Source organism: Tasmannia lanceolata, unplaced genomic scaffold, assembly GCF_043159265.1.
Source record: "Tasmannia lanceolata isolate RefF3 unplaced genomic scaffold, GAP_Taslan_0.1 ptg000013l, whole genome shotgun sequence".
Taxonomy (NCBI): Eukaryota; Viridiplantae; Streptophyta; class Magnoliopsida; order Canellales; family Winteraceae; genus Tasmannia; species Tasmannia lanceolata.
In genome coordinates, this window is record NW_027518690.1 from 36851566 (window position 1) to 36923654 (window position 72089).

The following is a 72089-nucleotide window of genomic DNA, read 5'->3' on the forward strand; positions in this document are numbered from 1 at the left end:
TAAAAGCTCTTTGACACCATCTCCAGGGTCTCTTATGTCTAAAAGATGGATGTTTTACAGTTTCTAAAATAAGAAACTTTCTATTTTATAATTCAATATCCTCTATCAACTAAATCTAAGATTCAATACCATCTCATCCTCTTATACAAACTTAGCTAAAAGCTTCTTTACACCACATCTAGGGTTTTGTATGTCTAAAAGATAGATTTTTTATAAAGTTTCTAAAATAAGAAACTTTGTAATTTTTCAATCTCCATTCTTCATCAACTAAATCTATGATTCAATAGCATCTAATCCTCATCTCAAAACTTAGCTAAAAGCACTTCGACACCATATCTAGGGTTTACAAAAAGTAAAAGATTGATATTTATAAAGTTTCTAAAATAAGAAACTTGTTATTTCTTCAATCTCTATCCTTCAGCAACTAAATCTAAGATTCAATACCTCTCATGCTAATCTTAAAAGTTGGCAAAAAACTCCTTGACACCATCTCTAGGGTTTCTTATGTCCAAAAGTTCGATGTTTTCTAAAGTTTCTAAAATAAGAAGCTTTCTATTTTTTAAATCTCCATCCTTCATCAACTAAATCTAAGATTCAATACCCTCTGATTCTCAACCCAAAACGTGGCTAGAAGTTGGTTGGAATCAACTCTAGGGTTTCAATACCATAAAAGGTGGTCCTTCATCAATTAAATTTAAGTTTCAATACCATCTCATCCTCACCTCAAAACTCAGCTAAAAGCTCATTGACGCCATCTCCAGGGTCTCTTATGGCAAAAAATTGTTGTTTTGAAAAGTTTCTAAAGTAAGAAACTTTCTATTTTTTCAATCTTCTTACTTTATGAACTAAATCTAAGATTCAATACCATCTCGTCCTGATCTCAAAACATGGCACAAAGCTTATTAACACTATCTCGAGGATTTCCCACGTCTAAAAGATGGATGTTTTATAAAGTTTCTAAAATAATAAACTTTCTATTTCTTCAATATCCATCCTTCATCAACTAAATCTTAGATTAAATACCATCTAATCCTCATCTCAAAATGTTGCTAAAAACTCTTTGGCACCATCCCTAAGGTTTACTAAGTATAAAAGTTTGATGTTTTATAAAGTTTCTAAAGTAGGAAACTTTTTTTTATTTCAATCTCCATCATTCAGCAACTAAATCTAAGATTCAGTACCCTCTCATTCTCATCTCAAAATTTTGGTAAAAGCTCATTGACACCATCTCTCAAGTTTCCAATTTCTAAAAGATGGATGTTTAATAAAGATTCTAAAATAAGAAACTTTCTATTTTTTCAATCTCCATCCTTTATCATCTAAATCTAAGATTCAATACCACCTCATCTTCAATCCAAAACTTGGCCAAAAGCTCATTGACACCATCTCTAGGGTCAGCTATGTCTAAACGATGGATGTTATATAAACTTTCTATTTTTTTCAATCTCCATCCTTTATCATCAAAATCCAAGATCCAATACCATCACATCCTCATCTCGTAACATGACTGAAAGCTCCTTAACTCCATCTCTAGGATTTCCTATGTCTAAAAGATGGATTTTTTATAAAGTTTCTAAAACAAGAAACTTTCTACTTTTTCAATCTCCATCTTCCATCAACTAAATCTAATATTTAAAGCCATCTCATCATCATCCCAAAACTTAGCTAAAAGCTCTTTGACACCATCTCCAGGGTCTCTTATGTCTAAAAGATGGATCTTTTAGAGTTTCTAAAATAAGAAACTTTCTATTTTTTAATTCAATATCCTCTATCAACTAAAGCTAAGATTCAATACCATCTCATCATCTTCTACAAACTTGGCTAAAAGCTTCTTTACACCGCATCTAGGGTTTTCTATGTCTACAAGATGGATGTTTTATAAAGTTTCTAAAATAAGAAACTTTGTAATTTTTCAATCTCTATCCTTCATCAACTAAATCTATGATTCAATACCATCTAATCCTCATCTCAAAACTTGGCTAAAAGCACTTCGACACCATATCTAGGGTTTACAAAATGTAAAAGATTGATATTTACAAAGTTTCTAAAATAAGAAACTTTTTATTTCTTCAATCTCTATCCTTCAGCAACTAAATCTAAGATTCAATACCCTCTCATCCTAATCTTAAAACTTGGCAAATAACTCCTTGACACCATCTCTAGGGTTTCTTATGTCCAAAAGATGGATGTTTTCTAAAGTTTCGAAAATAAGAAGCTTTCTATTTTTTCAATCTCAATCCTTCATCAGCTAAATCTAAGATTCAATACCCTCTGATTCTCAACCCAAAACGTGGCTAGAAGTTGGTTGGCATCATCTCTAGGGTTTCAATACCATAAAAGGTAGTCCTTCATCAACTAAATCTATGTTTCAATACCATCTCATCCTTACCTCAAAACATGGCTAAAAGCTCCTTGACGCCATCTCCAGGGTCTCCTATGGCAAAAAATTGTTGTTTTGAAAAGTTTCTAAAGTAAGAAACTTTCTATTTTTTCAATCTTCTTACTTTATCAACTAAATCTAAGATTCAATACCATCTCGTCCTGATCTCAAAACTTGAAAAAAAGCTTATTAACACTATCTCGAGGATTTTCCAAGTCTAAAAGATGGATGTTTTATAAAGTTTCTAAAATAATAAACTTTCTATTTCTTCAATCTCCATCCTTCATCAACTAAATTCTAAGATGAAATACCATCTAATCCTCATTTCAAAATGTTGCTAAACAGCTCTTTGACAACATCTCTAGGTTTTACTAAGTATAAAAGTTTGATGTTTTATAAAGTTTCTAAAATAAGAAACTTTGTAATTTTTCAATCTCCATCCTTCATCAACTAAATCTATGATTAAATAGCATCTAATCCTTATCTCAAAACTTAGGTAAAAGCACTTCGACACCATATCTAGGGTTTACAAAAATTAAAAGATTGATATTTATAAAGTTTCTAAAATAAGAAACTCGTTATTTCTTCAATCTCTATCCTTCAGCAACTAAATCTAAGAATCAATACCTCTCATCCTAATCTTAAAAGTTGGCAAAAAAGTCCTTGACACCATCTCTAGGGTCTCTTATGTCCAAAAGTTTGATGTTTTCTAAAGTTTCTAAAATAAGAAGCTTTCTATTTTTTAAATCTCCATCCTTCATCAGCTAAATCTAAGATTCAATACCCTCTGATTCTCAACCCAAAACGTGGCTAGAAGTTGGTTGGAATCAACTCTAGGGTTTCAATACCATAAAAGGTGGTCCTTCATCAACTAAATCTAAGTTTCAATACCATCTCATCCTCACCTCAAAACTTGGCTAAAAGCTCATTGACGCTATCTCCAGGGTCTCCTGTGGCAAAAAATTGTTGTTTTGAAAAGTTTCTAAAGTAAGAAACTTTCTATTTTTTCAATCTTCTTACTTTATCAACTAAATCTAAGATTCAATACCATCTCGTGCTGATCTCAAAACTTGGCACAAAGCTTATTAACACTATCTCGAGGATTTCCCACGTCTAAAAGATGGATGTTTTATAAAGTTTCTAAAATAATAAACTTTCTATTTCTTCAATATCCATCCTTCATCAACTAAATCTTAGATTAAATACCATCTAATCCTCATCTCAAAATGTTGCTAAAAACTCTTTGGCACCATCCCTAAGGTTTACTAATTATAAAATTTGATGTTTTATAAAGTTTCTAAAGTAGGAAACTTTTTTTTATTTCAATCTCCCTCATTCAGCAACTAAATCTAAGATTCAGTACCCTCTCATTCTCATCTCAAAACTTTGCTAAAAGCTCATTGACACCATCTCTCGAGTTTCCAATTTCTAAAAGATGGATGTTTAATAAAGATTCTAAAATAAGAAACTTTCTATTTTTTCAATCTCCATCCTTCATCATCAAAATCTGAGATTCAATACCACCTCATCTTCAATCCAAAACTTGGCCAAAAGCTCATTGACACCATCTCTAGTGTCAACTATGTCTAAACGATGGATAATATATAAACTTTCTATTTTTTTTCAATCTCCATCCTTTATCAACAAAATCCAAGATCCAATACCATCACATCCTCATCTCAAAACATGACTGAAAGCTCCTTAACACCATCTCTAGGATTTCCTATGTCTAAAAGATGGATTTTTTATAAAGTTTCTAAAACAAGAAACTTTCTACTTTTTCAATCTCAATCTTCCATCAACTAAATCTAATATTTAAAGCCATCTCATCATCATCCCAAAACTTAGCTAAAAGCTCTTTGACACCATCTCCAGGGTCTTTTATGTCTAAAAGATGGATGTTTTATAGTTTCTAAAATAAGAAACTTTCTATTTTTTAATTCAATATCCTCTATCAACTAAAGCTAAGATTCAATACCATCTCATCCTCTTCTACAAACTTGGCTAAAAGCTTCTTTACACCACATCTAGGGTTTTCTATGTCTAAAAGATGGATGTTTTATAAAGTTTCTAAAATAAGAAACTTTGTAATTTTTCAATCTCTATCCTTCATCAATTAAATCTATGATTCAATACCATCTAATCCTCATCTCAAAACTTAGCTAAAAGCACTTCGACACCATATCTAGGGTTTACAAAATGTAAAAGATTGATATTTATAAAGTTTCTAAAATAAGAAACTTTTTATTTCTTCAATCTCTATCCTTCAGCAACTAAATCTAAGATTCAATACCCTCTCATCCTAATCTTAAAACTTGGCAAATAACTCCTTGACACCATCTCTAGGGTTTCTTATGTCCAAAAGATGGATGTTTTCTAAAGTTTCGAAAATAAGAAGCTTTCTATTTTTTCAATCTCCATCCTTCATCAGCTAAATCTAAGATTCAATACCCTCTGATTCTCAACGCAAAACGTGGCTAGAAGTTGGTTGGCATCATCTCTAGGGTTTCAATACCATAAAAGGTGGTCCTTCATCAACTAAATCTAAGTTTCAATACCATCTCATCCATACCTCAAAACATGGCTAAAAGCTCCTTGACACCATCTTTAGGGTCTCCTATGGCTAAAAATTAATGTTTTGAAAAGTTTCTAAAATAAAAAACTTTCTATTTTTTCAATCTTCTTACATTATAAACTTAATCTAAGATTCAATACCATCTCGTCCTAATCTCAAAACTTGAAAAAAAGCTTATTAACACTATCTCGAGGATTTCCCACGTCTAAAAGATGGATGTTTTATAAAGTTTCTAAAATAATAAACTTTCTATTTCTTCAATCTCCATCCTTCATCAACTAAATCTAAGATTAAATACTATCTAATCCTCATTTCAAAATGTTGCTAAAAAGCTCTTTGACAACATCTCTAGGTTTTACTAAGTATAAAAGTTTGATGTTTTATAAAGTTTCTAAAATAGGAAACTTTTTTTTTCTTTCAATCTCCATCATTCAGCAACTAAATCTAAGATTCAGTACCCTCTCATTCTCATCTCAAAACTTTGCTAAAAGCTCATTGACACCATCTCTCGAGTTTCCAATGTCTAAAAGATGGATGTTTTATAAAGTTTCTAAAATAAGAAACTTTCTATTTTTTCAATCTCCATCCTTCATCAGCTAAATCTAAAATTCAATACCATCTCATCATCAATCCAAAACTTTGCTAAAAGCTCATTGACACCATCTCTAGGGTCACCTATGTCTAAACGATGGATGTTATATAAACTTTCTATTTTTTTCAATCTCCATCCTTTATCAATAAAATCCAAGATCCAATACCATCAAATCCTCATCTCAAAACTTGACTGAAAGCTCCCTAACACCATCTCTAGGATTTCCTATGTCTAAGAGATGGATTTTTTATAAAGTTTCTAAAACAAGAAACTTTCTACTTTTTCAATCTCCATCTTCCATCAACTAAATCTAAGATTTAAAGCCATCTCATCATCATCCCAAACCTTGGCTAAAAGCTCTTTGACACCATCTCCAGGGTCTCTTATGTCTAAAAGATGGATGTTTTACAGTTTCTAAAATAAGAAACTTTCTATTTTATAATTCAATATCCTCTATCAACTAAATCTAAGATTCAATACCATCTCATCCTCTTCTACAAACTTAGCTAAAAGCTTCTTTACACCACATCTAGGGTTTTGTATGTCTAAAAGATAGATTTTTTATAAAGTTTCTAAAATAAGAAACTTTGTAATTTTTCAATCTCCATTCTTCATCAACTAAATCTATGATTCAATAGCATCTAATCCTCATCTCAAAACTTAGCTAAAAGCACTTCGACACCATATCTAGGGTTTACAAAAAGTAAAAGATTGATATTTATAAAGTTTCTAAAATAAGAAACTTGTTATTTCTTCAATCTCTATCCTTCAGCAACTAAATCTAAGATTCAATACCTCTCATGCTAATCTTAAAAGTTGGCAAAAAACTCCTTGACACCATCTCTAGGGTTTCTTATGTCCAAAAGTTCGATGTTTTCTAAAGTTTCTAAAATAAGAAGCTTTCTATTTTTTAAATCTCCATCCTTCATCAACTAAATCTAAGATTCAATACCCTCTGATTCTCAACCCAAAACGTGGCTAGAAGTTGGTTGGAATCAACTCTAGGGTTTCAATACCATAAAAGGTGGTCCTTCATCAATTAAATTTAAGTTTCAATACCATCTCATCCTCACCTCAAAACTCAGCTAAAAGCTCATTGACGCCATCTCCAGGGTCTCTTATGGCAAAAAATTGTTGTTTTGAAAAGTTTCTAAAGTAAGAAACTTTCTATTTTTTCAATCTTCTTACTTTATGAACTAAATCTAAGATTCAATACCATCTCGTCCTGATCTCAAAACATGGCACAAAGCTTATTAACACTATCTCGAGGATTTCCCACGTCTAAAAGATGGATGTTTTATAAAGTTTCTAAAATAATAAACTTTCTATTTCTTCAATATCCATCCTTCATCAACTAAATCTTAGATTAAATACCATCTAATCCTCATCTCAAAATGTTGCTAAAAACTCTTTGGCACCATCCCTAAGGTTTACTAAGTATAAAAGTTTGATGTTTTATAAAGTTTCTAAAGTAGGAAACTTTTTTTTATTTCAATCTCCATCATTCAGCAACTAAATCTAAGATTCAGTACCCTCTCATTCTCATCTCAAAATTTTGGTAAAAGCTCATTGACACCATCTCTCAAGTTTCCAATTTCTAAAAGATGGATGTTTAATAAAGATTCTAAAATAAGAAACTTTCTATTTTTTCAATCTCCATCCTTTATCATCTAAATCTAAGATTCAATACCACCTCATCTTCAATCCAAAACTTGGCCAAAAGCTCATTGACACCATCTCTAGGGTCAGCTATGTCTAAACGATGGATGTTATATAAACTTTCTATTTTTTTCAATCTCCATCCTTTATCATCAAAATCCAAGATCCAATACCATCACATCCTCATCTCGTAACATGACTGAAAGCTCCTTAACTCCATCTCTAGGATTTCCTATGTCTAAAAGATGGATTTTTTATAAAGTTTCTAAAACAAGAAACTTTCTACTTTTTCAATCTCCATCTTCCATCAACTAAATCTAATATTTAAAGCCATCTCATCATCATCCCAAAACTTAGCTAAAAGCTCTTTGACACCATCTCCAGGGTCTCTTATGTCTAAAAGATGGATCTTTTAGAGTTTCTAAAATAAGAAACTTTCTATTTTTTAATTCAATATCCTCTATCAACTAAAGCTAAGATTCAATACCATCTCATCATCTTCTACAAACTTGGCTAAAAGCTTCTTTACACCGCATCTAGGGTTTTCTATGTCTACAAGATGGATGTTTTATAAAGTTTCTAAAATAAGAAACTTTGTAATTTTTCAATCTCTATCCTTCATCAACTAAATCTATGATTCAATACCATCTAATCCTCATCTCAAAACTTGGCTAAAAGCACTTCGACACCATATCTAGGGTTTACAAAATGTAAAAGATTGATATTTACAAAGTTTCTAAAATAAGAAACTTTTTATTTCTTCAATCTCTATCCTTCAGCAACTAAATCTAAGATTCAATACCCTCTCATCCTAATCTTAAAACTTGGCAAATAACTCCTTGACACCATCTCTAGGGTTTCTTATGTCCAAAAGATGGATGTTTTCTAAAGTTTCGAAAATAAGAAGCTTTCTATTTTTTCAATCTCAATCCTTCATCACCTAAATCTAAGATTCAATACCCTCTGATTCTCAACCCAAAACGTGGCTAGAAGTTGGTTGGCATCATCTCTAGGGTTTCAATACCATAAAAGGTAGTCCTTCATCAACTAAATCTATGTTTCAATACCATCTCATCCTTACCTCAAAACATGGCTAAAAGCTCCTTGACACCATCTTTAGGGTCTCCTATGGCTAAAAATTAATGTTTTGAAAAGTTTCTAAAATAAAAAACTTTCTATTTTTTCAATCTTCTTACATTATCAACTTAATCTAAGATTCAATACCATCTCGTCCTAATCTCAAAACTTGAAAAAAAGCTTATTAACACTATCTCGAGGATTTCCCACGTCTAAAAGATGGATGTTTTATAAAGTTTCTAAAATAATAAAATTTCTATTTCTTCAATCTCCATCCTTCATCAACTAAATCTAAGATTAAATACCATCTAATCCTCATTTCAAAATGTTGCTAAAAAGCTCTTTGACAACATCTCTAGGTTTTACTAAGTATAAAAGTTTGAAGTTTTATAAAGTTTCTAAAATAGGAAACTTTTTTTTTCTTTCAATCTCCATCATTCAGCAACTAAATCTAAGATTCAGTACCCTCTCATTCTCATCTCAAAACTTTGCTAAAAGCTCATTGACACCATCTCTCGAGTTTCCAATGTCTAAAAGATGGATGTTTTATAAAGTTTCTAAAATAAGAAACTTTCTATTTTTTCAATCTCCATCCTTCATCAGCTAAATCTAAAATTCAATACCATCTCATCATCAATCCAAAACTTTGCTAAAAGCTCATTGACACCATCTCTAGGGTCACCTATGTCTAAACGATGGATGTTATATAAACTTTCTATTTTTTTCAATCTCCATCCTTTATCAATAAAATCCTAGATCCAATACCATCAAATCCTCATCTCAAAACTTGACTGAAAGCTCCCTAACACCATCTCTAGGATTTCCTATGTCTAAGAGATGGATTTTTTATAAAGTTTCTAAAACAAGAAACTTTCTACTTTTTCAATCTCCATCTTCTACTTTTTCAATCTCCATCTTCCATCAACTAAATCTAAGATTTAAAGCCATCTCATCATCATCCCAAACCTTGGCTAAAAGCTCTTTGACACCATCTCCAGGGTCTCTTATGTCTAAAAGATGGATGTTTTACAGTTTCTAAAATAAGAAACTTTCTATTTTATAATTCAATATCCTCTATCAACTAAATCTAAGATTCAATACCATCTCATCCTCTTCTACAAACTTAGCTAAAAGCTTCTTTACACCACATCTAGGGTTTTGTATGTCTAAAGATAGATGTTTTATGAAGTTTCTAAAATAAAAAATTTATAATTTTTCAATCTCCATCTTTCATCAACTAAATCTATGATTCAATAGCATCTAATCCTCATCTCAAAACTTAGCTAAAAGCACTTCGACACCATATCTAGGGTTTCCGAAAAGTAAAAGATTGATATTTATATACTTTCTAATTTAAGAAACTTTTTATTTCTTCAATCTCTATCCTTCAGCAACTAAATCTAAGATTCAATACCCTCTCATCCTAATCTTAAAACTTCGCAAAAAACTCCATGACACCATCTCTAGGGTTTCTTATGTCCAAAAGTTGGATGTTTTCTAAAGTTTCTAAAATAAGAAGCTTTCTATTTTTTAAATCTCCATCCTTCATCAGCTAAATCTAAGATTCAATACCCTCTGATTCTCAACCAAAAACGTGGCTAGAAGTTGGTTGGAATCATCTCTAGGGTTTCAATACTATAAAAGGTGGTCCTTCATAAACTAAATCTAAGTTTCAATACCATCTCATCCTCACCTCAAAACATGGCTAAAAGCTTCTTCACGCCATCTCTAGGGTCTCCTATGGCAAAAAATTGATGTTTTGAAAAGTTTCTAAAATAATAAACTTTCTATTTTTTCAATCTTCTTACTTTATCAACTAAATCTAAGATTCAATACCATCTCGTCCTGATCTCAAAACTTGGAAAAAAGCTTATTAACACTATCTCGAGGATTTCCCACGTCTACAGGATGGATGTTTTATAAAGTTTCTAAAATAATAAACTTTCTATTTCTTCAATCTCCATCCTTCATCAACTAAATCTTAGATTAAATACCATCTAATCCTCATCTCAAAATGTTGCTATAAAGCTCTTTGGCACCATCCCTAAGGTTTAATAAGTATAAAAGTTTGATGTTTTATAAAGTTTCTAAAATAGGAAACTTTTTTTTATTTCAATCTCCATCCTTGAGCAACTAAATCTAAGATTCAGTACCCTCTCATTCTCATCTCAAAACTTTGCTAAAAGCTCATTGACACCATCTCTCGAGTTTCCAATTTCTAAAAGATGGATGTTTAATAAAGATTCTAAAATAAGAAACTTTCTATTTTTTCAATCTCCATCCTTCATCATCTAAATCTAAGATTCAATACCACCTAATCATCAATCCAAAACTTGGCCAAAAGCTCAATGACACCATCTCTAGGGTCAGCTATGTCTAAACGATGGATGTTATATAAACTTTCTATTTTTTTTCAATCTCCATCCTTTATCAACAAAATCCAAGATCCAATACCATCACATCCTCATCTCAAAACTTGACTGAAAGCTCCTTAACACCCATCTCTAGGATTTCCTATCTCTAAAAGATGGATATTTTATAAAGTTTCTAAAACAAGAAACTTTCTACTTTTTCAATCTCCATCTTCCATCAACTAAATCTAATATTTAAAGCCATCTCATCATCATCCCAAAACTTAGCTAAAAGCTCTTTGACACCATCTTCAGGGTCTCTTATGTCTAAAAGATGGATGTTTTAGAATTTCTAAAATAAGAAACTTTCTATTTTTTAATTCAATATCATCTATCAACTAAATCTAAGATTCAATACCATCTCATCCTCTTCTACAAACTTGGCTAAAAGCTTCTTTACACCACATCTAGGATTTTCTACGTCTAAAAGATGGATGTTTTATAAAGTTTCTAAAATAAGAAACTTTGTAATTTTTCAATCTCCATCCTTCATCAACTAAATCTATGATTCAATACCATCTAATCCTCATCTCAAAACTTAGCTAAAAGCACTTCGACACCATATCTAGGGTTTACAAAAAGTAAAAGATTGATATTTATAAAGTTTCTAAAATAAGAAACTTTTTATTTCTTTAATCTCTATCCTTCAGGAACTAAATCTAAGATTCAATACCCTCTCATCCTAATCTTAAAACTTGGCAAATAACTCCTTGACACCATCTCTAGGGTTTCTTATGTCCAAAAGATTGATGTTTTCTAAAGTTTCTAAAATAAGAAGCTTTCTATTTTTTCAATCTCCATCCTTCATCAGCTAAATCTAAGATTCAATACCCTCTGATTCTCAACCCAAAACGTGGCTAGAAGTTGGTTGGGCTGTAATAGCCGGAAAAAAATCCCAAGAAGATCGCTTCAAGAGACCAAGTTTGGCCCTGAGACTTTTGGGAGTGCTGGTTCAAAACCCTTTTGAAGGAGGATGGAGTCCACCTCCGGTCCTGGTTCTGGCGCTCTTCGAGCGAGCTTTCTGCCTCCTTGGGATCCTCCGGATCCTGGTAAACCTCCGGTTGAAGAGATTAGAGGACGATTTTGGTCTTCGCCCTCCATTTCTCCCCTTTCTGAGGATCCTTTGGGCCTTGAGGAGGAATTTGGGTTTGATAAGCTTAAGGGTACGGATTCCCTGCAGGTAGCATCTGAAGGTTGGCCGATGCTATCTTCTCCGGTTCCAAGCTTCCCTAAGTCTTCCGCTTCCTCTGGCGATTACCCGCCTCTTGCTGGTCGACATCTTGACTTGGAGTTTTCCCCCTCCCGCTCTCCCCTCCCCCTTCTTCCTCCAGTTCCCCCCTGCAAAAAGACCTTCCCTTTTTTCCCCCTCAGACTTTGAGTTTGCCATCCCCACTCATGCCAAAAAGGGTACCCGCACTCACAAAATATTTCCTAAATCTCCTCGCTTGGCCCCCCTAGCAGAAAAAAAGAAGAAAAGTCTACCTGCTTCATTGGGAAAGCCTCCCATCCCTCATGATCCAAAACTTCTGATTGAATTCAAACCTCCCCCACCGCCTTCCCTAGGCCATTTCCTCCCCCCTGTTACCTCTCTCTGCCCCAATAGAGAAGAAGACTTCCCTTCTAATTTTCCTCTTTTGGAAATTCGAAATATCCCCTTTGAACCCGTAACTACAAATGGTAATCTCGGTTCGTCCTCCTGCCCTTCGGTCCTTAACCAGGAAAAAGACTCTTCCTTTCCTATCCTGTCAGCTGAAAGGTCTCCATCAACTCTGAAAAGTCAAGACTTTCCCCTTCTACGTCTATCTTCTGCACCCCTGCATCCTTCGGGTCATAGCCCGCCTCAAAGCCCGAGTCCCCCTCTTAATCTCAAACTTGCAGCAGCGGGAAAAGTTGAAAAATATCTTGGCCCCTCTCTGAAAATTCAAAATTCAAACTCCGTCTGTCTCAGACAACCGAGACCCGCCTCCTCTCTTGCAGTCTCTTCCTTGAAGCCCCCCTCATTTCAAATTTCAATTTCGGAATCTCCCGATCTTACTGCCCTCCACCCCATTGTTGGCCCATTCTTATGCCCCCAACCCCTTCAAGAAGCTTCAACCCCTTCTCAAGCAATCCCTCCAACCACTTCCCAAAGCCCCTTTCCAGAAAACCGTGACAGCCTTAAGAGCTGGAGAGGTCTTTTCAATGAGAATAAATCCTCGAAATTAGCTGAAAGCACTAAGCTCGACCATTTTCCAGAATGTCTCTCTGAAGATCCTAATTTCACGAAAGTTCACCTCCAGGAAGACGACCTTCAAGAAGCAAAATCAAAATGGACGAATTGCCTTCTAGGCTACCTCTTGGGAAAAAAACCGTACTTCAAAGCTCTCCATGATCATCTCGTCAGAAGCTGGAAAACAAAAGGCTTCCTCCACATCCTTCCCATGGCAAAAAATTTCTTCCTCATCAAGTTCTCCTCTGCAGAAGACTGTAAAAATGCTCTTGAAAGTCAGGTTCTGAATGTAAGTGGTAGACCCCTAATCCTTCAGAAATGGGTTCCTGGATGTTCTCTGGAGAAGCTCAAACTCTCAAATATACCTCTCTGGATTAAGCTCCCAGGTCTCCAACTTCAATTCTGGTCCAGAAGAGGTCTCAGTAAAATCGTAAGTTCTATAGGGAAACCCCTCTACATGGATTCCAAAACAGCCGAAGGGACAAGACTGGGCTTCGCCAGAGTATGTGTGGAAGTTGATGCAGCAACGAAGCTCCCCGATTTTATCCATATTCACACCCCCCTAGATTCCTATCCCCAACCGGTGGAATACGATTGGAAGCCGATAGCCTGCCAAGCCTGCAAAGATTATTCTCACTCCCCTGATAGATGTCCGATTGTCCATCTAGACCCTGGTCATATTCCGCCCCCATTGATCTCTCAGAACCCTCCGGCCAAAAGATGGGTTACTAAACTCACCCCTTCTGCAGTCCTTCCAGAAACCCAAGATAATCCCATTCCCTCTGAACCTGAAATCTTAGATCCCTCTTCAGTTGTAATTGCAACCTTGTCCATTGATTCTTCATTTCCTAGAACCTCCGCCCCCTTCCCTGCTGCTAACTCAGATCCTCCCATAGTTGCCCTCTCTCCTTCATCACCTTTATCCCCCCCTCCATCAAATTCATCCAATTCAATTACCCTTGATCTTTCTTTGATTCCCACAAATAACAAATTTTCAGTCTTAGAATTGGACTCTGATCCCCCTCCTATAGAAGCTGATATAGATTCCATAACCATTGATAATTCATTATTATCCCCAGACCCTGGTCTCTCAGCTCGAAATTCAGATTCCCTTCCTCAGATTTTACGGGAACCCTTATCAGAAATCCATTCTGAACCCCTTCCTCTCCCTAGAACTACTGTGGATGTAGGCCCTGTTTCTCCTTCCATCTTGTCAAATGATTAAACTTGGTATGTGGAATATAAGAGGCCTTGGAACCTCAAACAAGAGAAAAGAGGTTCGAGAATTGATTCAAAAAGAAAATTTGCCTTTCTTAGGCCTCATCGAAACCCATGCCCCTGAGAACAAAATGCAGAAATATGTTAATGAGATCTGTGAAGGCTGGGATCATTTTTCCAACTATTCCTCTTCCATTAGAGGAAGAATTTGGATTCTTTGGAATCCGCAGTTGATCCAGGTCACAATTCTTCAGGAAAACGAGCAATTTGTCCTCTCTCAAATCAGATGCCTTCAAACCAACACCAGCTGTTCTGTCACTACTGTTTATGCTTTGAACAAAGGAATTGATCGTAGACCTCTTTGGTCTCATCTCTCCCAAATAGCTTCGAACATTTCGCACCCCTTGCTCATATTTGGAGATTTCAATATCATTCGATATGAAGAGGAAAAATGGGGCGGGGTTGGGCCCTCCAGAAGTGATGTGGAAGACTTCAACCGTTGTATAGATGATAACTCCCTTTCCGACCTGAGATCCTTTGGCCAGCCCTTATCCTGGAACAATAAATCCTTAACTGGAAATCTGAAACTTAGGAGGCTGGATAGAGCTTTAGTGAATGAAGAATGGTTATTCAACTTCCCTGCTTCTTTTGTTACTTACCTTCTCCCTGGCGTCTCTGATGATGCCCCAATTGTTGCCCAACTCTTTAGACCAACTCCAAACCTGAAAAAACCTTTCAAATTCTTTTCGATGTGGCTTGATGATCTATCCTTATATCCAGTGGTGGAAAATGCCTGGAAAAAGGAGGTTGAAGGTACTCCCCTTTACAGAGTTACCCAAAAACTCAAAGAAGTCAAAGCTTGTATCAGAATATGGAATCAAAATGTCTTTGGGAGGATCGATATCCAAGCCCCTATGATGAGGCAGAAACTAGCTTCTATTCAATCCCTTATTGCAGCCTCTCCGATGGATCTATCTCTCCGAAATGCGGAACATCTCCTGAAAGATGAATATGTCAAGACATCTAACAAAGAGGAGCAATTTTACAGGCAGAAATCCAGAAATAGCTGGCTGAATTTGGGTGACTCCAATACCTCCTACTTTCATTCCGCAGTAAAAGCTAGATTCAATAAGCTTAGTATCCAAGGTTCTACCTATCCTGATGGGAGTACCACCACCAATCCGGATGAAGTTGCTCGTCTCATGACTGCATTCTTTGATAATCTGCTCAATAATCAAAATTGCTCGAGAATCACCGATCCTGACCAGATTCCCAATCCTCTTAGAGTTCTTTCCCAAGATGAAGCTTCTTCCTTAACCAGAGAGTGTTCCCCTGAGGAAATTTGGCAGACTATCAATAAAGCTGATGGTAATAAGGCCCCCGGCCCTGATGGATTTAATGGAGACTTCTTCAAAGCTTTCTGGTACTTAGTAGGTAATAATGTTACATCTGCAATCCAATCTTTTTTCCATAAAGATAAAATTCTTCCGCAGCTCAACACCACCTTCATATGTCTAATCCCGAAATGCCCCGAAGCCTCCACCCCGGAACATTACAGGCCCATAGCCCTCTGCAATTTTCTTTATAAAACCATCACCAAAATCATGGCTAATAGACTCAAACCCCTTATGAACTCTCTCATTTCCCCTTTCCAATCAACCTTCATCTCTGGTAGGAGCATTCAAGATAACATTCTCATAGCTCATGACTTATGCCACAATTTCCATAGGAAGAATCCAATAAAAGCAATGTGCATCAAAATGGATCTGAAAAAAGCTTTTGATAGTGTAAACCATTCCTCCCTTCTCCTCTTTATGGAAAAAATGGGCTTTCCTAGTAAATGGTGTAAATGGGTCCATCAGTGCATCTCTACTGCATCTTTTTCTGTCATCTTAAATGGCTCTCCCCATGGCTTCTTTAAATCCACTAATGGTCTCCGACAAGGAGACCCCCTTTCTCCCCTTCTGTTCTGTTTTGTCATGTATATGCTCTCCTCTCTCATTCAATCCCATCTTGCCCAAGGCTCTATTTCCTCTCCTTTCTCTAAGGGAGACTTATCCATCTCTCACACTTTCTTTGCTGACGATGTCATGATATATGCTAACCCAAACCCTAGCTCTGCCACAGGTATTTTGAAGTGTCTGGAGTCATTCAAGCTCTGTTCGGGGCTGGAATTCAACCCAACCAAAAGTGAAGTGTTCTTTGCAGGGGTTCAGAATAGTGTGAGAAGAGCCATCTGCAACATCTTACATATTGAAGAAGGAACCCTCTCTATCAAATATTTGGGCCTCCCTTTGATTACATCAAGGCTTAATTCTCATGATTGTCAGCCAATCATAGACAAAATAAAAAAGAGGATTTCCAGCTGGACGAATCATAATCTATCCAGAGTGGGAAGAGTAGAATTAGTAAAAACAGTTCTTTCATCTTTTCAGGTTTATTGGTCTACTGCTTTCCATCTGCCCTCTGCTGTTCTCTTCTCCATTGAAAAAGTGTTTAGAGATTTCATCTGGTCGGGTCAGAACCTGGAAAGAAAGCATCATCCTATCTCCTGGGATAGTATTTGTAAGCCTATATCTGAAGGGGGGCTTGGAATTCGAAGACTTAAAGACCTCAACATTGCTGCTCAAATCAAACAACTTTGGAATATTGTGTCTGATCAGAACAGCCCTTGGGTCACATGGTTCCACCGAAAGTATCTTCGAAACAGAAGTTTTTGGTTCTCTCCTATGCCTAGCAATCCTTCTTGGGCCGTTAGAAGCATTTTCAAGGCTAGAGAGGTTGCGAAGAAACACATTTGCTACATTGTTGGTCCGGATTCTTCTCTTCTGTTTTGGAAGGACCCTTGGCATCCCAAAGGCCCTCTTGAATCCCAATCCTCCCTCGGATCCTTTTCCATCTTCATCCCCCCGTTTGCCTCTATTCGAGGCTCCATCCAAGATGGAGGTTGGGATGAAATCCTTGAGCTCCCTCTCTTCCAGGAGTTGAAACCAATTTTAAATTCTGGGCTTTTTTCATCTTTATCTCCTTCGTATCCCATTTGGAAACCTCAACCAGATGGTATTTGCTCGTTTAAAAGTGTTTGGAATGCTGTTAGAGTAAAAGATTCGCCCCCCTGTTGGGTCTCCTCCATTTGGTTCCCGGGCCATATCCCAAAATTCAGTTTCTCTGCTTGGTTGGCCATTCAAAACCATCTTTCCACCAAAGATAACCTCCATTTCCTTGGTCCCTCGGTTGATAAATCTTGTCTCCTTTGTAGCTGCGAGACTGAGAGTGTTAACCATCTCTTCTTCTCCTGTTCCTTCTCGGCTTGGATATGGAGGACGATTCTCAAGAATATCTCAGATAGGAAAAAGCAGAAGAATTCAGTGGGGGAGGAGGAGCTATGGATTCGTCAAAAATTTAATCTCAAAGGTCAGTCGAGCATCCTCGCAAGACTCCTTTTCACTGCTTCTATCTTCTTTATCTGGTCCGAACGAAATAGCAGACTTCACAACCAGGTAAAAACCCATAAAAGAATTATTCTTAACAGAATTATTTGTGCTGCAAGAAACCGAGCTATATTCCTGAAGCTGGATGATGATCATAATGAAGATAATGCCCGGATAGCCCGGATATGGAACCTTTCTCTATTTCGTTCTGCCTCAGCGCTTAAATATTGTGTCTGGATTCCCCCGCAGCCCAACGAAGTCAAGCTTAATACTGATGCCTCGATGTCCAGTGATTCCGCTTCCATCGGAGGCATTCTCAGAGGCAGCAGTGGAGATGCCCGTTTTATGTTTTCCATTGATGTCGATCGTGGGCCCATTTCAGACCTTGAATTAGAAGCAATCATCCAAGGAGTCCATTTGCTTGACAAAGCCGCCAATCCAAAGCTATGGATTGAATCTGATTCCCTCCAGGCAGTGAATATAATTAGAAAAGAATGGCCTTGCCCTTGGAAGCAAATTCCCGCATTAGAAAACCTTCTCATCGTTCTCAATAGATTGGAATCTTGGAAAATTTCTCACATTTGGAGAGAGGGTAATAGAGCTGCTGATTACCTCTCAAAAAGCAACTGTTTATGTAAAGGGAACCCGATCCCTCTTAACATCTTGCCTTTTGATCTTTCTGTGATTCTCTCCGAGGATTTTTCCGGAAAATCCTACCTTCGGTTGTAATCTTCCTCTTGTTTGCCCTCCAGCTACTATTCAGGAACTGGAATTTGACGCCTCCTACAAAGGATTAGTTCTCGCTCAGAAGAAGAACATTTCAAATCTATGGATAGAATCTGTTTCCCACCTTGCAGACAACATTATAAAAGGTCATTCCAATTGCCCCTAGAGAAGAAATCATATCCTTCATAGGATAAAAGAACAGCTTCAATCTCTTTCTCAATGGAAGATATCCCACACATGGGGAGAAGCAATCAGAGGTGCAGATTTCATATCAAATCATGACAGTCCGATGAAAGGAGAGGACATCCCCCTACACTGCTTGCCACAGGATCTGGTCGCAAGCGCTTCCGAGGACTCCTCGGGCAAAATTTATACTAGGAAATGAAGAATTTTTGTTCACTAGGTATTGTTATATTTCTTTTGTCTCTTCCAGGCTGTGGATTGCCCCCTCTTTTGTAGCCCCACCATCGCTGATGGGTGCTTATATGTAATTCCAAGGGAGTTTGTTCCCTGTGGTGTGGCCTTCGAGCCCCCCTAACTTTGTAATCTTTTTCCATTTATGATATCTGGTTGGGGTCCTGCCTACCCCTATCTTACCAATCCAAAAAAAAAAAAAAAAGTTGGTTGGCATCATCTCTAGGGTTTCAATACCATAAAAGGTGGTCCTTCATCAACTAAATCTAAGTTTCAATACCATCTCATCCTTACCTCAAAACATGGCTAAAAGCTCCTTGACACCATCTTTAGGGTCTCCTATAGCTAAAAATTAATGTTTTGAAAAGTTTCTAAAATAAGAAACTTTCTATTTTTTCAATCTTCTTACATTATCAACTTAATCTAAAATTCAATACCATCTCATCCTGATCTCAAAATTTGGAAAAAAGCTTATTAACACTATCTCGAGGATTTCCCACGTCTAAAAGATGTATGTTTTATAAAGTTTCTAAAATAATAAACTTTCTATTTCTTCAATCTCCATCCTTCATCAACTAAATCTAAGATTAAATACCATCAAATCCTCATTTCAAAATATTGCTAAAAATCTCTTTGACACTATCTCTAGGTTTTACTAAGTATAAAAGTTTGAAGTTTTATAAATTTTCTAAAATAGGAAAGTTTTTTTTCTTTCAATCTCCATCATTCAGCAACTAAATCTAAGATTCAGTACCCTCTCATTCTCATCTCAAAACTTCGCTAAAAGCTCCTTGACACCATCTCTCGAGTTTCCAATGTCTAAAAGATGGATGTTTTATAAAGTTTCGAAAATAAGAAACTTTATATTTTTTCAATCTCCATCCTTCATCAGCTAAATCTAAAATTCAATACCATCTCATCATCAATCCAAAACTTGGCTAAAAGCTCATTGACACCATCTCTAGGGTCACCAATGTCTAAACGATGGATGTTATATAAACTTTCTATTTTTTTCAATCTCCATCCTTTATCAATAAAATCCAAGATCCAATACCATCAAATCCTCATCTCAAAATTTGACTGAAAGCTCCTTAACACCATCTCTAGGATTTCCTATGTCTAAAAGATGGATTTTTTATAAAGTTTCTAAAACAAGAAACTTTCTACTTTTTCAAAATCCATCTTCCATCAAATAAATCTAAGATTTAAAGCCATCTCATCATCATCCCAAAACTTGGCTAAAAGCTCCTTGACACCATCTCCAGGGTCTCTCATGTCTAAAAGAAGGATGTTTTAGAGTTTCTAAAATAAAAACCTTTCTATTTTTTAATTCAATATCGTATATCAACTAAAGCTAAGATTCAATACCATCTCATCCTCTTCTACAAACTTGGCTAAAAGCTTCTTTACACCACATCTAGGGTTTTGTATGTCTAAAAGATAGATGTTTTATAAAGTTTCTAAAATAAGAAACTTTGTAATTTTTCAATCTCCATCCTTCATCAACTAAATCTATGATTCAATAGCATCTAATCCTCATCTCAAAACTTAGCTAAAAGTACTTCGACAACATATCTAGAGTTTACAAAAATTAAAAGATTGATATTTATAAAGTTTCTAAAATAAGAAACTTTTTATTTCTTCAATCTCTATCCTTCACCAACTAAATCTAAGATTCAATACCCTCTCATCCTAATCTTAAAACTTGGCAAAAAACTCCTTCACACCATCTCTAGGGTTTCTTATGTCCAAAAGTTGGATGTTTTCTAAAGTTTCTAAAATAAGAAGCTTTCTATTTTTTAAATCTCCATCCTTCATCAGCTAAATCTAAGATTCAATACCCTCTGATTCTCAACCCAAAACGAGGCTAGAAGTTGGTTGGAATCATCTCTAGGGTTTCAATACCATAAAAGGTGGTCCTTCAACAATTAAATCTAAGTTTCAATACCATCTCATCATTACCTCAAAACATGGCTAAAAGCTCCTTCACGCCATCTCTAGGGTCTCCTATTGCAAAAAATTGATGTTTTGAAAAGTTTCTAAAATAAGAAACTTTCTATTTTTTCAATCTTCTTACTTTATCAACTAAATCTAAGATTCAATACCATCTCGTCCTGATCTCAAAACTTGGCACAAAGCTTATTAACACTATCTCGAGGATTTCCCACGTCTAAAAGATGGATGTTTTATAAAGTTTCTAAAATAATAACTTTCTATATCTTCAATCTCCATCCTTCATCAACTAAATCTTAGATTCAATACCATCTAATCCTCATCTCAAAATGTTGCTAAAAAGCTCTTTGGCACCATCCCTAAGGTTTACTAAGTATAAAAGTTTGATGTTTTATAAAGTTTCAAAAATGGGAAACTTTTTTTTCTTTCAATCTCAATCATTCAGCAACTAAATCTAAGATTCAGTACCCTCTCATTCTCATCTCAAAACTTTGCCAGAAGCTCCTTGACACCATCTCTCGAGTTTCCAATGTCTAAAAGATGGATGTTTTATAAAGTTTCTAAAATAAGAAACTTTCTATTTTTTCAATCTCCATCCTTCATCAGCTAAATCTAAAATTCAATACCATCTCATCATCAATCCAAAACTTGGCTAAAAGCTCATTGACACCATCTCTAGGGTCACCTATGTGTAAACGATGGATGTTATATAAACTTTCTATTTTTTTCAATCTTCATCCTTTATCAATAAAATCCAAGATCCAATACCATCAAATCCTCATCTCAAAACTTGACTGAAAGCTCCTTAACACCATCTCTAGGATTTCTCCTATGTCTAAAAGATGGATTTTTTATAATGTTTCTAAAACAAGAAACTTTCTACTTTTACAATCTCCATCTTCCATCAACTAAATCTAATATTTAAAACCATCTCATCATCATCCCAAAACTTAGCTAAAAGCACTTTGACACCATCTCCAGGGTCTCTTATGTCTAAAAGATGGATGTTTTAGAGTTTCTAAAATAAGAAACTTTCTATTTTTTAATTCAATATCAACTATCAACTAAATCTAAGATTCAATACCATCTCATCCTCTTCTACAAACTTGGCTAAAAGCTTCTTTACACCACATCTAGGGTTTTCTATGTCTAAAAGATTGATGTTTTATAAAGTTTCTAAAATAAGAAACTTTGTAATTTTTCAATCTCCATCCTTCATCAACTAAATCTATGATTCAATACCATCTAATCTTCATCTCAAAACTTAGCTAAAAGCACTTCGACACCATATCTAGGGTTTACAAAAAGTAAAAGATTGATATTTATAATGTTTCTAAAATAAGAAACTTTTTATTTCTTCAATCTCTATCCTTCAGCAACTAAATCTAAGATTCAGTACCCTCTCATCCTATTCTTAAAACTTGGCAAAAAACTCCTTGACACCATCTCTAGGGTTTCTTATGTCCAAAAGATGGATGTTTTCTAAAGTTTCTAAAATAAGAAGCTTTCTATTTTTTCAATCTCCATCCTTCATCAGCTAAATCTAAGATTCAATACCCTCTGATTCTCAACCCAAAACGTGGCTAGAAGTTGGTTGTTATCATCTCTAGGGTTTCAATACCATAAAAGGTGGTCCTTCATCAACTAAATCTAAGTTTCAATACCATCTCATCCTTACCTCAAAACATGGCTAAAAGATCCTTGACACCATCTTTAAGGTCTCTTATGGCTAAAAATTAATGTTTTGAAAAGTTTCTAAAATAAGAAACTTTATATTTTTTCAATCTTCTTCCATTATCAACTTAATCTAAGATTCAATACCATCTCGTCCTGATCTCAAAACTTGACACAAAGCTTATTAACACTATCTCGAGGATTTCCCACGTCTAAAAGATTGATGTTTTATAAAGTTTCTAAAATAATAAACTTCCTATTTCTTTAATCTCCATCCTTCATCAACTAAATCTTAGATTCAATACCATCTAATCCTCATCTCAAAATGTTGCTAAAAAGCTCTTTGGCACCATCCCTAGGGTTTACTAAGTATAAAAGTTTGATGTTTTATAAAGTTTCAAAAATGGGAAACTTTTTTTTCTTTCAATCTCCATCATTCATTAACTAAATCTAAGATTCAGTACCCTCTCATTCTCATTTCAAAACTTTGCTAGAAGCTCATTGACACAATCTCTCGAGTTTCCAATGTCTAAAAGATGGATGTTTTATAAAGTTTCATAAATAAGAAAATTTCTATTTTTTCAATCTCCATCATTCATCAGCTAAATCTAAAATTCAATACCATCTCATCATCAATCCAAAACTTGGCTAAAAGATCATTGACACAATCTCTAGGGTCACCTATGTGTAAACGATGGATGTTATATAACCTTTCTATTTTTTTCAATCTCCATCCTTTATCAATAAAATCCAAGATCCAATACCATAAAATCCTCATCTCAAAACTTGACTGAAAGCTCCTTAACACCATCTCTAGGATTTCCTATGTCTAAAAGATGGATTTTTTATAAAGTTTCTAAAACAAGAAACTTTCTACTTTTTCAATCTCCATCTTCCATCAACTAAATCTAAGATTTAAAGCCATCTCATCATCATCCCAAAACTTGGCTAAAAGCTCTTTGACACCATCTCCAGGGTCTCTTATTTCTAAAAGATGGATGTTTTAGAGTTTCTAAAATAAGAAACTTTCTATTTTTTAATTCAATATCCTCTATCAACTCAATCTAAGATTCAATACCATCTCATCCTCTTCTACAAACTTAGCTAAAAGCTTCATTACACCACATCTAGGGTTTTGTATGACTAAAAGATTGATGTTTTATAAAATTTCTAAAATAAGAAACTTTGTAATTTTTCAATCTCCATCCTTCATCAACTAAATCTATGATTCAATAGCATCTAATCCTCATCTCAAAACGTAGCTAAAAGCACTTCAACACCATATCTAGGGTTTACAAAAAGTAAAAGATTGATATTTATAAAGTTTCTAAAATAAGAAACTTTTTATTTCTTCAATCTCTATCCTTCAGCAACTAAATCTAAGATTCAATACCCTCTCATCCTAATCTTAAAACTTGGCAAAAAACTCCTTGACACCATCTCTAGGGTTTCTTATGTCCAAAAGTTGGATGTTTTCTAAAGTTTCTAAAATAAGAAGCTTTCTATTTTTTAAATCTCCATCCTTCATCAGCTAAATCTAAGATTCAATACCCTCTGATTCTCAACCCAAAACGTGGCTAGAAGTTGGTTGGAATCATCTCTAGGGTTTCAATACCATAAAAGGTGGTCCTTCATCAATTAAATCTAAGTTCAATACCATCTCATCGTCACCTCAAAACATGGCTAAAAGCTCCTTTACGCCATCTCTATGGTCTCCTATGGCAAAAAATTGATGTTTTGAAAAGTTTCTAAAATAAGAAACTTTCTATTGTTTCAATCTTCTTACTTTATCAACTAAATCTAAGATTCAATATTATCTCGTCCTGATCTCAAACTTGGAACAAAGCTTATTAACATTATCTCGAAGATTTCCCACGTCTTAAAGATGGATGTTTTATAAAGTTTATAAAATAATAAACTTTCTATTTCTTCAATCTTCATCCTTCATCAACTAAATCTTAGATTCAATACCATCTAATCCTCATCTCAAAATGTTGCTAAAAAGCTCTTTGGCACCATCCCTAACGTTTACTAAGTATAAAAGTTTGATGTTTTATAAAGTTTCTAAAATAGGAAACTTTTTTTATTTCAATCTCCATCATTCAGCAACTAAATCTAAGATTCAGTACCCTCTCATTCTCATCTCAAAACTTTGCTAAAAGCTCATTGACACCATCTCTCGAGTTTTCAATTTCTAAAAGATCGATGTTTAATAAAGATTCTAAAATAAGAAACTTTCTATTTTTTCAATCTCCATCCTTCATCATCTAAATCTAAGATTCAATACCACCTAATCAACAATCCAAAACTTGGCGAAAAGCTCAATGACACCATCTCTAGGGTCAGCTATGTCTCAACGATGGATGTTATATAAACTTTCTATTTTTTTCAATCTCCATCCTTTATCAACAAAATCCAAGATCCAATACCATCACATCCTCATCTCAAAACTAGACTGAAAGCTCCTTAACACCCATATCTAAGATTTCCTATATCTAAAAGATGGATATTTTATAAAGTTTCTAAAACAAGAAACTTTCTACTTTTTCAATCTCCATCTTCCATCAACTAAATCTAATATTTAAAGCCATCTCATCATCATCCCAAAACTTAGCTAAAAGCTCTTTGACACCATCTCCAGGGTCTCTTATGTCTAAAACATGGATGTTTTAGAGTTTCTAAAATAAGAAACTTTCTATTTTTTAATTCAATATCATCTATCAACTAAATGTAAGATTCAATACCATCTCATCCTCTTCTACAAACTTGGCTAAAAGCTTCTTTACACCACATCTAGGGTTTTGTATGTCTAAAAGATAGATGTTTTATAAAGTTTCTAAAATAAAAAACTTTGTAATTTTTCAATCTCCATTCTTCATCAACTAAATCTATGATTCAATAGCATCTAATGCTCATCTCAAAACTTAGCTAAAAGCACTTCGACACCATATCCAGGGTTTACAAAAAGTAAAAGATTGATATTTATAAAGTTTCTAAAATAAGAAACTTTTTATTTCTTAAATCTCTATCCTTCAGCAACTAAATATAAGATTCAATACCCTCTCATCCTAATCTTAAAACTTGGCAAAAAACTCCTTGACACCATCTCTAGGGTTTCTTATGTCCAAAAGTTGGATGTTTTCTAAAGTTTCTAAAATAAGAAGCTTTCTATTTTTTAAATCCTCATCCTTCATCAGCTAAATCTAAGATTCAATACCCTCTGATTCTCAACCCAAAACGTGGCTCGAAGTTGGTTGGAATCATCTCTAGGGTTTCAATACCATAAAAGGTGGTCCTTCATCAATTAAATCTAAGTTTCAATACCATCTCATCCTCACCTCAAAACATGGCTAAAAGCTCCTTGACGCCATCTCTAGGGTCTCCTATGGCAAAAAATTGATGTTTTGAAAAGTTTCTAAAATAAGAAACTTTCTATTTTTTCAATCTTCTTACTTTATCAACTAAATCTAAGATTCAATACCATCTCGTCCTGATCTCAAAACTTGGCACAAAGCTTATTAACACTATCTCGAGGATTTCACACGTCTACAAGATGGATGTTTTATAAAGTTTCTAAAATAATAAACTTTCTATTTCTTCAATCTCCATCCTTCATCAACTAAACCTTAGATTCAATACCATCTAATCATCATCTCAAAATGTTGCTAAAAAGCTCTTTGGCACCATCCCTAAGGTTTACTAAGTATAAAAGTTTGATGTTTTATAAAGTTTTTAAAATAGGAAACTTTTTTTTATTTCAATCTCCATCATTTAGCAACTAAATCTAAGATTCAGTACCCTCTCATTCTCATCTCAAAACTTTGCTAAAAGCTCAGTCACACCATCTCTCGAGTTTCCAATTGTTAAAAGATGGATGTTTAATAAAGATTCTAAAATAAGAAACTTTCTATTTTTTCAATCTCCATCCTTAATCATCTAAATCTAAGATTCAATACCACCTAATCATCACTCCAAAACTTGGCCAAAAGCTCAATGACACCATCTCTAGGGTCAGCAATGTCTAAACGATGGATGTTATATAAACTTTCTATTTTTTTCAATCTCCATTCTTTATGAACAAAATCCAAGATCCAATACCATCACATCCTCATCTCAAAACTTGACTGAAAGCTCCTTAACACCCATCTCAAGGATTTCCTATCTCAAAAAGATGGATATTTTATAAAGTTTCTAAAACAAGAAACTTTCTACTTTTTCAATCTCCATCTTCCATCAACTAAATCTAATATTTAAAGCCATCTCATCATCATCCCAAAACTTAGCTAAAAGCTCTTTGACACCATCTCCAGGGTCTCTTATGTCTAAAAGATGGATGTTTTAGAGTTTCTAAAATAAGAAACTTTCTACTTTTTAATTTAATATCCTCTATCAACTAAATCGTAGATTCAATACCATCTCATCCTCTTCTACAAACTTGGCTAAAAGCTTCTTTACACCACATCTAGGGTTTTGTATGTCTAAAAGATGGATGTTTTATAAAGTTTCTAAAATAAGAAACTTTGTAATTTTTGAATCTCCATCCTTCATCAACTAAATCTATAATTCAATAGCATCTAATCCTCATCTCAAAATTTAGCTAAAAGCACTTCGACACCATATCTAGGGTTTATAAAAAGTAAAAGATTGATATTTATAAAGTTTCTAAAATAAGAAACTTTTTATTTCTTCAATCTCTATCTTCAGCAACTAAATCTAACATTCAATACCCTCTCATCCTAATCTTAAAACTTGGCAAATAACTCATTGACACTATCTCTAGGGTTTCTTATGTCCAAAAGATAGATGTTTTCTAAAGTATATAAAATAAGAATTTTCTATTTTTTCAATCTCCATCCTTCATCAGCTAAATCTAAGATTCAATACCCTCTGATTCTCAACCCAAAACATGGCTAGAAGTTGGTTGGCAACATCTCTAGGGTTTCAAAACCATAAAAGGTGGTCCTTCATCAACTAAATCTAAGTTTCAATACCATCTCATCCTTACCTCAAAACATGGCTAAAAGCTCCTTGACACCATCTTTAGGGTCTCCTATGGCTAAAAATTAATGTTTTGAAAAATTTCTAAAATAAGAAACTTTCTATTTTTTCAATCTTCTTACATTATCAACTAAATCTAAGATTCAATACCATCTCGTCCTGATCTCAAAACTTGGAAAATAGCTTATAAACATTATTTCGAGGATTTCCCACGTCTAAAAGATGGATGTTTTATAAAGTTTAAAAAATAATAAACTTTCTATTTCTTCAATCTCCATCATTCATCAACTAAATCTAAGATTGAATACCATCTAATCCTCATCTCAAAATGTTGCTAAAAAGCTCTTTGGCACCATCCCTAAGGTTTACTAAGTATAAAAGTTTGATGTTTTATAAAGTTTCTAAAATAGGAAACTTTTTTTTATTTCAATCTCCATCATTCAGCAACTAAATCTAAGATTCAGTACCCTCTCATTCTCATCTCAAAACTTTGCTAAAAGCTCATTGACACCATCTCTCGAGTTTCCAATTTCTAAAAGATGGATGTTTAATAAAGATTCTAAAATAAGAAACTTTCTATTTTTTCAATCTCCATCCTTCTTCATCTAAATCTAAGATTCAATACCACCTAATCATCAATCCAAAACTTGGCCAAAAGCTCAATGACACCATCTCTAGGGTCAGCTATGTCTAAACGATGGATGTTATATAAACTTTCTATTTTTTTCAATCTCCATCCTTTATCAACAAAATCCAAGATCCAATACCATCACATCCTCATCTCAAAACTTGACTGAAAGCTCCTTAACACCATCTCTAGGATTTCCTATGTCTAAAAGATGGATTTTTTATAACGTTTCTAAAACAAGAAACTTTCTACTTTTTCAATCTCCATCTTCCATCAACTAAATCTAATATTTAAAGCCATCTCATCATCATCCCAAAACTTAGCTAAAAGCACTTTGACACCATCTCTAGGGTCTCTTATGTCTAAAAGATGGATGTTTTAGAGTTTCTAAAATAAGAAACTTTCCATTTTTTAATTCAATATCAACTATCAACTAATTCTAAGATTCAATACCATCTCATCCTCATCTACAAACTTGGCTAAAAGCTTCTTTACACCACATCTAGGGTTTTGTATGTCTAAAAGATAGATGTTTTATAAAGTTTCTAAAATAAGAAACTTTGTAATTTTTCAATCTCCATCATTCATCAACTAAATCTATGATTCAATAGCATCTAATCCTGATCTCAAAACTTAGCTAAAAGCACTTCGACACCATATCTAGGGTTTACAAAAAGTAAAAGATTGATATTTATAAAGTTTCTAAAATAAAAAACTTTTTATTTCTTCAATCCCTATCCTTCAGCAACTAAATCTAAGATTCAATACCCTCTCATCCTAATCTTAAAACTTGGCAAAAAACTCCTTGACACCATCTCTAGGGTTTCTTATGTCCAAAAGTTGGATGTTTTCTAAAGTTTCTAAAATAAGAAGCTTTCTATTTTCTAAATCTCCATCCTTAATCAGCTAAATCTAATATTCAATACCCTCTGATTTCCAACCCAAAACGTGGCTAGAAGTTGGTTGGAATCATCTCTAAGGTTTCAATACCATCTCATCCTCACCTCAAAACATGGCTAAAAGCTCCTTGACGCCTTCTCTAGGGTCTCCTATGGCAAAAAATTGATGTTTTGAAAAGTTTTTAAAATAAGAAACTTTCTATTTTTTCAATCTTCTTACTTTATCAACTAAATCTAAGATTCAATATTATCTCGTCCTGATCTCAAAACTTGGCACAAAGCTTATTAACACTATCTCGAGGATTTCCCACGTCTCCAAGATGGATGTTTTATAAAGTTTCTAAAATAATAAACTTTCTATTTCTTCAATCTCCCTCCTTCATCAACTAAATCTTAGATTCAATACCATCTAATCCTCATCTCAAAATGTTGCTAAAAAGCTCTTTGGCACCATCCCTAAGGTTTACTAAGTATAAAATTTTGATGTTTTATAAAGTTTTTAAAATAGGAAACTATTTTTTATTTCAATCTCCATCATTCAGCAACTAAATCTAAGATTCAGTACCCTCTCATTCTCATCTCAAAACTTTGCTAAAAGCTCATTGACACCATCTCTCGAGTTTCCAATTTCTAAAAGATGGATGTTTAATAAAGATTCTAAAATAAGAAACTTTCTATTTTTTCAATCTCCATCCTTCATCATCTAAATCTAAGATTCAATACCACCTAATCATAATTCCAAAACTTGGCCAAAAGCTCAATGACACCATCTCTAGGGTCAGCTATGTCTAAACGATGGATGTTATATAAACTTTCTATTTTTTTCAATCTCCATCCTTTATCAACAAAATCCAAGATCCAATACCATCACATCCTTATCAAAAAACTTGCCTGAAAGCTCATTAACACCATCTCTAGGATTTCCTATGTCTAAAAGATGGATTTTTTATAAAGTTTCTAAATCAAGAAACTTTCTACTTTTTCAATCTCCATCTTCCATCAACTAAATCTAATATTTAAAGCCATCTCATCATCATCCCAAAAGTTAGATAAAAGCACTTTGACACCATCTCCAGGGTCTCTTATGTCAAAAAGATGGATGTTTTAGAGTTTCTAAAATAAGAAACTTTCTATTTTTTAATTCAATATCAACTATCAACTAAATCTAAGATTCAATACCATCTCATCCTCTTCTACAAACTTGGCTAAAAGCTACTTTACACCACATCTAGGGTTTTGTATGTCTAAAAGATAGATGTTTTATAAAGTTTCTAAAATAATAAACTTTCTATTTCTTCAGTCTCCATCCTTCATCAACTAAATCTTAGATTCAATAACATCTAATCCTCATCTCAAAATGTTACTAAAAAGCTCTTTGGCACCATCCCTAAGGTTTACTAAGTATAAAAGTTTGATGTTTTATAAAGTTTTTAAAATAGGAAACTTTTTTTTATTTCAATCTCTATCATTCAGCAACTAAATCTAAGATTCAGTACCCTCTCATTCTAATCTCAAAACTTTGCTAAAAGCTCATTCACACCATCTCTCGAGTTTCCAATTTCTAAAAGATGGATGTTTTATAAAGTTTCTAAAATAAGAAACAATCTATTTTTTCAATCTCCATCCTTCATCATCTAAATCTAATATTCAATACCACCTAATCATAAATCCCAAACTTGGCCAAAAGCTCAATGACACCATCTCTAGGGTCAGCTATGTCTAAACGATGGATGTTATATAAACTTTCTATTTTTTTCAATCTTCATCCTTTATCAATAAAATCCAAGATCCAATACCATCAAATCCTCATCTTAAAACTTGACTGAAACTCCTTAACACCATCTCTAGGATTTCCTATGTCTAAAAGATGGATTTTTTATAAAGTTTCTAAAACAAGAAACTTTCTACTTTTTAATCTCCATCTTCCATCAACTAAATCTAAGATTTAAAGCCATCTCATCATCATCCCAAAACTTGGCTAAAAGCTCTTTGACACCATCTCCAGTGTCTCTTATGTCTAAAAGATGGGTGTTTTAGAGTTTCTAAAATAAGAAACTTTCTATTTTTTAATTCAATATCCTCTATCAACTAAATCTAAGATTCAATACCATCTGATCCTCTTCTACAAACTTGGCAAAAAGCTTCTTTACACCATATCTAGGGTTTTGAATGTCTAAAAGATAGATGTTTTATAAAGTTTCTAAAATAAGAAACTTTGTAATTTTTCAATCTCAATCCTTCATCAACTAAATCTATGATTCAATAGCATCCAATCCTCATCTCAAAACTTAGCTAAAAGCACTTCGACACCATATCTAGGGTTTACAAAAAGTAAAAGATTGATATTTATAAAGTTTCTAAAATAAGAACCTTTTTATTTCTTCAATCTCTATCCTTCAGCAACTAAATCTAAGATTCAATACCCTCTCATCCTAATCTTAAAACTTGGCAAAAAACTCCTTGACACCATCTCTAGGGTTTCTTATGTCCAAAAGTTGGATGTTTTCTAAAGTTTCTAAAATAAGAAGCTTTCTATTTTTTCAATCTCCATCCTTCATCAGCTAAATCTAAGATTCAATACCCTCTGATTCTCAACGCAAAACGTTGCTAGAAGTTGGTTGGCATCATCTCTAGGGTTTCAATACCATAAAAGGTGGTCCTTCATCAACTAAATCTAAGTTTCAATACCATCACATCCCTACCTCAAAACATGGCTAAAAGCTCCTTGACACCATCTTTAGGGTCTCCTATGGCTAAAAATTAATGTTTTGAAAAGTTTCGAAAATAAGAAACTTTCTATTTTTTCAATCTTCTTACATTATCAACTTAATCTAAGATTCAATACCATCTCGTCCTAATCTCAAAACTTGGAAAAAAGCTTATTAACACTATCTCGAGGATTTCCCACGTCTAAAAGATGGATGTTTTATAAAGTTTCAAAAATAATAAACTTTCTATTTCTTCAATCTCCATCCTTCATCAACTAAATCTAAGATTAAATACCATCTAATCCTCATTTCAAAATGTTGCTAAAAAGCTCTTTGACACTATCTCTAGGTTTTACTAAGTATAAAAGTTTGATGTTTTATAAAGTTTCTAAAATAGGAAACTTTTTTTTCTTTCAATCTCCATCATTCACCAACTAAATCTAAGATTCAGTACCCTCTCATTCTCATCTCAAAACTTTGCCAAAAGCTCCTTCACACCATCTCTCGAGTTTCCAATGTCTAAAAGATGGATGTTTTATAAAGTTTCTAAAATAAGAAACTTTCTATTTTTTCAATCTCCATCCTTCATCAGCTAAATCTAAAATTCAATACCATCTCATCATCAATCCAAAACCTGGCTAAAAGCTCATTGACACCATCTCTAGGGTCACCTATGTCTAAACGATGGATGTTATATAAACTTTCTATTTTTTTCAATCTCCATCCTTTATCAATAAAATCCAAGATCCAATACCATCAAATCCTCATCTCAAAACTTGACTGAAAGCTCCTTAACACCATCTCTAGGATTTCGTATGTCTAAAAGATGGATTTTTTATAAAGTTTCTAAAACAAGAAACTTTCTACTTTTTCAATCTCCATCTTCCATCAAATAAATCTAAGATTTAAACCCATCTCATCATCATCCCAAAACTTGGCTAAAAGCTCTTTGACACCATCTCCAGGGTCTCTTATGTCTCAAAGATGGATGTTTTAGAGTTTCTAAAATAAGAAACTTTCAATTTTTTAATTCAATATCCTCTATCAAATAAATCTAAGTTTCAATACCATCTCATCCTCTTCTACAAACTTGGCTAAAAGCTTCTTTACACCACATCTAGGGTTTTGTATGTCTAAAAGATAGATGTTTTATAAAGTTTCTAAAATAAGAAACTTTGTAATTTTTCAATCTCCATCCTTCATCAACTAAATCTATGATTCAATAGCATCTAATCCTAATCTCAAAACTTAGCTAAAAGCACTTCGACACCATATCTAAGGTTTACAAAAAGTAAAAGATTGATAATTATAAAGTTTCTAAAATAAGAAACTTTTTATTTCTTCAATCTCTATCCTTCAGCAACTAAATCTAAGATTCAATACCCTCTCATCCTAATCTTAAAACTTGGCAAATAACTCATTGACAACATCTCTAGGGTTTCTTATGTCCAAAAGATGGATGTTTTCTAAAGTTTCTAAAATAAGAAGCTTTCTATTTTTTCAATCCCCATCCTTCATCAGCTAAATCTAAGATTCAATACCCTCTGATTCTCAACCCAAAACGTGGCTAGAAGTTGGTTGGCATCATCTCTAGGGTTTCAATACCATAAAAGGTGGTCCTTTATCAACTAAATCTAAGTTTCAATACAATAACATCCTTTCCTCAAAACATGGCTAAAAGCTCCTTGACCCCATCTTTAGGGTCTCCTATGGCTAAAAATTAATGTTTTGAAAAGTTTCGAAAATAAGAAACTTTCTATTTTTTCAATCTTCTTACATTATCAACTTAATCTAAGATTCAATACAATCTCGTCCTGATCTCAAAACTTGGAAAAAAGCTTATTAACACTATCTCGAGGATTTCCCACGTCTAAAAGATGGATGTTTTATAAAGTTTCAAAAATAATATACTTTCTATTTCTTCAATCTCCATCCTTCATCAACTAAATCTAAGATTAAATACCATCTAATCCTCATTTCAAAATGTTGCTAAAAAGCTCTTTGACACCATCTCTAGGTTTTACTAAGGATAAAAGTTTGATGTTTTATAAAGTTTCTAAAATAGGAAATTTTTTTTTCTTTCAATCTCCATCATTCAGCAACTAAATCTAAGATTCAGTACCCTCTCATTCTCATCTCAAAACTTTGCCAAAAGCTCCTTTATACCATCTCTCGAGTTTCCAATGTCTAAAAGATGGATGTTTTATAAAGTTTCTAAAATAAGAAACTTTCTATTTTTTCAATCTCCATCCTTCATCAGCTAAATCTAAAATTCAATACCATCTCATCATCAATCCAAAACCTGGCTAAAAGCTCATTGACACCATCTCTAGGGTCACCTATGTCTAAACGATGGATGTTATATAAACTTTCTATTTTTTTCAATCTCCATCCTTTATCAATGAAATCCAAGATCCAATACCATCAAATCCTCATCTCAAAACTTGACTAAAGTTCCTTAACACCATCTCTAAGATTTCGTATGTCTAAAAGATGGATTTTTTATAAAGTTTCTAAAACAAGAAACTTTCTACTTTTTCAATCTTCATCTTCCATCAAATAAATCTAAGATTTAAACCCATCTCATCATCATCCCAAAACTTGGCTAAAAGCTCTTTGACACCATCTCCAGGGTCTCTTATGTCTCAAAGATGGATGTTTTAGAGTTTCTAAAATAAGAAACTTTCTATTTTTTAATTCAATATCCTCTATCAACTAAATCTAAGATTCAATACCATCTCATCCTCTTCTACAAACTTGGCTAAAAGCTTCTTTACACCACATCTAGGGTTTTGTATGTCTAAAAGATAGATGTTTTATAAAGTTTCTAAAATAAGAAACTTTGTAATTTTTCAATCTCCATCCTTCATCAACTAAATCTATGATTCAATAGCATCTAATCCTCATCTCAAAACTTAGCTAAAAGCACTACGACACCATATCTAGGGTTTACAAAAAGTAAAAGATTGATATTTATAAAGTTTCTAAAATAAGAAACTTTTTATTTCTTCAATCTCTATCCTTCAGCAACTAAATCTAAGATTCAATACCCTCTCATCCTAATCTTAAAACTTGGCAAAAAACTCCTTGACACCATCTCTAGGATTTCTTATGTCCAAAAGTTGGATGTTTTCTAAAGTTTCTAAAATAAGAAGCTTTCTATTTTTTAAATCTCCATCCTTCATCAGCTAAATCTAAGATTCAATACCCTCTGATTCTCAACCCAAAACGTGGCTAAAAGTTGGTTGGAATCATCTCTAGGGTTTCAATACCATAAAAGGTGGTCCTTCATCAACTAAATCTAAGTTTCAATACCATCTCAAAACATGGCTAAAAGCTCCCTCTAGGGTCTCCTATGGCTAAAAATTGATGTTTTGAAAAGTTTCTAAAATAAGAAACTTTCTATTTTTTCAATCTTCTTGCTTTATCAACTAAATCTAAGATTCAACACCATCTCGTCCTGATCTCAAAACTTGGCACAAAGCTTATTAACACTATCTCGAGGACTTCCCACGTCTAAAAGATGGATGTTTTATAAAGTTTCTAAAATAATAAACTTTCTATTTCTTCAATCTCCATCCTTAATCAACTAAATCTTAGATTCAATACCATCTAATTCTCATCTCAAAATGTTGCTAAAAAGCTCTTTGGCACCATCCCTAAGGTTTACTAAGTATAAAAGTTTGATGTTTTATAAAGTTTCTAAAATAGAAAACTTTTTTTTCTTTCAATCTCCATCATTCAGCAACTAAATCTAAGATTCAGTACCCTCTCAATCTCATCTCAAAACTTTGCTAAAAGCTCCTTGACACCATATCTCGAGTTTCCAATGTCTAAAAGATTGATGTTTTATAGAGTTTCTAAAATAAGAAACTTTCTATTTTTTCAATCTCCATCCTTCATCAGCTAAATCTAAAATTCAATACCATCTCATCATCAATCCAAAACTTGGTTAAAAGCTCATTGACACCATCTATAGGGTCACCTATGTCTCAACGATGGATGTTATTTAAACTTTCTATTTTTTTCAATCTCCATCCTTTATCAATAAAATCCAAGACCCAATACCATCAAATCCTCATCTCAAAACTTGACTGAAAGCTCCTTAACACCATCTCTAGGATTTCCTATGTCTAAAAGATGGATTTTTTATAAACTTTCTAAAACAAGAAACTTTCTACTTTTTAAATCTCCATCTTCCTTCAACTAAATCTAAGATTTAAAGCCATCTCATCATCATCCCAAAACTTTGCGAAAAGCTCTTTAACACCATCTCCAGGGTCTCTTATGTCTAAAAGATGGATGTTTTAGAGTTTCTAAAATAAGAAACTTTCTATTTTTTAATTCAATATCCTCTATCAACTAAATCTAAGATTCAATACCATCTCATCCTCTTCTACAAACTTGGCTAAAAGCTTCTTTACACCACATCTAGGGTTTTATATGTCTAAAAGATAGATGTTTTATAAAGTTTCTAAAATAAGAAACTTTGTAATTTTTCAATCTCCATCCTTCATCAACTAAATCTATGATTCAATACCATCTAATCCTCATCTCAAAACTTGGCTAAAAGCACTTCGACCCCATATCTAGGGTTTACAAAAAGTAAAAGATTGATATTTATAAAGTTTCTAAAATAAGAAACTTTTTATTTCTTCAATATCTATCCTTCAGCAACTAAAATCTAAGATTCAGTACCCGCTCATCCTAATCTTAAAACTTGGCAAATAACTCATTGACAACATCTCTAGGGTTTCTTATGTCCAAAAGATGGATGTTTTCTAAAGTTTCTAAAATAAGAAGCTTTCTATTTTTTCAATCCCCATCCTTCATCAGCTAAATCTAAGATTCAATACCCTCTGATTCTCAACCCAAAACGTGGCTAGAAGTTGGTTGGCATCATCTCTAGGGTTTCAATACCATAAAAGGTGGTCCTTTATCAACTAAATCTAAGTTTCAATACAATAACATCCTTTCCTCAAAACATGGCTAAAAGCTCCTTGACCCCATCTTTAGGGTCTCCTATGGCTAAAAATTAATGTTTTGAAAAGTTTCGAAAATAAGAAACTTTCTATTTTTTCAATCTTCTTACATTATCAACTTAATCTAAGATTCAATACAATCTCGTCCTGATCTCAAAACTTGGAAAAAAGCTTATTAACACTATCTCGAGGATTTCCCACGTCTAAAAGATGGATGTTTTATAAAGTTTCAAAAATAATATACTTTCTATTTCTTCAATCTCCATCCTTCATCAACTAAATCTAAGATTAAATACCATCTAATCCTCATTTCAAAATGTTGCTAAAAAGCTCTTTGACACCATCTCTAGGTTTTACTAAGGATAAAAGTTTGATGTTTTATAAAGTTTCTAAAATAGGAAATTTTTTTTTCTTTCAATCTCCATCATTCAGCAACTAAATCTAAGATTCAGTACCCTCTCATTCTCATCTCAAAACTTTGCCAAAAGCTCCTTTATACCATCTCTCGAGTTTCCAATGTCTAAAAGATGGATGTTTTATAAAGTTTCTAAAATAAGAAACTTTCTATTTTTTCAATCTCCATCCTTCATCAGCTAAATCTAAAATTCAATACCATCTCATCATCAATCCAAAACCTGGCTAAAAGCTCATTGACACCATCTCTAGGGTCACCTATGTCTAAACGATGGATGTTATATAAACTTTCTATTTTTTTCAATCTCCATCCTTTATCAATAAAATCCAAGATCCAATACCATCAAATCCTCATCTCAAAACTTGACTAAAGTTCCTTAACACCATCTCTAAGATTTCGTATGTCTAAAAGATGGATTTTTTATAAAGTTTCTAAAACAAGAAACTTTCTACTTTTTCAATCTTCATCTTCCATCAAATAAATCTAAGATTTAAACCCATCTCATCATCATCCCAAAACTTGGCTAAAAGCTCTTTGACACCATCTCCAGGGTCTCTTATGTCTCAAAGATGGATGTTTTAGAGTTTCTAAAATAAGAAACTTTCTATTTTTTAATTCAATATCCTCTATCAACTAAATCTAAGATTCAATACCATCTCATCCTCTTCTACAAACTTGGCTAAAAGCTTCTTTACACCACATCTAGGGTTTTGTATGTCTAAAAGATAGATGTTTTATAAAGTTTCTAAAATAAGAAACTTTGTAATTTTTCAATCTCCATCCTTCATCAACTAAATCTATGATTCAATAGCATCTAATCCTCATCTCAAAACTTAGCTAAAAGCACTACGACACCATATCTAGGGTTTACAAAAAGTAAAAGATTGATATTTATAAAGTTTCTAAAATAAGAAACTTTTTATTTCTTCAATCTCTATCCTTCAGCAACTAAATCTAAGATTCAATACCCTCTCATCCTAATCTTAAAACTTGGCAAAAAACTCCTTGACACCATCTCTAGGGTTTCTTATGTCCAAAAGTTGGATGTTTTCTAAAGTTTCTAAAATAAGAAGCTTTCTATTTTTTAAATCTCCATCCTTCATCAGCTAAATCTAAGATTCAATACCCTCTGATTCTCAACCCAAAACGTGGCTAAAAGTTGGTTGGAATCATCTCTAGGGTTTCAATACCATAAAAGGTGGTCCTTCATCAACTAAATCTAAGTTTCAATACCATCTCAAAACATGGCTAAAAGCTCCCTCTAGGGTCTCCTATGGCTAAAAATTGATGTTTTGAAAAGTTTCTAAAATAAGAAACTTTCTATTTTTTCAATCTTCTTGCTTTATCAACTAAATCTAAGATTCAACACCATCTCGTCCTGATCTCAAAACTTGGCACAAAGCTTATTAACACTATCTCGAGGACTTCCCACGTCTAAAAGATGGATGTTTTATACGCTGTGGCCCGGTCGACCGTAGTGGCCTGACAAAAGTGCCGTTGGGGCTTTTTCTTATTGACTGTTTCAACTCCGTTTTTTAGAGTTTTACCCCCAAACGGTCATATTTTCAAATGGGCTTTATATTGGCTAAAAGCTCGTTGACATCATCTTTAGGGTTTCAATACCGTAAAAGATGGTCCTTCATTAACTAAATCTATGATTCAATACAATCTCATCCTCATCTCAAAACTCGGCTAAAAGCTTCTGGACACCATCTCTAGGGTCTCCTATTTCTAAAAGATGGATGTTTAATAAAGTTTCTAAAATAAGAAACTATTTAGTTTTTCAATCTCCATCATTTATCAACTAAATCTAAGATTTAATACCATCTCATCCTTTTCTGAAAACTTGGCTAAAAGATCCTTAACACCATCTCTAGGGTTTCCTATGTGCAAAAGAAGTATGTTTTATGAAGTTTCTAAAATAAGGAACTTTCTATTTTTTCAATCTCCAGGCTTTATCAACTAAATCTAAGATTCAATACTATCTAATCCTCATCTCAAAATATGGCAAAAAGTTCCTTGACATCATCTCTAGGGTATTTTTAGTGTTAAAGATTGATGCTTTATAAAGTTTCTAAGATAAGAAACTTTCTATTTTTTAAAACTCATTCATTAACCAAATCTAAGATTCAATACCATCTCATTCTCAGCTCAAAACTTGGCTAAAAGCCCCTTAACACCTTCTCGAGGTTTTCCTATTTCTAAAAGATGGATGTTTTATAAAGTTTCTAAAATAAAAAAAATTTCTATTTTTTCAGTCTCCATCCTTCATCAACTAAATCTAGGATTCAATATCATCTAATCCTTATCTCAAAACTTAGCTAAAAGCTCTTTGACCCTATCTCTAGGGTTTACTAAAAATAAAATATTGATGTTTTATAAAGTTTCTAAAAGAAGAAAATTTTTATTTTTTCAATCTCAATCCTTCAGCAACTAAATCTAAGATTCAATACCATCTCATTCTAATCTCAAAACATGGCTAAAAGCTCCGTAACACCATCTCTAGGGTTTCCTATGTCACAAAGAACGATGTTTTATAAAGTATTAAGATAAGAAACTTTCTATTTTTTCAATCTCCATCCTTAATCAACTAAATCTAAGATTTAATACCCTCTCATTCTCATCCCAAAACTTGGCAAAAAGCTGGTTGATATCATCTCTTAGGTTTCAATACGATAAAAGATGGTCTTTCATCAACTAAATGTAAGATTAAATACCATCTCATCTTAATCTCAAAACTTGGCTAAAAGCTCCTTCACATCATCTCTAGGGTCTCCTATGTCTAAGAGATTGATGTTTTATAAAGTTTCTAAAATAAGAAACTTTTTGTTTTTTCAATCTTCATCATTTATCAACTAAAGCTAAGATTCAATACCATCTCATCCTCATCTCAAACCTTGGCAAAAAGCTCATTAACACAATATCGAGGGTTTCTTATGTCTAAAAGATTAATTTTTTATAAAGTTTCTAAAATGAGAAACTTTCTATTTCTTCAATCTCCATCCATCATCAACTAAATCTAAGATTCAATACCACAAAATCCTCATCTCAGAACTTGGCTAAAAGCTCTTTGACACCATCTCTAGGGTTTACTAAGTGGAAAAGATTGATGTTTTATAAAGTTTCAGAAATAAGAAACTTTTTATTATTTCAATCCCCATCCTTCAGCAACTAAATCTAAAGATTTAATACCCTCTCATTCCCAACTCAAAACTTGGCTAAAAGGTCTTTGACATCGTCTCTAGAGTTTCCTATGTGTAAAAGTTTGATGTTTTATAAAGTTTTTAAAAGAAGAAACTTTCTATTTTTTCAATCTTCATCCTTCATCAACTAAATCTAAGATTAAATACCCCCTCATTCTCATCCCAAAATTTGGCAAAATGCCGGTTTACATCATCTCTAGGGTTTTAATACCATAAAATATGGTCTTTCATCAACTAAATCAAAGATTCAATACCATCTCATCATAATCTCAACCTCCATCCTTAAGCAACTAAATCTAAGATTCAATACCCTCTACTTCTCATCTCAAAACTTTGCTAAAATAACCTTGACACCATCTCTAGGGTTTTCTATGTCTAAGAGATTGATGTTTTAAAAAGTTTCTAAAATAAGAAACATTCTATTTTTACGATCTCTATCCTTAATCAACTAAATCTAAAATTCAATACCCTCTATTCTCATCCTAAAACTTCGCTAAAAACTCGTTTACATCATCTCTAGGGTTTCAATACCATAAAAGATAGTCCTTCATCAACTAAATCTACGATTCAATACCATCTCATCTTCTTCACAAAACTTGGCTAAAAGCTCTTTGACACAATCTTTAGGATTTATTCAGTGTAAAAGATTAATCTTTCATAAAGTTTCTAAAATAAGAAACTCTCTAGTTTTTAAATCGCCATCCTACATCAACTAAATCAAAGATTCAAAACCCTCTCATTCTCATCTCAAAACTTGGCTAAATGCACCTACACAACATCTCCAGGGTTTACTATCTCTAAAAGAAAGATGTTTTATACAGTTTCTAAAATAAGAAACTTTCTATTTTTTCAATCTCTGTTCTTCATTAACTAAATCTAAGATTCAAAATCCTCTCATTCTCATCCCAAAACTTAGCTAAAAGCTCGTTGACATCATCTTTAGGGTTTAAATATCATAAAAGATGGTCTTCCATCAACTAAATCTCTGTTTCAATATCATCTCATTCTTGTCTCAAAACTTGGCAAAAAGCTCATTCACACCATCTTTAAGGCTTCCTATGTCTAAAATATGGATGTTTTATAATGTTTCTAATGTAAGAAACTTTCTATTTTTTTATTTTCATCATCTATCAGCTAAATGTAAGATTCAATACCATCTCATCCTCATCTCAAAACTTCGCTAAAAGCTCCTTAACACCATCTCAAGGGTTTCCTATGTCTAAAAAATGGATGTTTTATAAAGTTTTTAAAATAAGAAACTTCCTATTTTTTCAATCTCCATCCTTAATCAATAAAATTTAAAATTCAATACCATCTAATCGTCATCTCAAAACTTGGCTAAAAGCACTTTGACAACATCTCTAGGGTTTACTAAGTGTAAAAGATTGATGTTTTATAAAGTTTCTAAAATAAGAAACTTTTTATTTTTTCAATCCCCATCCTTCAGCAACAAAATCTAAGATTTAATACCCTCTCATTCCCAACTTAAAACTTGGCTAAAAGCTCCTTGACAGCGTCTTTAGGGTTTCCTATATCTAAAAGAATGATGTTTTATAAAGTTTTTAAAAGAAAAAACTTTCTATTTTTTCAATCTTCATCCTTCATCAACTAAATCTAAGTTTCAATACCCTCTCATTCTCATCCCAAAACTTGGCAAAAAGCTGGTTTACATCATCTCTAGGGTTTCAATACCATAAAAGATGGTCTTTCATCAACTAAATCAAAGATTCAATACCATCTAATCCTAATCTCAAAACTGGGCTAAAAGCTCATTCACACCATTTCTACAGTCTCCTACGTCTAAAAGATTGATGTTTTATAAAGTTTCTACAGTAGAAAACTTTTTATTTTTTAATCTTCATCCTTTATCAACTAAATCTAAGATTCAATACCATCTCATCCTCATCTCAAAATTTGGTTAAAAGCTCCTTAACACACGAGAGTTTCCTATGTCTAAAAGATGGATGTTTTATAAAGTTTCTAAAATAAGAAACTTTCTATTTATTCAATATCCATCATTCATCAACTAAATCTAAGAGTCAATACCATAATCCTCATCTCAAAACTTGGATAAAAGCTCGTTGACATCAGCTCTAGGGTTTAGTAAGTCTAAAAGATGGATGTTTTATAAAGTTTCTAAAATAAGAAACTTTCTATTTTTTCAATCTCCATCTTTTATCAACTAAATCTAACATTCAATACCCTCACATTCTTATCCCAAAACATGGCTAAAAACTCGTTGACATCATCTCTAGGGTTTCCTATGTCTAAAAGTTGTATGTTTTATATTATTTGTAAAATAAGAAACTTTCTATTTTTTCAATATCCATAATTCATCAACTAAATCTACGATTCAATATCATCTCATCATCATCTCAAAACTGGGCTAAAAGCTCCTTGACACCATCTATAGGGTTTCCTATGTCTAAAAGATGGAGGTTTTTTAAACTTTCTAAAATATGAAACTTTCGATTTTTCAATCTCCATCCTTGATCAACTAAATCTAAGATTCAATACCATCTTAGATTTCGTTGATGAAGGATGATGATTGAAAAAATAGAAAGTTTCTAATTTTAGAAGCTTTATAAAACATCCATCTTTTAGACATAGGAGACCCTTGAGACGGTGTGAAGGAACTTTTAGCCATGTTTTGGGATGAGGATTAGATGATATTGAATATTAGATTTAGTTGATGAAGGATGGAGTTTGAAAAAATAGAAAGTTTCTTATTTTAAAAACTTTATGAAACATCAACCTTTTAGACATAGGAAACCCTACAGATGAGCTCAACGAGCTTTTAACCAAGTTTTGGGATGAGAATAAGTGGGAGAATCTTAGATTTAGTTGATGAAGGATCCAGATTGAAAAAATAGAAAGTTTCTTATATTAGAAACTTTATTAAATATATCAATCTTTTAGACTTAGTAAACTCTAGAGATGAGGTCAAGGTGCTTTTAGCCATGTTTTGGGATGAGGATGAGATGATATTGAATTTTAGATTTAGTTCAGGAAGAATGGAGATTGAAAAACAGGAAGTTTCTGATCTAAAGAAACTTTATAAAACATCCATCTTTTAGGCATAGGAAACCATCTATATGATGTGAGGAGCTTTTAGTCAAGTTTTGAGATGAGGTTTAGATGGTATTGAATATTAGATTTAGTTGATGAATGATGGAGATTGAAAAAAAAAAGTTTATTATTTCAGAAACTTTATAAAAATATTCATCTTTTAGACATAGGAAACCCTAGAAATGGTGTTAAGGAGCTTTTAACAAAGTTTTGGGATGAGGATGAGATGGTGTCAACGAGCTTTTAGCCAAGTTTTGGGATGAGAATGAGAGGGTATTGAATTATAGATTTAGTTGATGAAGGATGGAGATTGAGAAAATAGAAAGTTTCGTATTTTAGAAACTTTATAAAACATAAATCTTTTACACTTCGTAAACCTAGAGATAGTGTCATGGAGCTTTGAGCCAAGTTTTGGGATGAGTTAGCGATGATATTGAATCTTAGATTTAGTTGATGAAGGATGGAGAAAAAATTAAAAGTTTCTTATTTTAGAAACTTTATAAAACATTTATGTTTAAGACATATAACACCGTAGAGATGGTGTCAATGAGCTTTTAGCCATGTTTTGAGATGAAGATGCAGTAGTATTGAATCCTAGATTTAGTTGATGAAGGATGGAGAATGAAAAAATAAAAAGCTTCTTATTTTAGAAACGTTAAAATATCTATCTTCTAGACTTACTAAACCTTAGAGATGGTATAAATGAGCTTTTAACCATGTTTTGAGATGAGGATGAGATGATATTGAATCTTAGATTTAGCTGGTGAATGATGGAGATTGAGAAAGTAGAAAGTTTCTTATTTTAGAAACTTTATAAAACATCAATCTTTTAAAATTAGTAAACTCTAGAGATGATGTCAACAAACATTTTGCCAAGTTTTGGGATGAGAATGAGAGGGTATTGAATCTTAGAATTAGTTGATGAAGGATGGAGATTGAAAAAATAGAAAGTTTCTGATTTTAGAAACTTTATAAAACATCCATCTTTTAAACATAGGAAACCCTAGAGATGGTGTTAAAGAGCATTTAGCCAAGTTTTGAGATTAGGATGAGATGGTGTCAACGAGCTTTTAGCCAAGTTTTTGGATAAGAATGAGACGGTATTAAATCTTAGATTTACTTCATGAAGGATGGAGATTGAAGAAATATAAAATTTTTTATTTTTGAAACTTTAGAAAACAAGAATCTTTTACACTTAGTAAACCTTAGAGATGGTGTCATGGAGCTTTGAGCCAAATTTTGTGATGAGTTAGCGATGGTATTGAATAATAGATTTAGTTGATAAAAGATGAGGAAGAAATAAAAAAAATTTATTTTAGAAACTTTATAAAACATCTATTTTTTAGACATATGAAACTCTAGAAATATTGTAAATGATCTTTTAGCCAAGTTTTGAGATAAGGATGCGATGGTTATGAATCTTAGATTTAGTTGATGAAGTATGGAGACTGAAAAAATAGAAACTTTGTGATTTTAGAAAATTTCTAAAACATCAATCTTTTAGTCATAGGAAACCCTATAGATGGTGTAAAGGCGCTTTTAGCTAATTTTTAGGATGAGGATGAGAATTGAAAAACAGAAAGTTTCTGATTTTAGAAACTTTATAAAACAAACATCTTTTAGACATAGGAAACCCTAGAGATGGTGTCATGGACCCTTTAGCCAAGTTTTGAGATAATGATGAAATGATATTGAATCTTAGATTTAGTTGATTAAGGATGGAGATTGAAAAAATAGAAAGTTTCTTATTTTAGAAACTTTACATAACATTCATCTTTTAAACATAAGAAACCCTAGAGATGATGTCAATGAGCTTTTAGCCAAGTTTCGAGATGAGAATGTGAGGGTATTGAATCTTAGATCTAGTTGATGAAGAATAGAGATTGAAAAAATAGAAAGTTTCTTATTTTAGAAACTTTCTAAAACATCAGTATTTTAGACTTAGTAAACCATAGAGATGGTGTCAAGGAGCTTCTAGATTCATCTTTTAGGGTATCTAAACCCTAGAGTGATTTGGTCAATGAGTTTTTAGCAAAGTTTTGAGATGAGAATGAGAGGGCATTGAATCTTAGATTTACTTGATAAAGGATGGAGATTGAAAAAATAAAAAATTTCTTATTTTAGAAACTTTATGAAGCATTCATCTTTTAGACATATGAGACCCTACATCCATCTTTTAGCCATGTTTTTGGATGATTTAACGATGATATTGATTCTTAAATGTAGTTGATGAAGGATGGAGAAAAAATAAAAAGTTTCATATTTTAAAAACTTTATAAAATATCTATCTTTTAGACATAAAAGAAACCCTAGGGATGGTGTTAAGGAGCTTTTAGCCAAGTTTTGATATGAGGATGAGATGGTATTGAGTTTTAGATTTAGTTGAGGAATGATGGAGATTGAAAAACAAGAAGTTTCTGATCTAAAGAAACTTTAGAAAACATCCATCTGTTAGACATAGGAAACCATCTATATGGTGTCAATGAGCTTTTAGTTAAGTTTTGAAAAGAGGTTTATATGGTATTGAATCTTAGATTTAGTTGATCAAGGATAGAGATTGAAAAAACAGAAAGTTTCTGATTTTTGAAACTTTATACAACATCCATCTTTTAGACATAGTAAACCTTACAGATAGTGTCAATGAGGTTTTACCCAAATTTTGAGATGAGGACGAGATAGCATTGAATCTTAGATTTAGTTGATGAAGGATTGAGATTGAAAAAACAGAATGTTTCTGATTGTAGAAACTTTGTAAAGCATCCACCTTTTAAACATTGGAGACCTTAAAGATGGTGTCAATGAACTTTTAGCAAAGTTTTGGGATGGCGATGAAATATTATTTAATCTTAGATTTAGTTGATGATGGATGGAGATTGACAAAATATAAAGTTTCTTATTTTTTAAACTTTATACAACATCCAATTTTTATGGTATTAACATCCTAGAGATGATGTCAACAAGCTTTTAGCTAAGTTTTGGGATGAGAATGAGAGGGTATTGAATCTTAGATTTAATTGATGAAAGATGAATTTTGAAAAACCAGAAATTTTCAGAGTTTATAAACTTTATAAAACATCTATCTTTTAGACATTAGAAACCCTAGAGATCGTGTCAATGAGCTTTTATCCATCTCATCCTCATCCCAGAACTTGGCAAAGTTCCTTGACACCATCTCTAGGGTTTACTAAGTGTAAAAGATTGATGTTTTATAAAGTGTCTAAAATAAGAAACTTTATATTTTTTCATTCTCCATCAGTCATTAACTAAATCTAAGATTCGATATCATCTCTGAAATTCCGATATAGGGGGTCCCAAGTTGAATTATAAATGGCAACTATGAGGAGGGAGAATACGGTTGTTTAAGAAAACTAGAATTTACCAATTTGAAAAACTTAAACCGATTAAGAGATCAAGAATAATATTTTAAGCATACAAGTTAAATCTAATGGTGCAATGCAAATTAAAGAGCAAAGAGATAGAAAGAGTGCACCCGAGATTTAAAGTGGTTCGGTCCTCAAACCCGAGGCCTACTCCACTCCACCAACCAAACCCGTTGATGGCTTCACTATTTGATCTTCTTAACCTTGGCGAAGATCGGTGCCAATTACAATTGCTTTAACCTTGGTGGCAATCCTCACCACGGTGAAAAAGGGCTCCGCTTCTCCGAATACTCGCCCGAATACAAATCTTGAAAGATGAAAGAAAGAACTAAAAAATCCCTTCACAAGGGTTACAAAAGATGTACAATTGAGAGCCTATGATCCAAATCCTAGAGTTGGTGATGAGAGGCACAATTGAAGCTTGATTCACTCTTGGGTATTCAAATGAAGTTTAAGAGTGTTAGGATTGATAGTTTGTATGTTTAGAACACCCATATTTATAGGAAAAACAAAATATGACCGTTCAGTGGCATTACGGTAATTCCAGCAAAATTCCAAACGGCTCTTTTTCAGACCGTTGGAGTGTTCTCGGAGTTCCGAGAATAATTCTCGGAGTTCCGAGAATTCTCGGAGTTCCGAGAAAAAATCTCGGAGTTCCGAGAAGCCACACAGAAATTGGAAAAAGTCTACTGGACCATTTCTCGGAGTTCCGAGAATAATTCTCGGAGTTCCGAGAATTCTCGGAGTTCCGAGAAAAACTCTCGGAGTTCCGAGAAGCCTATGCAGAGCAGATTTTCAATTCTGTTTTTGGGCTTCCAGTTCTCAACCAAGATGGGATTGCTATGAGGGTTCCAAGGTGTTGGAACTCCACAAATACAATCACTTGTTTATTTAGGGTGTGTGAGATTACCTTAATTATGCCTCTAAAAACCTAATCTAGGTTTGGATCAATTACATTTAAGAAATGGTCTTCAATATTAATTTCTTCATGTCTTCAAGTCTTCATGACTTCTTGCTTGATGACTTTGGCCTTCCAATTAGTGGTCCAATGTGGGCTTCTTGGCCTTCAATCCAAGCATCCTTGATCTTACTTTATCAAGATCTACAACTTAGACAGTCAAACACATTAGTGATAAATGATCACTTGTGTATTGGAATCATCAAAACAAGATGGGAATGCCAAGGTAAAAACCATTGGGCTTACAATCTCAAAACGTGGCCAAAAGCTCCTTCACACCATCTCTAGGGTTTCATATGTCAAAAAGATTGTATTTTATAAAGTTTCTAAAATAAGAAATTTTATAAAGTTTCTAAAATAAGAAACTTTCTATTGTTTCAATCTCCAAACTTTATCACCTAAATCTACGATTTTATACCATCTTATTATCATCCCAAAACTTAGGTAAAAGCTCATTCACACCATCTCTAGGGTCTCCTATGTCTAAAATATGGATGTTTTATAAGCTTTCTAAAAAAAGAAACTTTCTATTTTTTCAATCTCCATCCTTTATCAATTAAATCTAAGATTCAATACCATCTCATCCCCATCTCAAAACTTGGCTAAAAGCACTTTGACACCACCTCTAAGGTTCCCTACATTTAAAAGATGGATGTTCTATAAACTTTTTATTTTTTCAATCTCCATACTTTATCAACTAAATCTATAATTCAATACCAACTCATCCTCATCTCAAACCTTACCTAAAAGCTCCTTGACACCATCTTTAGAGTTTATTAAGTCTAAAAAATTGATGTTTTATAAAGTTTCTAAAATAAGAAACTTTCTATTTTTTCAATCTACATCCTTCATCAACTAAATCTAAAATTCAATACTTTCTAATTCTCATCCAAAAACTTTGCTAAAAGCTCGTTGACATCATATCTAGGGTTTCCTATGTCTAAAAGATGGATGTTTTATAAAGTTTTTATAATAAGAAACTTTTTATTTTTTCAATCTCTATCCTTCATCAACTAAATCTAAGATTCAATATCATCTCATCTTCAGCCCAAAACATGGCTAAAAGCTCCTCGTCACCATCTCTATGATCTCCTATGTCTAAAAGATAGTTGTTTTATGAAGTTTCTAAAATAAGAAACTTTCTATTTTTTCATTCTCCATCCTTTGTCAACTAAATCTAAGATTTAATACCATCCGATCCTCATCATAAAACTTAGGTAAAAGCTCTTTGACACCATCTCTAGGGTTTCGTATGTCTAAAAGATGGATGTCTTATAAAGTTTCAAAAATTAGAAACTTTCTATTTTTCAGTCTCTATCCTTCATCAATTAAATCTAAGATTCAATACCCTTTCATTCTGATCCCAAAACCTGGCTAAAATCTCGTTGACATCATCTCTAGGGTTTCCGATGTCTAAAAGATGGATGTTTTATAAATTTCTACAATAAGAAACTTCCAATTTTTCAATCGTCATCCGTAATAAACTAAATCTAAGATTCACTACCATCTCATCCTCATCCCAAAACTTGGCTAAAAGCTCCATAGCTCATTATCTTCTTTAGGATCACAGCCCAGTGCACATAGGATGTAGGGTCCACCTGCATTAGTTTTTTTTTTTTTTTGGTTGGTAAGCTGGGGTTAGGCAGACCCCAACCAGATATATTAAGAACAATAGAAAGGATTACAAAGGGGGGCCACAAGGGCTACAAAGGCAAATAGCCAATAAGAAAATCAAAGTGTATTGCTGAAAAATGCCACAAGGTGGGCTACAGATAGCACTACAGCACCAACATCTAGAAACAATACTTGTCTTCAACACATAGCATAGGGGCATTAAGCTAATCTGATGAAGAATGTGAACGAAGAACCACTCCCTCCCAACAGAGATCTGCAAGCGGCTAGCAAGGCACATCCTTCTCTTCTTCACAAGATTGGGACAACTACACTCTAGAATAAACCATCCCATCATAATCAAGGGACACAATGTTCTGGAGATCTGGAGGAATAGAAACCAGCTGAATATCTTCGCCTTTGATAGAGCAATTTGGTTTTGAGAGGTAATCAGCTGCTTGGTTAGCCTCTCTCCAAATATGAGAGATTTCCCAGCTTTTGAATTTGTTAAGCATGTTCATTATCTTCTCAAAAGTAAGGATCTTCTTCCAAGGACAAGTCCACATCTTCTCTATAATTTTCACAGTCATCATCGAATCTGATTCAACCCAGATGTGCTGAGTATTCTTTCTGTGAGCAAGCTCTAAGCCATGTAGGACTGCTTCCATTTCTAACCCATGAATCTCTTCCACAGGTTTATCAACAGAGAACATGGCTATGATATTCCTCTTACCATCTCTTAGAATCCCCCCAATCCCCCACCAGCATTAGTTTAGGGCTAACTAGAATTAGTTAGGACATATAGGAAGTCTTAAAACTCACAAACAAGTGGAACCTAACTAATCATATGGAATAAGCTATTAACAATTAGTAAAGTCTAGTTGATTGAGTTTAGGATAGCAGTCTTATATTTGTTAGGCATTGTAGTTTAGAATAGGTGCGAGAACTATGTGGCCTTAATTCCTGTAGAGGCGAGGATGCGTAGGCTGCTTCAGATCAACATCAGACTATCCAAGATTTAGGCAAAAAAATAATTAGAGTCCTAGGGTTTGTTGTTAGTGCTATAGGGTTTGTGTTTGTAGTTATCATTGTTTCTTGCATAAGACCATGACAGTATGTCTTCTTTCAGACTAGGATTATTTCCTTATTTGATTACTCACATGTTTAGCTGTAGCTTTCACATGCTTAGCTGTAGCTCTTTACTATTGCTGATTATTACTTTTGCTATCATCTACTGGCATTTGCTCATTGTACAGGTTTGTCTCTTTAGCTATAGCTATGCATGCATTTGTTCACCGCTTTCTTAAATGTGATGAGTTAGGATTAGATGTGATATGTGGAGATAGGTAGCAGGGTTATTTGGCATTGGATTGGTTCTAGTCTTCTCCGCCTCTCTGAGAGACGGTGGATTCTAGTGCTCATTCTGATGACAGATGATACTGATACCATATATGATACTTTTTAGGCATAGATGTTAAATGTGATGTGTGGACACCATATATAGGAATGTGTAAAACATAGATGCTTTATAAAGTTTCTAAAATAAAAAACTATCTGTTTTTTCAATCTCCATCCTTCATCAACTAAATCTAAGATTCAATACCATCTCATCATTATCTCAAAACTTGGCTAAAAGCTCATTCACACAATCTCTAGGGTTTACTAAATAAAAAAGATTGATGTTTTATAAAGTTTCAAAAGTAAGAAACTTTTTATTTTTTCAATCTCCATCCTTCATCAACTAAATCTAAGATTCAAGACCCTCTCATTCTTATCTCAAAACTTGGCTAAAGGCTCGTTGACATCATCTCTAGGGTTTCATATGTCTAAAAGATGGATGTTTTATAAAGTTTCTAAAATAAGAGACTTTCAATTTTACAATCTCCATCCGTCGTAAACTAAATCTAAGATTCAATACCATATCATCCTCATCTCAAAACTTGGCTAAAAGCTCTATGACACCATCTCTAGGGTTTATTAATCCCAAAAGATTGATATTTTGTAAAGTTTCTAAAATAAGAAACCTTCTATTTTTTCAATCTCCATCCTCAATCAACCAAATCTAAATTCAATACCCTCTCATTCTCATCCCAAAACTTGGCTAAAAGCTCGTTGATATCACCTCTAGGGCTTCCTATGTCTTAAAGATAGATGTTTTATAAAATTTCTAAAATAAGAAACTTTCTATTTCTTCAATCTCCATCATTCATCAACTAAATCTAAGATTCAATATCATTTCATCCTCATCCCAAAACATGGCTAAAAGCTCCTTGACACCGTGTCTAAGGTCTCCTACCTCTAAAACATTGATGTTTTGTAAAGTTTCTAAAGTAAGAAACTTTCTATTTTTTCAATTTTCATCCTTTATAAACTAAATCTAAGATTCAATACCATCTCATCCTCATCTCAAAACTTGTCTAAAACCTCCTCGACACCAACTTTTGGGTTTCCTATGTCTAAAAGATTGATTTCTTACAAAGTTTCAATAATAAGCAACTTTCTATTTTTTCAATCACCATCCTTCATGAACTAAATTTAAGATTCAATATCATCTCATCATCATCTCAAAACTTAGCTAAAAGCTCCTTCACACCATCTCTAGGGTTTCTAATGTCTAAAAGTTAGATGTTTTATAAAGTTACTAAAATTAGAAACTTTCTATTTTTTCAATCTCCATCCTTGTTCAAATAAATCAAAGATTCGATATCATCTAATCGTCATCTCAAATCTTGGCTAAAAGTTCCTTGACATCATCTACGGGGTTTCCTATGTCTAAAAGATTGATGTTTTATAAAGTTTCTAAAATAAGAATCTTTCTAATTTACAATCTCCATCATTGATCAACTAAATCTGAGATTCAATACCATCTAATCCTAATCTCAAAACTTGACTAAAAGCTCTTTGACACCATCTATAGGGTTTCCTATGTCTAAAAGGTGGATGTTTTATAAGGTTTCTAAAATAAGAAACTTTCTATTTTCCAATCTCTATCTTTCTCCAACTAAATCTACGATTCAATACCATCTCATCCTCATCCCAAAAGTTGGTTAAAAGCACCTTGACACCATCTCTAGGGTTTCTTATGTCTAAAAGATGTAAGTTTTATAAAGTTTCTAAAATAAGAAACTTTCTATTTTTTTCATCTCTAGGCATCAACTAAATCTAAGATTCAATACCATCTCATTCTCATCTCAAAACTTAACTAAAAGGGTCATTGACACCATCTTTACAGTTTACGAAGTCTAAAAGATTGATATTTAATAAAGTTTCTAAAATAAGAAACTTTCTATTTTTTCAATCTTCATCCTTCATCAATTAAATCTAAGATTCAATACCCTCTTATTCTCATCCCAAAACTTAGCTAAATGCTCGATGATATCATTTCTAGAGCTTCCAATCTTTTTTCAATTTTCACTCTGCCATGTCCATGCGCAGAAACCAGAACCAGATTCAGGCAATTGAAGATGATAATGGTGAGCTTTGTACTGAACCCAAGGGAATTGCGGATATCCTGGTTAATCACTTCTCTTGCTTGCTTAACCACAATTGCCCTATGACTGGAGATCTTCCTGCCCCCCAGTATAAACTGTCCCCTGATGATGCCCGTGACCTTGTCAGACCTTTCCAGGCCGAGGAAATAAAGGAGGTGGTTTTCAAGTGTGATGGGAACCGAGCCCCTGGTCCTGATGGCTTTAATGGGGTCTTTTTTAAGCACTTCTGGTACCTAATTGCGACTGAGGTTGTTGAAGCCATCCATTATTTCTTTCGAACTGGCAACCTCCTTCCTGCATTCAATACCACTTTCATAGCTCTGATTCCAAAATGTAGTGGAGCATCCTCCCCCAACCATTTTAGACCCATCTCCTTGTGCAATTTCTTCTATAAAATCATATCCAAGCTGCTGGCGTCTAGACTCAGCAAAGTTCTGAACAGAATTGTCAGCCCCAATCAATCTGCTTTCATCAAGGATCGGCTTATCCAAGATAATGTCCTCCTCTCCCATGACCTGTGCCACAACTTCCACAAGGCCTCGAACACTAAAGCTTTATGTTTAAAGCTTGACCTGAAAAAAGCTTATGATTATGTTATTCATGAAGCCCTCCTTGGATTCATGAGAAAAATTGGTTTCCCCACCTTGTGGTGCACCTGGATTTCAAAGTGCATTGCCTCTCCTTCTTTCTCGGTGCTTCTCAATGGTTCTCCGAAGGGCTTCTTTCAGTCCTCTAATGGGCTAAGGCAAGGATATCCCCTGTCCCCTCTGTTATTCTGCCTGGTAATGGAAATCTTCTCCTGCATGTTGAATTCGGCTCAAGCCTTGGGTAAAATCAAAACTCCGTTTTCCAAAGGAAATCTTAATATAAATCATGTCATGTATGCTGATGATGTCATGGTTTTCATCACCCCAGACCTCGAATCTGTTGCAGGGATCAAGGAATGTCTCCAATCTTTCAAGCGCATTGCTGGTCTGGATGTTAACTTCCAGAAAAGTGAAGCTTTCTTGTCCGGCACTTCTGCTCAGCTCAAAGACCTGATTTGCTCTTCCCTCTGCATCAAGGAAGGTTCGCTCCCCATTAAATACTTGGGTCTCCCTCTGATTACCAAGAGACTGTCCAGCCACGATTGTCAACCATTATTAACCAAAATTCGGAGCAGATTAGGCATGTGGAATAACAAAAAGCTATCCCGGGCGGGGCGAATCGAATTGATCAAAGCTGTTCTCACCTCCTTCCAGATTTATTGGTCTGCTACCTACAACATCCCCATGGAAATTCTGCTCGAGATTGAGAAAATATTCAGAAATTTCCTCTGGGGGGGGTCTGACCAACAGAATCAATACTCTCCAATTGCTTGGGCTTCGGTCTGTCGACCAAAAAGAGAAGGGGGTGTGGGGATCCGCAGCGTTGTTGATATCAATAGAGCCTCTCAATTAAAACTCCTCTGGCACATTGTTCAGAACAGGGAATCTCTGTGGGTTAGATGGTTCAAAATCAAATACCTCAAGAAAAGTTCCTTTTGGAATAGGCCTATGCCTTCGAACCTGGCCTGGGGGGTGAGAAGTATCTTTAATTGTAGAACTTTGGCGAAGCCCTTTATGTGCTATTGTGTGGGCAAAGGTATAAACATCGATTTTTGGACTGACCCGTGGCATCCGGATGGACCCGTCCACACTCAAACAACTGAAGGCGAGCTGTTCTGTCTAACTAAGCAGACATCCATTGAATGCATGCAGCAAGATGGAAGTTGGGCTCACATCCTCCACCAAGCTTACTTGCCCCAACTCCACAGGATTATGAAAACTGGGCTGTTCTCCCATCACGAAGTCGACAGAATTATTTGGAAGGGCAACCCAAATGGGAAATTTTCTCTCAGATCTGCTTGGAACCAATGTAGAACTCGTTGGGCTGAGGTTCCCTGGTTCAAGACTGTCTGGCATAAAGGCCATATCCCTAGGTACAGCTTCACCACCTGGCAAGCAATGCAAAACAGGCTCAGTACTCGGGACAGGCTATGCTTCCTCGGATCCCACAGAGATCTCAGATGTCTGCTCTGTAACGCTGGCCCTGAATCGGTGAACCATCTCTTCTTTCGATGCTCCTATTCGGCATGGATCTGGAGATCTATTCTGTGGCGGTGTGGGTTCAGGAGGAAGCCGCTCAAGACCCTCTTACAGGAAGAAATGTGGATCCGGGAAAAGTTTAAAAGGGATGGGCAAGCCACCTCGATTATGCGACTTAGTTTCTGTGTGGTGGTGTACATGATATGGAGAGAAAGGAATAGCCGGCTGCACGGGAAGCACCCTTGCCATAAGACGAGTACCCTCCACAGTTGCCTCAGTATCATTCATTCTAGGCTTGCTCATCTTCACCTGGACGATGTTATTAGCCGGAAAAATGTTGCAAATGCCGCAAATTTTGGTCTTCCTTGTATCCAAGTGAAAACCGACGCTGTCTTCTGCTCCTGGATCAGGCCGGATCATGAATTTTACAAGATTAATACTGATGCTGCTGTTCACAATGGGATGGGTGGAATAGGGGGCTTAATTCGGAACTCGATGGGGGAGGTCCAAGTCATGTTCTCTCTTCGGTCGGGCTGTGAGGAGATCCATCTTCTGGAAATGAAAGCCATCCTCCATGGGATCATACTCGCGTGCTCGGAAGGGTATGAATCAATCTGGATTGAATCTGATTCTTTGATTGCAGTAAATGTGATCTTAGAAAAGTGGGAGTGTCCCTGGAAAGCCATTCCAATTGTTGAAGAAATTCGTGACGCCCTCAGAAACACTCAGAACTGGAAATTGTCTCATATTTGGAGAGAAGCGAACGGGGCCGCAGACTTCCTGTCTAAGCCCGACTGTTGTTGCGAAGGAGCTGTCCTCCTCCCTTCTACTATCCCCCCAACTCTTAGGGATATCCTGGATCTTGATGCAGCCGGCCACCTTTACCCTCGTGTGTAGGGTTATCGATGTGACCTTCAGATCCGCAGCGGTGATCAATGCTGTGGTTAGTTGTTGGTGTTGGGGGGCTATATGTACCCCCAACTGTGGGATTCTTCTGCACTGCTCTTTGATTCTCCTTTTGGCTCTATGCCTTTACTGCCCATCTGGGCCCCCCTTGTAATTCTTGCTTATTGGTTTTAATATATCCGGTCGGGGTCTGCCTAACCCCAGCTTACCAATCAAAAAAAAAAAAAAAAGATGGATGTTTGATAAAGTTTCTAAAATAAGAAACTTTCTATTTTTCAATCTCCATCTTTCATCAACTAAATCAAAGATTTTATACCCTCTCATTCCCATCCCAAAACTTAGCTAAAAGCTCGTTCACATCCACTCTAGGGCTTCCAATGTCTAAAAGATGGATATTTTATAAAGTTTCTAAAAGAAGAAACTTTCTCTTTTCTCAATCTCAATCCTTCATCAACTAAATCTAAGATTGAGTATCATCTAATCGTAATCCCTAAACATGGTTAAAAGCTCTTAGACACCGTTCTAGGGTCCCCTATATCTAAAGATGGATGTTTTATAAAGTTTCTAAAATAAGAAACTTTCTATTTTTTCAATCTTCATCATTTATCAACTAAATATAAGATTTAATACCATCTCATCCTTCTCCCAAAACTTGGCAAAAAGCTCCTTCACACCATCTGTAGGGTTTCTTATGTCTAAAAGACTGATGTCTGATACAGTTTCTAAAACAAGAAACTTTTTTTTTCAATCTCCAACCTTCATCAACTAAATGTAAGATTCAATATCATCTCATCTTCATCTCAAAACTTATCTAAAAGCTCCTTGACACCATCTCTATGGTTATCTATGTCTAAAAGATGGATGTTTTCTAAAGTTTTTAAAATATGAAACTTTATATTTTTTCAATCTTCATTCTTTATCAACTAAATTTAAGATTCAATATCATCTCATACTCACCTCAAAACTTGGCTAAAAGCTGTGGACCCCGATCCTGAGAGAGAGGTGGGGGACGAGCCCCCAACGGCCTCTGGATCATCCATTTATGCCACCCTCATAGCATAGCACGAGTGGCGATACAGACTAAATACCTCTTGATGCAAGGATAAATCCTCAAACCAAGATGTACCTAAAATAACTTAGAGTTGCCATCCATGGATAGGCCATGGAACCCCAAAATCAAATCCTCTGTGCAATGGATAACCAGAAATATATATGGGCTCGTGCCTGGTTATGAATGGAGAAGGTCCGAAGAGCACCCCCAATTCGTCCGAGTGCAAGCACTTGGTCTCTTATGCTATTTTCATTAACTCCAAAGAATTTTGGGTAAAATCATGTGAAATGGGAACAAAATATCCCCGGGAAGACGTCTACCTAATCATGCATGACCAGGGGATGAAATAATAAGCACATACAAAGCAAAATAAAAAATGTGTTGCCTAATCACAACTAGGTTATGGGTGACATACCTAACTGGTGTCTAAGTTCTGGTTGACAAATACATGCATGCTACAGCTACAGGTATAGGGTCCGCACAAGAAAGTAAGAAAACACAACAAAATATACAATATAACAACACAACAAGTCCTAAGACTCTAAACGATTTAGCCCGAGTCCTTGGATGGTCTGATGTTCATCCAAAGAAGCCTACGTATCCTCGCCTCCACGAGAATCAAGGCAACGTAGTTCTTCGCACCTATTCTAAGCTATGATGCCTAAGACATCTAGACATCTAGACTTCTATCCTAGACTCGACCTAAAAGACCGGACCAGTTATTAAAGCTTCTTATGCGATTATTTAAATTCCAGTGGATTGTGGATTTTAGGACACCCTATATGCCCTAACTAAATGCAGGTTAGCCCCAAGCTAATGCAGGTGGTTCCTACAACCTATGTGTAGCTAGGTTGTGCGTCCTAAGGAAAACAATGGGATCACTAGCGCATCCTAGACCTAGTCATCAGTCGGCGATGTGGATCGCCAACTGACCTGATGAGGCGTAACAAACTCCTAACTCTAACACAAACACAAACAAAACACACAGCACATCAAAGACAAACTCCTGACTCTAAAACTCTCTATCTAGGCAAAGTCCTAACTCTAGAGGAAGATCTTTTGAAATCAAGGCTGTAAAGTTGTTTATTCAAAAAGGTTTAAAACACTATTTACAAAAGTTTGGCTGGACTTGGGATAAAGATCCCAAACTGGACTACGTACCTCGTGGAAGAGGATCAAGCCAACGTAGTTCGAAAGAAACTTCTTAACTACGCTCATAAAAACTTTGACTCTTTTTTATTTTTCAATGCTTTTAACGAATTTCCAAATGTTTTTGTTGTTTTAAATTTCTGATGTTTTTTTATTTTAAAGCTTTAGATGTTTTTTTTTTAATTTTTAAAATTCTCCAATGTTTTAGGATCTTTAAATATTTTCGCTCTTAAAGGGAACACACAAGTAACACCACAAACTAGGGGGAAATCTAAAGGGGAAACTCCGAATAAGCAATTAGTGTAAAGACACACGAATAAACCACAAACAAGTAAACAAATGTCCCAAGAACAGAGAAAATGATCTAAAATATTCCAAGCAGGTAAGCTCTAATAAGACTGAGTTAGTCTCTAATGGAAAAACTTCTAACTAACCACACTAAAAGGGGAGCGCAAATGAGTCAGAGACTCTCTAATAGCACTATTAAAAGAGAAGGCAAATAAGTCAAAGACTCGCTATTAACACTACCAAAAGAGGGGCAAAAAACGACTCAAAGACTCGCTAGAAGATGGGGCCACTCTAACATGAGGCTAGGTAAGCCTCCTAGAAACTCTCTAAATGAGACACATGGAATTTGGAAGGTCTGGACATGATTTGGAAGTGATCCTAGAAGTTTAGATGTCTAGGTCGACATACAGCACGGGTTCCATTCATTTAACATTAAAAAAAAATTGAAAGCACTCTACACAACATGCAATTTTCACTAGTAAAGCTCTAAAATACAAAATAAATCGTGAAAATTGATCAATATATGATTTGAAACTTTCTACCAAGCTCAAAACATCCAAAACAATCATTGAAATTGAATAGAGCTCAAGTTGTCCATGATTTTCAAGAAATAGCACAATTATGACATATAGTGTGAAAAATGCAACTTTGCACCGACTTTTGGACCCCTCAAACATCAAACCCATAAAAAACTCTACTAATCAAAATTGTAAATCTCAGCATGGATGACATTCTCTCAGTTGACCATTTTGTTTGGATCTGGCCAGAAGTGGCCGGAAAATAGCCTATTCCGATCCATCGCCATTAAAAGACATATTAGTGTTTTTACTGAAAGTTCGGGCTCAGTTTTGACACTCAAAACATTGCTTCTGAAAAACTTTACTCAATGACAGAGTAATAGAAAATCGTGTGAAGAACATTTTTTCTTTGCACGGGTTCGGACGAAACAGACCTGAAATAGCCTAAAAAAGGCCAACAACCTGCTGTTGCAGAAATGACAGTTTTTTCAGAAAAACTGAAGCTTGTAAGTATTTTTTGACATATTAAAAAGCCTTTATGGAAAAATTTGCTCAATAAGACAGTTTTAGGAAATATATAATAAACACTTTTCCAATTAACAGTTTCGAACAATTCCAAGCAGAAGCAGCCCAAAAGTTACTCGACACTATAATTTCTAAAAAACTAGAACAAAAATATCCTTATGGACTGAAAACTTTAAACGGGCATAACTCTTGTCTTTTGGCCAAATTTGGGTCGCCATATGTCGAACTGACCGGCTCGACGAGATCTACAAAATTGAAATGTTTGTTTTTTGAAAATTTTCAGCATTTGAGGTCGAAAAGGAGCAAATTCAAAACAGGACAGCAGTTGTGCAATGTAGGACAGCAGTTACGCGGTGTAGGACAACAGTTATGCAATTCTAATAAGGCACAACTCTTACACATAGACATCCACACACTCACGCATACACACACATATACATACACTCACAAATACATAGTCACACATAAACACACACGTTCTCAAACACACACGTTCTCAAACACACAGTCACATAAGCACACGCTCACACGAGCACACATAGCATCCATTTAACCCAATTTCCAGAATAACTAGGACCAAGTGAAAGGAGAAAAATGGTCCGGATCATATAGTAAATTTTTTTTAAAGCATAGTTGTACCAGAATCTAAAACAGAGACATATGATGAGGTTTTGGGTAATGAAAATGGGTTGATCATGGAGCATGAACCATGACTGCACTTTGTGCTAACATGGGCTGATTTTCTAGACTGCATTTTGTGCACAAACAGGGCTAATTCATGAGCCGAACCCATGCACCAATAGGGGCTGAATTATGGACTAAACCTGTGTAAAAACAGGGCTGAAATGTGGGCTAAACCTGTGTAAAAAATAGGGTTAAAATGGGGCTAAACCTGTGTAAAAACAGGGCTGAAGTGAGGGCTGAACTTGTTACAACAAAGTGGGGCTGCCAGTATCAATGGTGAGATGGTGGCTCCAAATACCAAAGTGAGGGTATGAACTTGTACCACCACTAATGCACATAGTGCTGACAATATAGAGAGAAACTGAACATGTACCGTTACTCCACTACCAATGTTAGCAATGAAGAGATAGACTGAACAGTAGCTAGAATTTTTGAAAGCCACACAATTGCATAGCTAAAATTACTTCTACTACTCAATGCAAATGACAATAGATGACAGAGGAGAGATCAAAACCAAACATAGTGTATGCATTACTTGAAAATCTATATTAAAAATCATGAAATTGATGTGAGAGCTACACTAGGTGATTGAATCTTAACTCTCAGTGATTTTGGATATTTGAATCAAAGATCGCAATTCATGGCCAAAATGCAGCTCTCAAAATGATATTCTAGATATTTGGATCAAAGATCACAATTCATGGCCAAAATACACCCTCAAAATGATATTCGAATGCGCACATGAAGACTCACAAAATCAATTCAAAACTATAACACCGGACTGAACAATTTCATGGGGCCTAGCGGGCAACTCAGAAGTTCAACACTAAAATGAAATTACAACCAGTCAACAATGTCAGAGTATTATCTTCTCTTCTTAGGTCATTGAACCAATAGTATGTATGCATGCATTTGGAGATTATTTACAAGCAACGGGTACACTAGGTACCGAATGCTCTCATTTCAATTGATTCAACAGTAGGGGTCTCTATCAACATAACATGTGATTTGGGCATTAGATGGATCGTTCCAAACAAGGGGGAATGAGAAGAAATTTCCAGAAATCAATTTTTCCTGACACATTTAAAACTCTATGGGCAAGAATTTATTTTGAGTGACTAAAGAAAATGAAGACAAAATCCATGCTATTTTCATAGGCTTTTTAGTACTAATTCCAAATATCAAATGAGTAATGGGACCTTACCTATGCTGAAGGAGACTAACTGCCGCGGTTGGGGACGTTGATGGTTATGCTAGCGAAAATGGTGTAGATGGAAGTTGCTTCCGGGCCTCTTCTCTTCTCCGGTCTCTCAATTTCTCGGACCCAAAGAAATTTTAATTAACTTCTCCTCTATAGGCCTCCTTCTCTACTCCTTTTAGTATTTTAGAAACCACTATGTTGATATATGATTGCCAACTGAATTGAGTTGTGTTGAGCTCCGGCTGAACAAGAGTCCCCTCTTACTCCTCTTCACGAACCCCCAATGAAATAGAGAGAAATGGTGATACATAGAACTTGCTCATGATAGAAATGGAGGTTGGGGAATCAAAGGTATTGAAAACAGGGGAAATGAAATCTCAAGATAATGATGGTTATATAAAATGGAATGGATCCTTACAATGGCTGAAGTGGAGATCACCAGAATTAATGATTTTTGCCGGAGAAAATGGCCGGCCAATCTTCCACCCCTGTCTCTTCTCTTCTCCTTGCTTTTCTACTTCCCATTCAACCTTAGAAACCCTCTTCTCTGCCACTTCTTTACCCTATTAAAACTCTTCTTACAAACCCCAAATATAAAAAAAATTCCCAAATCAGCCTCGTACTCTTCTTTCCACCCAACCTTTCAAAACCCAAATCTTAATTCCTTAATAGCTCAAACATACAAGAATCTTTACAGTGATATAGAGGTGAGAGAGATCCAAGAACGATGGTGGAAATGGGTTATAGAACCTGGTAACGGATGGATCCGATGATGGAAGATGCTAGTGGTGGTCAAAATCCAAAGATTAGAAAGTGATGATGGAGGAATGAAGATGATGGTGGAGATGGGTAGCTTTTTTGGATTCCGACGAGGTGTGGTCGGAGAAGAGGAGACGGGGTAGGGTTTGAAGATGAGGTGGTGAGGGTGGAGGTCGGTGGAGAAGGAGAAGAATAAGAAGAGGAAGGTGGTGGTGGGAGGTGGTGGAGATGGACGGTCGGAAATGAGGACGATGATGGTGGCCGACGAGGTTAGATCGGAGAAGATGGGAATATGTGGCTTGTTCTCTCCTTTCCCTCTTTTGGTGGCTGCAAAAAATAAAAAATAAAAAAATGAGTTCTCCCCCATTGAGAAACCCTAACCGATCCTACTTATGCAAAAGGGTAATGATAAATTCGTCCCTCCTTTTCTCATGGGACAACCCCCTCTATGATTGATGCACCTCCCCGCCTTTTACAAACTCATCTCTTCCATTTTTCGTTATTTGCACCCTCTCTTGGATATTTCAACTCCCTATTTGGATAATTCATTCCTCTCTTATGCTGGGAAGGATGCAATAATGACACAAACTCAGCTCAACTTATTGGGTACTCTTTAACAATTTTTACAAAACTTTGCAAGGACCTACTAGGGCTCATAACCTACGCTAGGGAAAAGCTTGGGACACTCTGGACCCCGATCCCGAGGACGAATGGGCGAGGGACACGAGATCCCACGCCGATCCTCTAAGATCTCCACAATGTGAAGGAGAGCTCTACCAAGGAACTCTCGAAATGATGCCACTCACAGCATGGGTGGTGATATAAATGAGATACCTCCCGATTCAAGGACTAGCCCAGAACCAAGATGTACCTATAACAAAGAAGAGTCGTCATCCAAGGAAGTAGGCCCTGGATCCCATGAAATACTCTGTTGCAATGGATAACCAAAGATACAAATGTCCGTGCCTGATGACGAATGGGGAAGGTGTTAAGCGCCCCCAATTCGCCCAAGTGCAAGCACCTGGTCTCTTATGCCATTTTTAATTAATTTTGAAGAGTTTTGGGCTAAAATCATGTGAAATGGGAACGAGTATCCTCGAGAAAACGTCTATCTAAGCATGCATGACCCGGGGATGGGCAAAAGAAAATAAACATCCAAATCCTAACTCACCCATCTACTCCTAAACCATCACATCTAGGAAAGCAATAACATCCGCATGCACAGCTACATCTAAGCAAGTAATAGCAGATATGATAAGCAGAAAAGCAGTAAATATCTACAGCTAAGCATGTAAATAAGCATGTGAAACTAAACACACAAGGAATAAGCACGCTGAAAGTAAACACACAAGGAATCAAAAACAAACACACGATAAGCTAAAAGATGCGAGGAAAGAAAGGAATCAAAAAATAGACGGTATGCGCAAACCCAAAATGCAAGGGAAAAGAAAATGGGACATACGATAGACTCAGGGAGCGATTCTAAAGGAATCGAGCTCAGTGATCCTGATCCACTAAAGATCGGACAAGTCTCGCGATCGTCATAGCCTATCGTTGGGCTCAGCGAGGGCAATCCCTGTAAAGGGGCCACGCTACGTCGTCGCCCATCCCAAAACCCGATAAAATGTCGAAAAACCGATAAAACCGGCAAACCACGATCAAAATCAGAAATGAAATGAAAAGAAGGCTCCGAGTGACCTGGCAATCACCATCCTTGCCCATTTTGGTTTTTGTATTTTTGGGAAAAGCTTGAAAGATATTTTTAGATGCTGAAATGATTTTTTTGAAGGGTTTAAATGATTTTATTGAAAAGTTTAACTGAACTTGGGACGAGAATCCCAAGCTGCCTACGTACCCTGTAGAAAGGGATCAAGCCAACGTAGTTCGAAACAGCTTTTCGAAAAACGCTTTGAGAGTTTTTTTATGTTTTTGGATTTTTGTTATTTGATTTTTATGTATTTTTACCCCTTTTGATTGAAAATGGGGTTTGGCTCAAGAGGTTGCCGTCCGTCATCGCCTAAACCCGACGAGTGTTCCCAAAATCGATGGGGATCCCGAAATGCGAAGAGAATCCCAAGGAACGTAAGGAGAATGACTCTGAATGCAAAAGAAACCCGAGAAAATGTCCCTATAGAAGACAAGGTAGGGCTGCAATTAGCTAGATATAATTGGTTTGATATCACAGGTTAGATTCATCCAAGAAATGTTAATGCTACAGTTCTCCCAAAATTGCCCCAACTCAACCTGTCTTTTATCACAATAGTTGTGTATAACCAATACCATCTAAGAGGAATGGGGATTAGGCAAACTGAGTTAATGCAATTCACAGAACATGGTCAACAACTCAGGCTAACATAAACTATATAACTGTATGGCATCCACAAATAATAAAACAAGAGGAAGGGAATCACCTTGGTTATTGACAGATATTGACGGAGTTTTTTATTCGAGGTGAATTCCAAAGCCGCGGCCAATGAATCGTAGCCAAAGAAAATGGCGCTGCTGGTCGGAAATTGTCGGATTCTGCGGAGTTGCCAAAAATGATTTGCCGAAGATGTAATATCTCATGCCAAGGCTTGGGTTGCGGATAATTAGAATTGGGCTTAAGAGGGTTTAAAATGGTTCAGATATGTTCCAATGGGTAAAAATAAGTGGGTTTGAGATCTTGGGAAGGGCGGCTGTAGAGATGATGGAATGGGTTTTGAGAGAAGAGGGAATGATAGTGGCTGAGGTTAATTAGAGGTGGTGATGGTTTGGCCGAATTTTGACCGCCGGAGAAGATGGAAGTTGAGATGGGTTTGGGTCACCGGCAAGGTGGGGTCGAGCTTTAAAGGTGGCCAGAGTCCGTAGTGGTGGAGATGGCTGATGTGGGTTTTGATGGTTGTTGTGGTGGTGGAGGGAGTGATGGATGGTTGGAGGTTGAAGAAGGGTGGAAGAGGGTTTGTAAATAAAAAAAGAAAAATGGGTTTGATGGTGGCGGCAATGGAGGGGTCGGCTGGAGGAGGAGTGGCCGGAGGAGAGGGGTTGGTCGGAGAAGAGGGGTTGGTCGGAGATGGGGGTTTAGTGGTAGTGATGGTGATAGAGGTGGTGGCCGATGGAGGGGTCGGCTGGAGGAGGAGTGGCCGGAGAAGAGGGGTTGGTCGGAGATACAGCCGGATTCCGGCAAGATTGCCGGAATCGATGGTGCTAGAAGTGGGGTCGGGTGAAGCTATCCTCTCCCTCTTTCTTCCTTTTTAAACCCTAGCAGCCCCCTCTTGATTTTTCTACAAAAAAAAAAGGGATCCTCCTCCCTGTTTCTAACAAAAATGGGTTTGTATAAATGGGAAGAGGAGGTGGGTTTGCCGGATTTTGATGAGACCTTGCCGGAGGAGGAGGATTAGAGAGGATGGAGGTTGATGGCGTGAGTGGCTGAAATGGAGGGTTTGATGGTGAGGAGGTGGAGATGGTAGAGGTTGCAGGGAGAAGATGGACAGAGGTTAGTGGCGATTCATGGGGTCGAGGGTGGAAGTAGTGGGGCTGCAAATCCTTCACCTCTTCTCTCTACCTCTCTCTCTCTCTCTCTCTCTCTCTCTCTCTCTCTCTCTCTGCAGCCCCCTTTCTTCCTCTTCCCTCACTCTCTTTTAGCCTTTTTTAGGTTTTTCTTTTTTCACAGCAGATGAAGCCTCCTCCCTTTTTTGCCATCATTCGATGGCCATGTAAAGGAAAATGATATTTTCGCCCCCTTTTGCTCCATGGGCAGCCCCCATCTTATGTATTTATGACTACTCCTTTACTCAAAAGGGGGTGTCTTGGTGAAGTAGAGATCCAACACAAAAAAGTAATGATATATCTCACCCCTTTCTTCTCTAGGACAACCCCTTTACACATGTTTGCTTTGATTTTCTTTCCATAGGGGAGGGGTCTAAGTAAGAAGAGGGGTATATTAATAAAAAAAAAATAGCATGCTTGCTTCCTTTTCTTCCTTAGACAGCCCACTCTATGATGTATTTTGCCTCCATTTCTCCCATGGACAGCCCTTGATAGTGTATTTACTATATCATGGGGAACTAGGTAAGAAGGGAAAAAATACACTCCTTTCTTTTGAAAGGATGTTAGCATAACCATGTTTTGCACAACCATCCTGGAAAATGTAATAACCTCTTAACAACACCTTAAACACTAAGACGAAATGAGTTAGTGTGCGTATCAAAATATGGTGTGCGGATAAACACTAGAACTCGGGGAAATCAAATAGAGTATCAATACCAAAACTCAGGGATATTTTTTAGTTTTTTTTCAAATTTTTAGAAAAATGAAGGAGAAGGTCGAGACAATTGAACGAAGAATATCAATGGGGTTCAAGGATCACTCAGACTTTCAAAAAGTTTCGAAAATGATCTGCAGATGAGCATTTTTCGAGTTCTCCAGGTTCTTTCACGTTCAGGGCTTAGTTTTTTCGGAAAATTCAGGATCGGTTTCGGAACATTCCGGAATTCGGATCTAGGACCTTATTTGACTTCAGGAATTCAATCGATTTCAGGAATTTATTTGATTTTGAGGAAAAGGGTCCGGTCAAAATGGGGTGTCTACAGACACTAACACACTTATTTAAGTGAATTTTATTCAAAATAAGGGTAAGCGTTCGGTCAAAATGGGATGTTTATAGATGCCCCTCTTTGTGTCTACAGATGCCCCTCTTTGGCAGAGTGTACTTGTCACACAAATGGCAAAGCTGACAAGACAACACATTTTGGCTGACCCGACTGTCAATACAAAACAAATTTTTGGGTTTTGATTCTAAAATGATATTCACAAAGGTAAACTGACAAAAAGACTTTTCAAAAGACTCAAGATCCGCAGACATTGGTGAGATAGCCTCTCACCGACTCTTAACTCGGCAATCATTACAGCTCAATGAGATGGCCTCTCTTGAAACTTTTAACTCGACAAAACATATGATATTGGTGAAACTACCTTCCACCTCAAGCATTCAAAACAATGGGCAAAATACTTTTAAACAAATATTTTAAATCAAAAGAAACTACTTTTCTCTCAAAACCTTTTAAATAAAAAGAAAACTTCTCTTCTTTTTTTTTTTACACAAACAATCAAAATAAAAAGGAAGCTACTTTTAACACAAACTATCAAAACCAAAAGGAAACTACTTTTCCAACAAACATCATAATCATGAGAAACTACTTTTCTCCAAAACCTTCTCAGCCACGAGAAACTACTCTTCTTTTAAAAAAAACTCTATTCATGAGAAAATACCTTTCTCCAAAATCTCTATCTCTGAGAAACTACTTTTCTCCAACATCTTTATCTCTGATAAACTACTTTTCTCTTCAAAAACTCAGCCTTTGAGAAACTACTTTTCTCTTCCAAAATCTTCAAATAATTGAGAAACTACTTTTCTCTTCAAAAACTCTGCTTTTGAGAAACTACTTTTCTCCAAAAACTCTATCCATGAGAAACTACTTTTCTCTCTTCTCTATCTCTGAGAAACTACTTTTCTCCAAAAATCTTTATTCCTGAGACGCTACTTTTCTCCAAAATCTCTATCCTTATTCATGAGAAACTAATTTTCTCTTCGAAAAATCTTTAAATTATTGAAAAACTACTTTTCTTTTCTAAAATCTTCAAATCATTGAGAAACTACTTTTCTCCAAAAATAAAATCTCTGTCTCTGAGAAACTACTTTTCTCTCTAACAACTCTATCCTTGATAAACTACTTTTCTCTTCAAAATCTTCATAACATTTGAGAAACTACTTTTCTCCAAAACTCTATCTATAAGAAACTACTTTTCTCTTCCAAAATCTTCCAAATCACGGGGAAACTACTTTTCGCCAAATCTTCCAATTCAAAGGGGAAACTACTTTTCGCCCAATCTTTCAATCATGGGGAAACTACTTTTCGCCCAATCTTCCAATTCAAAGGGGAAACTACTTTTCGCCCAATCTTTCAATCAACGGGAAAACTACTTTTCGCCCAATCCTCCAATTCAAAGGTGGAACTACCCAATCTTTCAATCAACAAGGAAACTACTTTTCGCCCAATCGTACAATCAACGGGGAAACTACTTTTCGCCCAATCTTTCAATTCAAAGGGGAAACTACTTTCGCCCAATCTTTCAATCAACGGGGAAACTACTTTTCGCCCAATCTTACAATCAACGGGGAAATTACTTTTCGCCCAATCTTCCAATTCAAAGGGGAAACTACTTTTTCCCAATCTTTCAATCAACGGGGAAACTATTTTTCGTCCAATCTTACAATCAACGGGGAAACTACTTTTCGCCCAATCTTCCAATTCAAAGGGGAAACTACTTTTCGCCCAATCTTTCAATCAATGGGGAAACTACTTTTCGCCCAATCTTTCAATCAACGGGGAAACTACTTTTTTGCCCAATCTTCTAATCAAAGGGGAAACTACTTTTCGCCCAATCTTTCAATCAACGGGGAAACTACTTTTCGCCCAATCTGAAATCACGGTGAAACTACTTTTCACCAGGCGATAGCTATACAGACCATTGCCAAAATCCATCTGTTTAGCCATCAGGATAACTCCGACTCCTCTCTTTCAAGGTAGCGAATCACCCAAGATTTATATGGTCCTGCCAAACAGTTCCATATAAATCCACGCAGATATACCTAACTTTTTTTTTTTTTGATGGTTAAGCTGGGGTTGGGCAAGACCCCCACCAGATATATTGAACCAAAAAGAAAATTACATGAAAGGAGGAGAAGTTGTCAAAGGACAACTAACTCAATGGCTCGGGCTCCATGAGCCAAACAAGAGCGTGAGCTCAACAATAAGGGAAAGTCAAAAAAACATTACAAACGTAAATACATCTCCCCAGATATATCTCTACTTATGGAATCCCTCAGATAATTCGGAATACATTGAAGAGGAATATTCAGACTCTTACAGGGGTAGTCCCTTTTTGAAAGAAGATCAGCCACAGAATTTGCTTCTCTCCATATATGAGTTATCCTCCAGTCTATAGTGTTCAAAAATTTCCAACACTTACTGATCTCAGAAAGATTCTTCCATGGCGGGTCAGAGAGCTTTGCAAAGGAATTTACGGCGAAATTTGAGTCGGCTTCAATCCACAGATGTGTGATCCCCAGTCTTTTTGCCACTTCCACCCCAATGCAAATAGCCTTAATTTCCAGAGAGAAGATCTCGTCCTTTTGAGTGTTCACAGAGAAACAATGAAGAACCTCTCCATTCGAGTCCCTAAGAGTTCCCCCAAGTCCTCCCCCTTCATCTGATAAGGACGCATCGGTGTTGAGCTTGTATTCCCCTCGAATTGGAGGAATCCATCTGCAGAACTTATTCTGTTTAAGCTTCCGGATGCATTTTAGGCCGAAGTTACTAGCCATCCGGATTTTTCGGTCGTCACTATCATAAAAAACGTTGAGGCTTCGCACTTTCAGCTTGACATCATCTAAAATTTGTTGAAGAACCACACTTTTGTGGTTGAATTTTTTATCAAAAATTCTGCGATTACGCTCTTTCCACAATCTGTAGATAGAAGCAGCAAAGGCAACTCTGATGATTACTGCACTCTGACCCTTGCCTCTCCACTGGGTGCGGATCCACTCTTCCTCTGCCCTGAGAGTTCGTTTCAGTGATCGATGAAACCCACAAAGCCTGAGGATGGATTTCCAAATCCAAGCAGAATAACCACAGCGAAAGAAAAGGTGATCGATGGATTCTTTTTCAGAATGGCAGAGAGGGCATCTTTCATCGATGGACGAGTTTCTGAATATGATGTGATCTCTGGTAAGGAGCTTAAGATGAAGGGCCTTCCAAGCCATTAGAGCATGCCTAGGAACATGACCACTAAACCATAGAGTAGAAGCCCAATTCACACTAGCATGCTTCTTTCTGATTTCAGACCAGGCGCTTTTTACCGAAAAATTTCCGTCCACTGAAGGCATCCACACTGCTCTGTTCTTCGGGTCTTCATGAAATAGCACTTTAATCAAGATTGCTTTTTCCCTGCGAAGTGACACGTTATCTAGTAAGGGGTGCCGGCAGTCCAGGTGATGAATGGCGTCAAGCTTTTTGATGGAGGAGAGAGAGTGATCAACTCTTGATCTCAAGATCAATTTGTCAAGTGACCCAGCCGGGTGCCATGGTTGGTTCCACACATCAATCTCTGATTCATTTCCAACAATATAGCAAATATTTCCTCTGATTATCTCCCTAGCATTTAAAATACTTCTATAAGCCCACGATGGCTTTGATGGTATCCCAACAGTCCATATGTTCTTGTTTTTCAGATACTTTGCTTTGATCCAAGAGGCCCATAATGAATTATTATCCTGGAGAAGCCCCCACAAGAGCTTGCATTGGAGCGCAGTGTTAATATCCCTGAGGCTACGAACTCCTAGACCTCCTTCTTTTTTTGGTTTGCAAATAACATCCCAGGCCACCGTGTGCACCTTCTTCTTCCCTTCCCCACCCGCCCAGATAAAATCTCTGCAGATTTTCTCAAGCTTATCCATGGTACTCTTTGGGATATTGAATGAGGATGACCAGTATATTTGATAAGTTTGGATTACAGACTTCACTAATTCGACTCTGCCTGCCATCGATAGGAAGCGATTGCACCAGCAATTGATTTTTTTTACCACTTTGGAGATGATTGGTAAGCAATCATTCGAAGTTAGCCTCGAGGTAGTTAGGGGAAGGCCCAGATATTTTATTGGAAAGGTTCCTTCAGGAATGTTCAGCTTCTCTCTGATTTTCCTTCTAACAGAGGAACTTGTCCCTGAGAAAAAAATTTTGCATTTTGAAAAATTGGCCTGAAGGCCTGTACATTTATAGAATTTCTTAAGGCAAGAGAGGACACCCTTAGCTGACTCAAGTGTTCCTTCTGTGAATACCATAAGGTCATCAGCGAATAGAACATGAGTAATTTCAACTACTCCCTGATTAAAGGGAGTTTTGATTTTACCTTTTTGGAGGGCACTATCAAATATTCTTGTCAGCATTTCCATAGCAAGGCAAAAGAGAAGTGGCGAAAGCGGATCTCCCTGGCGAATTCCATTCGACGATGAGAAATGCCCCTGGGGGGTGCCATTTACAAGGATAGAGAAGGTGGGAGTTTGAATGCACTCAGCTATCCAGTTGCACCACTTGCTGTTAAAACCCTGCTTCTGCATGAAATTGAGAAGAGCTTCTCTTTTTACATTGTCGAAGGCCTTGGCAAGGTCTATCTTCACACACATTGCAGAGACTTTCGACTGAAGGTGGAAGTTGTGTAATACATCATGAGTGAGAAGAATATTGTCTTGTATCAGTCTCCCCGGGATGAAAGCAGACTGATTTTGACTCACAAGCTTGTTGATCACTGATTTAAGTCTCCCAGCCAAGATTTTTGTAATTGTCTTGTAGACAACATTACAAAGAAATATTGGCCGGAATTTACTTGGTGAGGAGGCATCTGGTCCCTTCGGAATGAGTGAGATGAAGGTGTTGTTGAGTTCTTTGAGCATCTGACCTTTGATGAAAAAATTCTGAATTGCTAGAGTGAAGTCGTTTCCCACCAGGTACCAGAATCTTTTAAAGAAGTTTCCATTGAAGCCATCGGGTCCGGGAGCTTTGTCACCATCCGCCTTAAAAACCGCTTCTTTCACTTCTTCAGCAGAAACATCCCGAGTCAAAAAAGCATTTTCCTCTTCAGAAATCTTTTTGATCGGATTTGGGGTGCAGAACGCAGGAGAGGGGTACTTATTCATGAGTTTCTGATAGAAACTAACAAGAATACTCGAGATTTCTCTTGGATCAAAGGAGACAGTGCCATCTTCACGCTCCATTGCCATGATTTGATTTCTGTGATATCTCATCTTTACAGCCGCATGGAAGAATTTTGAGTTAGTATCCCCTTGGCACAACCAATCAATTCTGGATTTCTGTTTCATCATAGACACTTCTTTTTCAGAAGCACTTAGGAATTCATCTCGGGCAATGATTTCTTCATCTCTTATGGAATGATCCGCTGGGTTTAAAGCCAATCTGTTCTGCACTTCTTCCAGCTTAATTCTCGCAAGAGGGAGGATTATATCCACTCGGCCAAAAACATCTTTGTTCCAGGTGAGTAAAAGCCTTTTCACTTCTTTAAGCTTCTGCACCAACCTGTACATTGGGTTCCCCAAGACTTTAAGAGCCCATGCCTGCTCCACCACAGGGTAGAGAGAAGAGTCCTCGAGCCACATGTCCATGAACCGGAATGGCTTTGGCCCAAGACTGTTATATTCTCTGAGATTTACAACAATTGGGCTATGGT

At 35.4% G+C, this 72089-nt stretch overlaps 1 protein-coding gene across 1 annotated transcript; it reads right to left on the minus strand.

The window, feature by feature from the left end:
- Nucleotides 1–18307: 18307 nt before the first annotated feature.
- LOC143891203 (uncharacterized) lies at nucleotides 18308–49883 on the minus strand. The gene is made up of 2 exons (XM_077395835.1): nucleotides 49518–49883; nucleotides 18308–18391 (listed from the first exon to the last, which is right to left on the minus strand). The coding sequence occupies exons 1-2, from the start codon at nucleotides 49881–49883 to the stop codon at nucleotides 18308–18310; spliced, it is 450 nt and encodes a 149-aa protein (XP_077251950.1).
- Nucleotides 49884–72089: the final 22206 nt, after the last annotated feature.

Coding starts and splice junctions, on each gene's coding strand:
- LOC143891203 (XM_077395835.1), bottom strand. CDS start 49,883: ATGTTCTCTGTTGATAAACCTGTGGAAGAGATTCATGGGTTAGAAATG. Junction 18,392..49,517: donor CCCTTGATTATGATGGGATG/GTTTATTCTAGA, acceptor GGTGGGAAACAG/ATTCTATCCATAGATTTGAA.